General features: G+C 36.5%; 2 protein-coding genes across 2 annotated transcripts; one reads left to right on the plus strand and one right to left on the minus strand.

Moving 5' to 3' along the window:
- Nucleotides 1-31,856: 31,856 nt before the first annotated feature.
- On the plus strand, nucleotides 31,857-43,129 carry Krr1 (KRR1 small subunit processome component). The gene is made up of 10 exons (XM_026409356.2): nucleotides 31,857-31,952; nucleotides 34,616-34,788; nucleotides 36,173-36,307; nucleotides 36,512-36,637; nucleotides 36,728-36,811; nucleotides 37,891-37,947; nucleotides 39,046-39,216; nucleotides 40,936-41,013; nucleotides 41,117-41,210; nucleotides 42,693-43,129. The coding sequence occupies exons 1-10, from the start codon at nucleotides 31,868-31,870 to the stop codon at nucleotides 42,833-42,835; spliced, it is 1,146 nt and encodes a 381-aa protein (XP_026265141.1). The 5' UTR covers nucleotides 31,857-31,867; the 3' UTR covers nucleotides 42,836-43,129.
- Nucleotides 43,130-43,619: 490 nt separating this feature from the next.
- Glipr1 (GLI pathogenesis related 1) lies at nucleotides 43,620-59,877 on the minus strand. The gene is made up of 6 exons (XM_026409358.2): nucleotides 59,704-59,877; nucleotides 58,709-58,951; nucleotides 52,298-52,410; nucleotides 47,012-47,097; nucleotides 44,007-44,033; nucleotides 43,620-43,903 (listed from the first exon to the last, which is right to left on the minus strand). Exons 1-6 carry the CDS (start codon nucleotides 59,875-59,877, stop codon nucleotides 43,749-43,751), a joined length of 798 nt encoding a protein of 265 aa, XP_026265143.1. The 3' UTR covers nucleotides 43,620-43,748.
- Between the last annotated feature and the right edge of the window lie 12,212 nt (nucleotides 59,878-72,089).

The raw sequence follows: 72,089 nt of genomic DNA on the forward strand, positions 1-72,089 counted from the left end.
AGCCTTAAATTAGCCACAGGGCAGAGTTTCAGCCCCACAAATCCTGAGTCTGAAGTCCTGCCATGCACACACACACATATTTAGACCACTAGACATCTTTATTTCACTGATGAATTTACTCAAGTTATGTCAAGCTTGTCTGGATGTCTGGAACTGTCCCAACAGCCGTGATTTCTCGCCCCCTCAGTTTGCCAGTGATCTGGTTTCAGGGCATCTGAAACTCACTTCTTTGTGCCCATGTCTTGGAGAGTGACTATTTTCCCACCCTAAGGTTTCACCTGGTGGCCGTGTGACATTTTGACGAATGGACTCTTTTCGAGGGTGCATGGCATGGTTACAAATAGAGGTTTGACTGGCCCATTCCTGACCCCTTTCTCCAATTGTGCTGAGCTCTGGCCTTGAAATGAGGCATCTGTTAGTGCTTGCATCACATGCTAAATAGTCAGGCTTGGTTCCTAATGGACTGCAGAGCCCCAGCTGGAATTCATCTCATATTCTCTCTCTCTCTCTCTCTCTCTCTCTCTCTCTCTCTCTCTCTCTCTCTCTCTCTCTCTCTCTCTCGTTTGCTGGCCGAACCCATAAACTCTCTTGTCTTCCTTTCCACTCTCATTCTCTTCCTCCTTTTGTCACACACTCTAAGTGTCCACAAATGTCAAGTGTAGAAAAAAGACATGTGGTGTTAATGCTCTAGTGCCGGCACAGAGGTACTTCCTGAAGAAGATATGGGCCTCGCTGAGTTGTTTTGCAGGCTGCCTGTCTGCATTTATCACCGGCCAGTGCCTATTCTTGATTTGGATACCTTGACGACTTTTGTGTTGGCAAAATGCCCCTAGGGTATCAGTCAACGGGCCATCTCGCCATATCAAGTGCCGCTGTTAAGGGCAGGAATCCTAGCCAGGAATTTCTAAACTGCTGTCTGTGAAGAGGTTCTCTGCATTTTGGCTGGGGGAAAAACTTCCAAAAATAAAAACTAGATACCATGGCCATTTGTTTGGACTTTGTAGAAGAGTTATTAGTCATTTGGGGGGTAGGAAAAGGACGCTGGAGAAAACAGCATGAAATTAAATCTAATTAATCACTCTGACAGAGAGACAACAGAGCCCACAATTCCCAGAACAATTGCGGGAAACTTAGGGAAATGGCTAAAAACCATTCATTCTTAGCAAATTGTTATTATTTCTTCGGAAATTGGAAAGGCCAGATGAAAACGAGTGCATGGAAAGTAAACAGCATAGTGATCTGAACAATGTGCCCATCACTTCTTTAGAGTCTGATTACAAGAGGGTCGAAATGAAGGCATTTATTTCAATCTTTGTAGTTTACTTATTTTCCATGACATTTACTAATTTAGGCTTTCTTTTTTAAAATATTTTTATTAATTATTGATGGGCCTTTATTTATATGTGATGCTGAGACTCGAACCCAGTGCCTCGCACACGCTAGGCAAGTGTTCTGCCACTGAGCCACAACCCCAGACCAATATCTTTATTTTATTTTTATTTATTTTTATGTGTTGCTGAGGATCGAACCCAGTGCCTCATGCATGCGAGGCAAGCGCTCTACCACTGAGCTACAACCCCAACCCAAAAGGAGTCTTTGCTAATATAATTATAAATATATCTGAATAAGTATATTAAGTAGCAAATTTTTCATTCTTAGTGAAAATATAATTTCTATGAAACATGCCACCTAAAAGGTTTTTAAAGGTTTTTAATGGGATTTTTTTACTGACTTACTTTTTTTTTTTAAGTACAGAAAGATTACTTGTTCTTGATTTGGGTGAAAATTACTAAAAATTCTAAATTAGTTTGTAGCAAACTATATGAAGATGTGTTTTAAAATAAAAATATTAATAGGTAACTGTGTATTAGTGCTGCTTTTAAAAATAAAGTCTGTGGGCACAGACTGGAAATGGAGTGAAATGGTGGAAAGGCAATGGGATTTACATTTGGAAGGAGTGCTGCTTATAATTTACCTGTTGTGACCATGAGGGAGCAATTATAGTTAGTTAGCAATTATAGTTAGCCATCCATCAATTTAGCATTACCTGAATATGCCATCCCACAATGGCATCAGAATATGCCATCCCACAATATGTCACTTTAGCATAAGGATTATTTTGAGCCAAAGGCGAGAGATCCAACAGATGCAGAAAGCGTCCTCTGCCCTCCCTTAGCTGCCTAAAAGCAGGCATTTCCCTTAAATAAGCTGCCCTCTGTGTACCAGGAAGAGGAGAGTAACTCTCATTACCTGAGATGCAGAATCGACACCAAGATGAACTTGCATACCTCCAACATTTATCTTTCATTAGTTTCTCCCTGTGTTTTCCAAGGTCCAAACCCTCTCTCCTTTGTTATACTGGTATGCAAACCCCAAGTCTAACAACTTTTCTTGAGTTTTATTTCTGTCAACTCAATGCATGCAAACTAAAGACTGTGTACTTTTCCTCTTGTTAATCTTTTGTTAGTTTAATTTACAAGCTTGGAAAACACTGAGCATAGAGAGCAGAGAAAACATCTTTCCTTCCTGACACGAATGTGTCACAAATTGTGAGGATTATGAGAGTCATTGAAATTTTCAGTACATGTCAATTTACCTTGGTGCCCAATAACATTTATTAAGTAAATCCAGGTGCATTGATTATTGAAGAGTCTCACTATATGCAAAGGAAGAAATCCTGAATATTTAAACTCCCTTATTTTTATCTGAATAAAATATTGTTCCTCTAAATCAATGATCTGATGTTTGCAGAATTCTTTTCCCTCTCAGCAATGGCCCATGGCCAAAACAAATGAAACAAAACAAGTGTTGGACTTCATTCTCCCTAGACTCTTCTACCTGACTTTCAAAGTCCTCCCAAACCCTTCTGTGACCTGCTTTCCTTATCTATGCTGTTTACCAGCTCAAATGCCCTACTCCGGCCAGATCAACTCCTTATGGTCCCTTGGCTCACCCAAGCTCCTCACTTTCTCTTTTATGTGCCCAATGCACTGTCCTCTCCACTTCCACGTAGGAAGCAACAATAACCTTGTTCTAGTCATTCTTATTTTTCTCAAGACTTCCTGGTGGTCTTCTTACACCATGAGGACTCATGCTTGATTTCCTCAACTATTGAATTCCCAAAGTTCTTATTAATAACAATTTTCATTTGTGCATTGGGTTTTCAGACAACCGATGTATCTGTATCTCACCACATAGAAAGCAAACTCCTTGACACTCTCCATTTCCTATAATTCTCTCCTTACCAACCAGAGCCCAGCACTGTTCTAGGTAAATGATGTGTACTCAGTAAATGTTGGAGTCTGGATGTGTCTGTGCCAAAAATACTGTTTTCCTTCCCCTCCTCAACTATTTTCCCCTTCTTTTATCTTTTTGTAGGTTCAAGAAGAAAATTGCAGTATACAAGTCAAACATTCCATAAATATCTAGTTTTCACTTAAAAGAGTTAACCCCTGGCTGTTCACCGAATAAACACAACACAAGCTGCTAAAAACTCATGACAGAAATACAAAGCAAGATATTTTTCCTACCATTGAGTAAAAGACAGCTTTTACTTATACAAAGGCTCACAAAGAATGAGTTACATGAAAAACAAATCAAGAACAATAGTGATAAGCCCATTTGTTATTTCAGATCTATTCACTTGCCTCTCTTTGTAAATAATTGGACATAGTTAATTTACTCAGAATTTTTTTTAAATAGAGGCTTGTCTCAATTTTAGTTTGAAGAGTAAAGAAAGATGTATGTAATACAGGAAAATTGAGATTTCCGATTTTTTTCTACTAAGTTCCTCACAATAGAGTACTGGGGCAAGAGAAAGCTAATTAACGATCATCAACTTACATTTGATTATGTTTCTTCCTTTCTGGTTGAATTGCTTTGCAGAGCTATAGTTTCTTTTCAACTGAGGCTCTTGGGATTCTTTCTTCTTATAGCCCATCTTCTTACTACTCTGAAGAGAGCCAGAAGGAAAAGTTAAAAGAAAGGAAAACAAAGGAATGATTTACACTGTTTTTTCTTTCTGACCTCTTAGTTTTTCCTCCTCCTTTTCCCTACTAAGTCCTTCAGATAACCCATTCAGAAATGCTGTGAGATCACATGTTTTCTCTCCCATGTGGGAGCTAGTGAGAATAAAAGGAAAAGGAGTTTTGTTTTTTGGGTTATTTTTTTTGGTTTTTTTTTTAGTTTTTTTTCTATGAAAATAGAAGGGAGATCAGGAGAGTAGAGGATGGTGAACTGGAGAGAGAGGAGGGAAAGGTAAGGAAAGGTACTGGACAATTAAATTGACCAAATTATGTGCATATAAAAATGGATCACAACGAATCCCTTTTTTTCTATAATTATACTGTACCAATAAATAAATAAATAAATAAATAAATAGGTTGCCATAAAAAAAAAGAAAAAAACTTTAAAAAGCAAATAAGCATGTAAGGACACAGAAAGAAAAAAAAAAAATCTTTAACGTCCTGCAACTCCAAAGTGATAACAGGAGATGACCTTAGGGTTGAACCACGTCCCTCTCTGTTCCTTGTACTATGGTTTGCTCACAGCTTCATGAATCAAGATATATATCACATCTATAAAAGCTTCTCCAAACAAGAAACGCAACTGATGGAAGAATGTGTAGGAGAGGGAAGTTGGTATAATCTAAACTCAACTGGGTTCTACCACCTAAATTTTTTCACAGCAGAGTAAGAGAACCATCTTTAACTGATAATCCTCATGGTGTTTATGGACTTAGAGCTGGGATAATCACTTGCACTTTGCAGACTTTAATTATTCTGTCCTAACCTGATTAGAAACTCCTGAGGAGGATTGCACAGCAGCCAGAGAAGGGTCTATCTGGAATGTCCAGGGCAATGTCACAGAAAGAGTGAGACATTCTGTTGCTATCTTTTCTGCTCAAGGTGCCATTCCAAAGCCCATATTTGTATTTTTTGCTTTGCACTAAAAATACGTTAAATCAAAATGTATCAAATAAGTCATTTATTCTAAGAATACAAGTGAAATCACAAAAAGCATCCAATTGAATAAATAAGTCATTCCTCTGTCATATTCCCCTTAATTTTGATTTCCCAGTTTTCGTCTTAAAAATAAAAATCAGTTACTCCTCTCCCTTATGAATTGCTCTGGCTTCCTTCCTATTTTCTGCCAATTCTCTTCCATTTTAAGATGAATCTCTTAAGATGTAAATTTGGCCTCCAGTCTATTTCTATGCCTGCCATGTAAATTTAGTACAGCAATTCATATGGAGGAACTCAAAGCCTTAGAGGAAAATCAGAGCTGGAAAAGCCCTTTAAGTTGGGTAAAGTCCCTTCACTTTACTCTTTAATATAAAAATAAAGCCATTTCATTTCCTGTCCCTCAAAAAAAAAAAAAAAAAAAACACGTCTGGTAAAGAGAAAACCGTCAGCTACAGATTTAATCAGATTTTTGTAATTAACCATTTCAAAATGTGAGCTGGGTCTTTGTGCAGGTGAAAAGGCAGCTGTAAGAAACTTGTGGTTCAGACACAGGTTTCCAGGTCCAGGGTCCAGCCTCCTGCAGCTGGCTTGCTCTGTCTAGTCTCACATATCATCTCGGAGGCTGTTTCATTTTGTTTTAAAAAGGGATGCTCAGAAGCATCAGATTTAAATAGGAAGGGGAAGTAATTATCTCGAAATACCTTCTATTTACTTATTTATTTATTTATTACTAAAAAAAGTATTAATTTTTAGTGTCATCTTTTTTTTTTTTTAACATATATAACTCAATAAATGATTCAACTAAAAAGTTGGATTCATAAGACTTTGGGGGGAATCAAACTAGAAATTTAGTTATCCTCTAATAATCAGTTGAATTTCATAAATAATAGCTTTAACTAAGTAGAATATTTTAAGAAAGGATTGCACCAAAGCAATTCTGAATACACTGAAAATCATGTATGGGTATATTTGGTCTGTTGATAAGCATGAAATTTAAATTGTACTTAAACAATTTATTTCCTCTTTTCCCTGGTAGGAGGACTGTGCATTCTGTTGGAATTTCATATAATTTCCTATTTTCTATTTTTTTCTAGGAGAAAACTTTTTTTATTTTCTTCTTTTAGAGAGAGAGAGAGAGAGAGAGAGAGAGAGTTTTAATATTTATTTATTTAGTTAGTTTTAAGCGGACACAACATCTTTGTTTGTATGTGGTGCTGAGGATCGAACCTGGGCTGCACACATGCCAGGGGAGTGTGCTACCGCTTGAGCCACATCCCCAGCCCTAGAGAAAACTTTTTTTTCTTATCTATCTGACTGTGCTATTCAAATCTGTTTTATTCCACATAAATAAAAGTGTTGTGTCTTCTCTACCCAATAAGCTCTGGGCAGCAGGGTCCACTATTAATCTCCTCTAAATAAATCATCAGTTCCCTTTTCTTAACACATCTCATAAATTTGCTAGATTTCATATCATAGTGTGTGACATTGGTTTAAGCAACTTTGGTTCATTTCATTTTTATTTTTGTCTGACTTTTCTGTTTCTCGTGAACTAAAACAGAATGTCTTACTAGACACAGAAACACTGGTGATTTAGTAAACAAGCAAACGAGAAAACCCAAATAAGTCTCCCCAGGCTCCAAAAAAGTAATTAGGCTCTAACTCAGTAGGGTTTTGCATTCATCAGTAAGTTTTCTTGGTATCTTTAAGAACAGGTGCCCTTAAGAAACCCCATAAATATTGCATCAAATTCATCTTTAAGTACTCTTTAGCAACTCTGGCTTCCCTTTCCTGTTGTTTTTCCTCGTTTTGTTAATGTAAAGTTTTCTTATGGTTTTAAAGGAATAAATTAGGAAATCCATAGAAATGTTTGAGCTTCACAGAAGATGGAGACTCTTTTAAGATGAAAGAAATTTTTTACTTATTTAGGGGAACTAAAGTCCTTCAGACAGTGATCCATCAAATCGCAGGGTGGTTCTCTTAAAAATCCTTCATAATGTACCACATACCACAAGGGTGCTAATAAAATGTCCCCTGCCTAATGAACAGCTGTGATTATTGGTTAAGCTGATTGAAATGGAGAATTATGGCCAGCTGCAAAATACATTCAAGAGAAACTGGCAGCTGCTATTCCACTTGCTATAAATATTTTTAATTAAGATTTGCCTCCTGGTTTTCAATTTGTATAATAGCAAGGATTTTTAGTTAGTGACTTTAGGGGTAAAGGGATATCTTTCTCTTCATAAAGAGCTTTTTAACATTTCTATTAACAATGGCCATTAGCACTAATGATGGCATCCTCCTGCTTAATAGGAAAATGAGCTGCAGATGAAGCTCTCATTCTTTTATAGAACCAGATGAACCCAAGAACTTCAAAGTTTTGTTGGTTTGCTTCCAAAAGTTTGAATTTTTAAATAAAAGGTAGGTCCCAGGAATTCTTTTAAACAGGAAAGATGGTGAATACTGTTGTCTTACAAGTATCTAAATGGGACTCCGGTATTAGAAATAAAAAACATACACACAGACTCCTCCTGAAAGGGTAAAGTTTCTAAGCTGCAAAGCCTGAATTAAAATGTAAAAGACCAGGCATTGTAAAGTTTCTAAGCTGCAAAGCCTGAATTAAAATGTAAAAGACCAGGCATTGTAAAGTTTCTAAGCTGCAAAGCCTGAATTAAAATGTAAAAGACTAGGTATTGTTAAGTTCCTCTGCTACACCCAGAACCTGAAATTCCTGAGAAAGTTAAGACAACGCCCTCCTGGCCATTTAGCCTAGGGCCCTGTGCAGTTTGTCACCTAAGCATACAGGGCCCGAACCAATCAGTTTGAATGTGTACCCCGCTTAGGAGTGACCAATTACCCCCCCACCTGTTCCCACCAATGAATGTGCTAATCATGTCTCAGAGTTGTTATTCAATTTTCCCACGCCTCATGCTGATTTGCTCTGATGTATGCAAAGCCCCTGCCCTCCCCAAAAAGTGTACTTAAGCTCTGCTTGACCTCTGCTCTGGGCTCTGGGCTGCTCTCCCTTCCTGAGTGAGCCCTGGGCCTCAGCGCGCTGAATTAGGATCCTCTTCAATAAACTCCCTCCTGCTCATTTCATGAAGCTGGTCTCTTGTGGTCTCTTCCTCCGACATTTCGCCGGACCCTTACACTCCATATATTTTCTTACTGAAATTCTGAATTTGGGCTTATGGGATCTTCTCCCTCACTTAACAGTTCCCTTTCATCTTATACCAGTTGCTCTCCAACATCCATGCTTTCTGAGTTTAGCTCCTGGGTCGCTTCTCTGCAGGTTCTCCTCATATATACTCAGCTCTTTGGTGGCTTCAACCATGATCTTTATATTAATGATGCAAAAATCTCATTCTTAAACCTTGCCTTCTCACCTGGGCACCAGACTCCTTGACCTTGACTTCCTTAGGCATTTAAAACTCATTAGTTTCCCCACATCTGCTTTTTCTCCTGTTTTCCTAACACAGGTAATGGCACCTCTATTTGCCTCATCACTAAAGCCAAAAGCCTTGCAGTCAGTCAACTGAGACTTCTCTTTTCCCCTCACATACTGGACTAAATCTTACCAGTCTCCAAGCCCCAGTGATTTTACTTCCTAAATGTTTCTTAGTTCTGTAACCTCCACCTTCATCTCTATTGCCACAACCCTTTATCTGGACTGCAAACATTCTTGCCTAGCATATTATAATAATCTCACTGGCACCTCTGTCTCTAGATTTATCCCTTCAAATTTCTTATCTACATACAAGGAAACCTGACAATTCCACTCCCTGGCTTAAAATTTTTCAATGGCTTCGTACCATCTCCAGGATAAAGTTTGAAGTATTGAGCATGGAATACAAGGCCCTCCTTGGACAGCCCCAACTTGTTTCTCCATGTAGAATTTGAGCGGTTTCTCACATATTGTCCTGTGAAAACACAGGTGGTTGTGGGGTTTTTTTTGTACATTTTTTTCTCATATTTTCTATTGGTATATTATCGTTGTACATAACACTGGGATTTGTTAAGTTTGTATTTGCACACAATATAATAATATAATTTGGCCAATATCATTCCTCATTATTTCCCCTTTCCTTTTCCTCCTCCCTCCTCCTGGACTCTTTACTCATCTCCCTTCGATTTTTAAAAGAAATTTTTAAATTTGTTATACGTGACAGTAGAATGTATTTTGACACATCATACATTACTCTACATCATACACAACAGGACAAAAGCACAACTTTAACATGAGAATCTGGAGAAGTCTCCCACAGATGCACTTTCATACCTTCCAGGTATAGGATAAGGTTTTTCCTTCTCTAAGATTCCGTGACTCCTCATTATGTAAATCCAGTAGAACATTTGTCAAAATATATTCATTTTTACATGTTTTTATCTCTGATTTGGACCATTCTTTGATTAAGAAACATATCATTTATTCTTGTTTCCCACAGTGACTAGCACAGGGACATTTAAATGTTTCATGACATAAAAGGAAAGGATTTCAAATGATAGAATTAGTTCAGTGTCTTTGGAAGTCTTAACAACATTAAGTGGATAATTGTGGAAATTAGAATTTTAAAAAGCATCCATTAGTTTTATTTTAATGAGATGAATCTTTGTGAGTGAAAGCAGGAGGAGATCTTGTGTGTCTTTTATTTACAGATGCTATTCAGCCAAAGCCATTTATTCTCCTGCAAAAATAATGACATGCTAGAAGCATTCCTTTTCGGTTTAATTAATTTCCCTCCAGTGTCCTAAGGCATGCACTTCAGATATCTTCATAAGATGAAAAGCTGTTATGATGTGACATTAATACACCTATTGTTACAATATAAATAACCTTTCAAATACATTTATTTATAAAGAAACTTTGAGCCTTTTACAGCTGAGAAACCAGGACTTAGAGATAAATCTAAGGATACGGATACAGACATTAACATAAGTATATTAATAAGTTTTATAACATGGTTGCTTATAAATGTTGCCTGAGCACTTTAGGAAAAAAAAAAACTTCACAGAAAAGAACCTGCATGTGGTTTAACTTGCTCTGTATTCAAGATGCATCCCAAACTACTAATTCTGCCAATAATGCAGATCCATCTAGCATGGAACCTCTTTTGCCACATATAGGCAGGGTAACTGGGTTTATAAAATTTACCAGTCTACATTTTCACTTCTAATGATGTTTTGTTTTGTGGACAATGCATGCCAGTCAATTATGAGCTAAAACTTCAGAGGAAGACCTGCTGTTGACCATCTCATTTTTTTTGGAAGGCAAAAGTATGCATCTGTTGATAACGAAGTGCTTAGTTCCATTCTTGGGGTCAGCAGAAGTACAAAATAGTCATCTTGAGACTTGATGAAATCCATTTCTTGTTTTGGCTGTGATCGTCCCTGCTTGAAATTTTAATTTTAATAAATAATTCGAGGGCTTAAATTGAATTCCCATACCACGGATACCCCACTTGAACACAATAAACAAAACTAACAAGTAAACAAAAGAAAACTCAGGTTAATTTGTGATCTGTTTGTAATACAAATAATATTGTACTACAAATATAAACTAAAATTAAAAAAAAAAAAGACCTGGGAGTTCAGAAGTGAGTATTCAGAGACAGTGGGGACTTTAAGCTCTAAAAAATAGTTCTTATATTTGGCCCCTCAGATATGTAACGTGATAAAGAGACACAGAGATAAAGGGAATTCCTTTTGCCTCCTTCCATAGCATGTACTCAGTCAATTTAAGAAGTGTTTATCAAGTACCTACTATGTACCAAACACACTGTGCTTGGCACTGGGCAAAAATGTTCCCTGACTTCATGGAGCTCCAAGGAATCCAAGGAGTCCGGTAGGATTATATATCATCTATCAAAAGTATTACTGATGACCTCTTCCCCATCACTGTGGTCCAAATATGGCTTGTCGCTTCTGAAACTCATATTGACACTTGATTGCTACTGCGGTGGTGTTGGGAAGTGCAGCCTTTGAGAAGTTAAGAGGGATTAATGCTTTTCCCCCAGATTCTCACTCTCTCTGGACAGGATTAGTTACTGTTAGAGCAGGGTTATTATAAAAAACAAAGCTGAGCTTTATGGGTTGTTTCTTCTACATGCCCCCACTTGTTCTTGTTCTTCCACTTATCTGCCATGTTAAGATGTGCATGTGGCCCTCATCAGCTGCCAAGAGATGCCAGAAGCACGCTTTGGAACTTCACAGCCTCCCAAACCTGTGAGCCAAATAAACTTTTTATCAATTTCCCATCCTTGAGGATTTTGTTATAGAAACAGAAAATGAACTAAGAGACCTGATATAACTTAAACATGAAGAAAGAAACTTTATATCAACTAAAAATGAAACATAAACTTTCAGGGAAAGCTTCTTCCTTGGTAATTATAACAGTTAACAGTTACTGGAAAATTTAATTGTATACAATCTAGTCTTCTGCAATAATTGGCGTTATTACTCTTTTTTTTTTTTTTTTTTACAAATGAAGCACTATGGTTTGAATATGGTTTGTTACCCTCGTGCAGGCATTTAATCCCAAATACGCTAATGGAATTGAGAGAATGAAAACTGAACCCAACTATGGTGTTCAGAGTAGAGGCTTTTGAGGATGCGATTAGGTTTCAATGAGGTCATTAGATGGAGACCCCGTGATTGAATCCTGTGGCTTTATAAGAAGAGGAGGCAGAGTTCAGATGTACCCTCGCTGTGTCTTGTGCCACCTTTGACTCTGACAGTTAAAAAAAAAATCGTCAGAATTGAACCCAAGCAAGTACTATGCCTTTGAATCTCTAAAACTGTGAGTTAAATTAAGCTCTTTTGCTTATAAAGTTAGCTTGCCTCAGGTATTTCATTATAGTCACGAAACACAAACTAACACATGAGTATACTGAACATTCTTGAAGTTCAGTAAATTGTCCAATATTGCACAGCCAGTAAGAATTAAAGAAAGATCTGAGCCAGTTAGTCTGACTTTAGAGGCTCCAGGGGTGACATTTTCAAAACACTTGGTTTAATAAGGCACAAAGAACCTCATACATTCTGAAAACGTTTAAGTATGAAATGTCTACTTTAGATTAGGAAAATCCCTCATGACATGCAGCTTGAGGCTGCTTTATATTTTTTTAAAATATGTATTTTCAGTCTGCCTCTGTCTCTCTGAATGAATCACAGTACCTCATCATTGAATTTAGAGTGATCATAACTCTGGATTTTTCAAAATTAAGTGTATATTCATCTTGGTTAATACAGTTGGTCCTGGAAGCTTTATACCTAGAGGATAAAATTCTATGAAATATTTCATAAGATTTTACACCACTGGAACCAAGGAATAAGATGTTCTGATCAATTTTGGGGTTGCTGCTAAGTTCACCAAGGCCATCTTGAGGTTTCTGTATATGACCTTTCTATATATAATCAGTATTATTATTATTATTGTTATTGTTAGGGTTATATTCATCTCTGACAACCAAAGATCCAGTAAATATTTAAAATATTTGGTGGAATGTAGATTATCTAAGGCTTGAGGCAGCTTCTCTAAAATGTCATCAAAGAACTAAGTTCATTCCCTTTCTGCTCTGTCAACCTCAGTGATGCCTTTCTTTCCTCTTGGTTTCATGATGGCTGCTGTATTTCCAGCCATCAAGGGCTTGTTCCAAGCAGGAAGAATAAGAAATGCAGAGCACCAAGGAGTTCTCTTACTGCCCCAGGAATTCTAACTACACCTCACTGGCCAGAATTGCATTGTATAGTTACTCTTACCTAGAAAAGAGCCTGAGAATTGAGTATTTTCATTTTCTAACCTCAATAGGGGAGGAAAACAGAAATAAGTCTTGAAAAAGCCAGATTGCAGCACCGACTGGAGGTCACTTGTGTTTTTACCACTTGTGGAAACTATGGAAACTGTAGGGATATTTGTACACACCTGTATTTTACTCATTCCCTTATTTTGGTAATGAAAGGTTTAAGGAAAATAATTTTGGGTTCTTGCTAATGTACTTGGTTACATCAGGGAGAAAATGAGAGGGTACCACTCTCTGAGCTGGCACCTTTGAAGCATGTGACAGTTCACTATGAATCAGAAGAATGTACCATCCAGCCTGGTGCGCGCGCGCCCGAGCGCGAGCGCGCACACACACACACACACACACAAAATCTTCAAACTGCTCTTGCAGAAAAAGACCTGGAACATGATATTGGAGGTTTGACTATGATTGCAGCATCTTATTGCTGGAAGGGACCTTAGAGTTTATCTCTTCTAAGCCCTCTCAACTTTATTTTCATTTTTTTTTTTTTTGGAGAGAGAGAGAGAGAATTTTTAATATTTATTTTTTAGTTCTCGGCGGACACAACATCTTTGTTGGTATGTGGTGCTTAGGATCGAACCCGGGCCACACGCATGCCAGGCGAGCGCGCTACCCCTTGAGCCACATCCCCAGCCCCCCTCTCAACTTTATATGAGAAAACTAGTGCATGGGAAAGTAAGTCATTTACACCCAGGACACCCAGAGGAGAATCACTTTGGTGGCCTTTTCTTTACCAGCTGGAAGAAGTTAGGAACTCTCCTCTAGTGTGTTCCCACAGCTCTATGCGCTTGCCATAGCACCCAACTGCAAATATTGAACACCTGCCTTTCAGTTTCGTTTAGTATCTGCCTTCTCCTCTACACGGCAAGCTCAAATGCAGGTAGGAACCATGTCTCATTAAGTGCACTATTTCTGGAGCCCAGGATAATTTGGGAAATAAGCTAACCACTTGTTATGTTTTTATGGAATGAATAAATGAATGGCTAGATGGTTCAAAAGACGCTAACCAACACCTGATAGACACTATTGTTCCCCAAATCACAGTGTCCCAAAGCCACTGTTATTCAAGTCATCAAAAGAAATTAGGTCCAGAGTCAATACTGTATTAGATTAGGGAAGATTCTCTCACCTGTGCCACTCCCGACCCCTTCATCACCCCTTCTCCCAGAACTTAGAAGCATTTAATCCCATCTTGTCTGTGAATCAATTAGTGAAAGGAAATAGAGACATTTTCAGTTAAGTGTTCCATGATTTGAGAAGACATTGGTTTCCAAGCAGCGATATAAACCCAGACTTTTTGGGTGGGAACTGAATCAGGCTTGTGTCTTTAAGTGGAGGATAGAAGAAATTATAGTGGTGTCTGTCATGGTAAATCCTAAGGAATCTTCATGGAGCTTCCTGGGGTGGTATGGAATGTGTAACTGGTTTCCACATTCTCCCTCTCCGTGCCTGTATCCACCTGGGGTTCGGTGAGAAAAACACTTTACTCTTGGAGTCTGCTGTTATCTTCTTGGGGGTGGGGGATCTTCGTGCTGAGGTTCCAGATCCACTTTTCCAATTTCATTGCAGAGATGCTGTTTGGAAGTGAAGGCTGGAGAACACCCTCAGAGAGCTCAGTGGGCCCTTCAGAAAGGCTTGTGAGGAAGTGCACATCTCTCAGGCATTTGCTACCCAAGGTAAGAAAGCATTAGAGAAAGGAATCACATGCTGTCGCTATTTCTAAGTCTGTTTATAAATCCTGCATTCACTGCAGGATGAGATGCCACAGAGGTAGGACTGGTGGTGATTTTGAACCACCTTACAGCTATTTCAGGGCCTCGTTATATCAGGTAAGTTTCTGCACAGTGGTTAAAGAAGAAAACGTCTGAATCCTCCTAAAGGCTAGATTTTCCACCACCTACAGAGATTATCTTATAAATTGAATATTATCAGTTTGTTTCCTGTTAAATCACAGTCTAAATAAATGGCTCCTGGTGTTAAGCTGGTTGTCCTGACCATATCATGACATTACCATTCATTTCAAAACACTGACAAGTCTCAGTCACTACATGTCCTCATTTTGCCAAAGCTTATGCTGTGAAAGTTACAATAATCTCATTGGATTTTTTTTTTTCAAATTCTATACCAATAATACTTTATTGATTCAGTCCACAAATGTGTGATAAGTATAAAAAATGACAAAACTACTAATTTCTGTGATTTTTTTCCTCTCGACCCTATATTAATTTTCATTTAATTTTTCAAAATGTGTACTAGATTTGCTTTAGCCCAAGATGTATCAATTATTTTTTAATATCATAGAATTTTTTAATGAGTTTTCCAGAACAGATATTACAAGATTAGTTCTTTTGACATTATGTCTTTAGGTTTTAAAATAAATTAAATCTTCTCTTCCTTTCCTTTATCTACCTCTTTCTCCTAATTAATTTCAACCATCCGATTATTTTTAAACTAATATCATTAAGCATATTAAATAGTCACTCTTAATAAATTATAATTAAAGATTAGCTGTTGTCCATTAACACTGGACGAATATGAAATTTATTCAAGAAGAAAACAGAACTTGAAAAGTTAACATTTAAGTAAAAATACATTAAAATTGAATCCTAGCAGTAGAAATCTTCACTTTTCACAGATTTTACCTGGAAGCAAATAACCTCTATAAGGGAAAAACTATATTTAGTTAATTTCAGGTACTGTTGCATTTGTGTGTGTGTGTGTGTGTGTATGTGTGTGTGTGTACGTGTGTGTGTGTGTGTGTGTGTGTGTATACACATACATTTTATTAAGCATGTATCATGGGCAACATAATATTTGACAAAATGAAGAAAGTGAGGCAAAATTTACCAGACAAATCATTGCTCTGCACAACTTCTTGGTGTTTATCCTAAAGAGTGAAAGTCAGCATACTATAGCTATGCATGCATACCCACATTTGTAGCAGTGCAATTTATAATAGCCAAGATATGGAACCAGGCTAGGTGTCCCCTAACAAATGAAGGATAAAGAAAATGTGGAATGTACACAATAGATTTGTTTATTTATCCATAAAGAAGAACAAAACTTGTGGGAAAGTGATGAAACTTGAGAGCATTATGTCGTTATGTGAAATATGACAAACTCAGAAAGTCATATCTTTCTTCTCATATGTGAAAACTAGAAGGAAAAGAAGGAAAGCAAAAGGAGAAAGGATATTTAAAAAAAAGACTAAAATTTTTTGTTTCTTGGCATTTGGTAGTCTTGTTAAGGAAGCTGACCCCTCTGCTGATAATGTTGGAGTGTTGGTCCTATGTTTTCTCCTAGCAGTTGCAGAATTTCTGGTCTAATTACTAGGTCTTTGATCCTCTTTGAGTTAATTTTTATGCACAGTGAGAGATAGGGCTCTAGTTTCATTCTCCTACATATCTAGTTTTCTCAGAAACATTTGTTAAAAAGGCTGTCTTTTCTCCAATGTATGTTTTTGACAACTTTGTCAAGAATCAGATAACTGTATCTATTTAGGTTTGTTTCTGTGTCTTCTATTCTATTCCTTGGTCTTCGTGTCTTTTTTTTTTTTTTTTTGGAAATACCATGTTGTTTTTGCTCCTATAGCTGATTGTAATTTGAGACTGGGTATCATGATGCTTCTGGCATTTCTCAGACTTGGTTATTCTGGGTCTTTTATTCTTTCAAATGAATTTTAGGACTATTTTTCCTAGTTCTGTGAAGAATTTCATTGGTATTTTGTAGGTAGCCATTTTTTTACAAAATCATTTGTTAATTTGTTTTAAGAAAGCAATACTAGCCAGGTGCATGCCTGTAATCCCATTGATTTGGGAGGCTGAGGCAGGAGGATTGCAAGTTCAAGGTCAGCCTCAGCAACTAAACAAGGCCCTAAAAACTTACAGAAACCCTGTCTCAAAATAAAGTAAAATAAGAATGGCAGGCCTTGTAGCTCAGTGGTAAAGCACCCTGGGTTCAATCTCCAGTACAAAAAAAAGAAAGAAAGAAAGAAAGAAAGAAAGAAAGAAAGAAAGAAAGAAAGAAAGAAATTCAATACTATTTTTTATAAAAGTATTTCTTAATGTGTTTTAAAAAATCAATATAACTATGCCTATCCTTTTTCTTTCTGTGAAAAGATGATTAAAATTAGACTTTAACATGAAAGAAACAAACTTGAAGAATAGTATCCTCAGGCTTCAAGATTAGTCTTGTTTCATGGTCATTATTGAAACTTATTATTTTAAATGTCTCCTCATTGGCTACTCATAGCATCACTTGGATAGCTCAGCATAATTCTGAAGGGAAAGTAAAGAATAGTACAAAAGGGCTGGGTTGTGGCTCAGTGGTAGAGTGCTTGCCTACCATGTGTGAGGTACTGGGTTCAATCAATCCTCAGAACCACTTATAAATAAAAAAAGTCTACTGACAACTAAAAAAAAAATATTTTTAAAAAGGAATAGTATAAAAGTTTATCAAATTTTATAATCTTATTTTGCTTATCTTATTCAAGGTTAAAGATGGTGATATGAGGGTTATATATAATATGATTAGAATTGAATCTTGGTATCTTACAAGGAATTGAGTCATATTGCTCTCAGCAGCATTTTTGGAGGAAGGGATTAAAAAGAACACTCATCAATAAAGGTCTATATAATTGAAAAAAATATAAAAATGGCATTGATGTTGGGGAAAAAAAGAAATTATCGCTAATTTAAAAGAATATGGAAGATCTTCCATAGTGAAATGTACCAGAATCATGCTATGTATGAAAAAAGAGTGAGTTTTGTTTGTTTTTGTTTTTTAGGAGACAGGGTCTTGCTATATTGCCTAGGTTGACTCCAAATTTCAGGGCTCAAACCATGCTCCAGCCTCAGCCTCCCAGTGTATACCACTGGGCCCCCTTGAAGAGTGTTTTTTCCACTTGAAATAGTCTTATGAAAAATACCTTTCTTGAGAATAAGATGAGCAACTGAAGTCTTCCAGATATTTAGGAGTATAAAATATCCAGTTCCTTGCTTCTCTTTCCTATTTCAAACTCATTTTCTGTGGGCACAGCAATGACTATCTCAGGATTTGTGTTCATAGATGGCACTTCCTTCAGTATTAGCATCTTTGCTTCTCCTAAAGCTGATAGGGTAAAGAAGGAAAGCCTATCTTATCAGATCAGCTACATTATTAGCAAAGCTAGACCATAAAGTACAAAAAGGAAAAGTCCAGACGGCACTGTGACTTGTGAATATGTACTTATACCCAGAAACTGCTAATTAGGTTGCAGAAAATTAAACTGTATTACAAGCTCAAGAGGAACATTTTCTTTCTTTTTTTTCCCTTGTCTACCCATTTGCTGCTGATGAGTCAGGGAAGGACCCCTAGAAAGACTATAATTACCACTAGCAGAATAATCTTTTTGTCATTATATTTGTCTTTCCCAGTCTACCCAATTTGGCACAATACACTTCATGCCTAGAACTGTGCCAGATGATTCAGAGTAGGAAATCAATTTATTCAACATATATTTACTAAGCATGAATTGAGAGAGTGAAAAAGGGAGGAAAGTGCTCTATTTCAACAAGACTCTTATGAATCTAAAATACACATTCTCCAAAATGGAATTGTCTCCTTCCATTGTACCAAGTTGTTACCTTTTTTTTTTCTCATTTTCTTTCTCTGAAAGAGTGCTCTATTTCATTTAGCCAAGAAAGGGGGAATAAAGAGAAGCACGACCCTATTTTAAATGTTGACAGTTGTCTCAAATATCTGTCATCATGTAACAAACAGCCCAGAACACAATGGCTTAACAATAACAAATACTTATTAATAGCCTGTTCTCACAATCTGGGCTGGGCAGTTCTTTTACTCCATGTGGTATGTACAGCAGTTAAAATGTCTAAAACTTAAGATTGCTTCTTCACTTAGGTCAGAACCTCAGCTATGATGCTTCTATCTCTTCTTTCCCATGACTCGCTTGGGCTTCCCCAAAGTGAGGTAGTCTTGAGGTCATTGAACTGCTCACACTGCAGCTATCTTCCAAGAGAGCAGAAGGAGAAGCTGCTAGACCTCCTAAAGGTTTGACCTGGAATTATCAGAGTTATATCTACTCCATTCTCTTGGTCTAAGCAAGTCACAGGGACCAGCCAGATTCAAGGGCAGGAGGAGAATCAATTTCCTGGCAGGAAGAGTAGAAAGAAAAATGTTTGAGGGAAGACATCAATGATGGCTTTCGTTAGAGATTATGTACCACAATGATGTGGTATGTGATCAATCACAGACCACAATGAGGTGCCCACCTGTATTCCCTGGGAATGCTGTGACTATGTTCCAGTATGTACCAGGCAGGGGAGAAGAAAGCAGCATGTGACATAGGCTAATATTGCACCTTCTCTGCTTTTGATGCTTCTGACATGTTGATTAATATCATCACTTTGGTGTGGCTCCAGCTCCCGAAAAGCTACTACTGCCAAACCCCACCCATCTGTTCTATATGGCTGATTCTCATTATAACAATTCTTCAAGTTTATTCAACACCTGTCTTCAGTAAAACCAAATGAGATTCATGGAGACTTCTTCATTAATCATCCCAGGATCACTGTTAAGAGCTGGGAGAAGGCAGAGGTGTATTCCCATTTTAGAAACAAATAAGGTGTAATAAAATAAAGTTCTAGGAAAGCTGACCGTGATCACACAGCTGGTCAGCTAGGATGAAGGGAAAATGTGTATATGTGTGCACACACGCACACAAGCAAGAAGAAGAGAGACTACATGTGTATGTGGGAGATAAAAAGAAAAAAGGAAAGCATATCATCAAAAGTTATTTTTTCATTTATCTACCTATGCTATATGCCAATCATTTCTAATGCTTCAATATACTAAAATATTTCCAGAAGCAAAAACAAACATCTGGTATAATCAAAGACTATGATTTGTCCACTAAAATAATCATTATAATGAAATTTAACCTGCATTAGAACCAAATTTATTTTGCTTCTTTTTAGTTATAAGTTCTTGGACAAACCACTGACCCTCATGTTCTCATGGCCATAAGTTCCAAAGATTTGCTCTATAGATTAAATGAAAAGACATGCAGCACCCAAGAAATAGGAATGATTGTTGCCTTCTTAAGTTTTGTGGTCTTAGGAATGTTAATATGTTAACTGAAATAAAGGCTAAAAAGATGTAAAGGAATCTTTTTCATTCTATACCTCAGAAATTTCAAAAACAACAAAATCGATGGATAGCTGATGGGTATGTTACCAAATGATGCTGAGTTTGCACACATGGACCTAGCAGATGTGAGTTAGTGTCTCTGGGCATTTGCATCCTCATGTGTAAATTAACAGAACTGCATCAGATGATATCACTGAGGTTTTTTGCCTCTGACTTCTGCAGTGCCACAGATATAGAAAAGGCCTTTCAATTCTTTACACAAGCCATCATTTGTGACTACGTGCCCTCTAGTGGCAAGAACCAGAGACGATACATCTAATGAAGTATCCACACCCATCCAAATCCAATAAATGAAAAGATGAATGCTTAGACACACTTCAATATTGTGTTAGTTGTATTTAACACACATTACCCCTCACATTAATAGTTTAAAATGACAAACATTTATAGTTTCTGAGGGTGAGGTATTTGTAAGCAGAGTAGCTGGGCTCTTGTGGCTCAGAGTGTCCCAGGGGACTACAATTAAGGAGCACCAGGGCTGTAGTCATTCAAAAGCTTGAATACTTTGGAGTTTCTGCTACAGAGCTTGCTCACGTGGCTGTTGGCAGGACACCTCTTGCTTATAACAAGGTGGCTTGTTTCCACAGCGTGAGTAATGAGAAATACACAGTCACAAACAGACAGACACAAGCAAGTGACTGAGATAGGGCATAAATGTCTTTATGATATAGTGACACTCCTAGATCCAGTGCCCAGGATTATAAGACAATAATTGCTCTTGTTTAATTAAGTTACTTTGAGTTTTTATGACTTTCAAAGGAGTCTTGAAATACAGCTATATGCAAATCATAAATTATGCTGAGATTCTGCTGTAGAAGGTCTGTGCTTATTAAAGTTAAAAAGTCCCTCCATCACCTCTCCCTCTGTTGAAAGCCCTAAGCACAGAGGACTTAGTGCTTATAAGATCAAATCCAGGCTCACGAGACACTCTACCCATGTCATTTTGAGGTAAGGACACTTAACCTGATAGCCTGATTTGTGGCAGGAGGGGTGGGGGTGTTCTATAGATGTATTCTTATGTGTACTCAAATATATGTGCTTACCTTGAGAAAGGTCTAGATATTTTATCATACTAATAAAGAGACTGGTAGACCAAAAAAGTTTGAAATCACTACTGAGCAATAAAATGTAATGTTAAAGCTTGAATTTTCATGTCTTCCAGTTTACCAGGTAGCTAGACATTTTAATTAGAGGATTTGAAACAACAAACAGCAAAGTTAACATCTTATTAACATCATAAAGTAACTTTTTTAAGTAGGAATCTATTAAATGCTTTTCTAAAAAAAAATTATTTCATTGCCAGCCATCTGCAGTTACTTCTCTCTGAAAGACGAAGAGACACGTAGATTTAATAAATGACTAAAGATCAGCTTTCCAGAAAAGTCCAACTCTTCCTCCAGTGTGGTTTGTACAAAGAAAAGACTGTAGTTTGCTCGTTCTATTTGCATAAAATAATGATTCTCAGCAGCATCGATACATTTCATATGCCACTGATTAAATCTCGAATATTCATGCACGCATTAAAAAGCCTTCTGTTGCTATAGTAGAACCTAATATTTTGAAATGTGTTCCAGATTTCCTTTAGGGGAAAGAATATTATAACTGAAAATTAAATGAAAGCTGCTTATCAATGAGAACACTTATGAAGAGAATGGGAAGATTGCTCTGTAAAAGAGAGTTAGGAGAGGCTAGATTCAGTTCCCAGTGAAATATGAATGTTTTATTGTCCTGGAGGCTGGAGAGACGGACACTAAAGCAGGAACAAGTGTCTTTAGATACCAGGCATCCTCTGTAAGTACAAGTCTCATTGTCTGTTTGGGTAATGAGACAACAGATTCCATAATGGTAGAGTTAAAATTGAGGGAAATGGATCAGGATTGCCTACCACATAACCCAGAAGAATAATGAATAGCTATCTGGAAACTCTGGCTTTTGATACCAAAGTTCTTCCCATGACTTTGCTTTCATGGATATGACTCAGGTATTCACTGGCCTTTGAAATAGAATCACAGAAATTCAGAACACCTACAGACCAGTTTCTTAATCATGGTATGACCAACATTTTGGATTAGATAATTCTTTGTTGTTTGGGGGGGTACAGAATCTCAGGTCCTACCCTAGGCTTAAGGAACTAGGATATGAAACTGGAAGGGGGCCACTCTTCCAAATGACTCAGATTGGTTGAAGTTTGAGAAATGATAATCTAACTCAATTCCCTCATTTTATAGTTAAAAAAACAGAGGTTGGTTAAGGGCTATGTTAGTCAGCTTTTTATTGCTGTGACCAAAATACCTAATTAGGGCAACTTAGAAGAGGAAAAGTTTATTTTGGCTCTACAATTGTAGAGGTGCAGTCTGTGATGGGTCAACTCCATTTCTCTGGACCCCAGATGAGGCAGAACATCATGGCAGAAGGGCATGGTGGAAGACTGCTGCTCTGTTCATGGCAGCCTGGAAACATGGTGGGGGGATTGAGAGGAAGGGGTCACAGAGAAAATGAGCTCTTCCAATGGTCAGCCCCCAGAGACCTCTTCCAGCCATGCTCCACCTACCTACAGTTACCAGACAGTTCATTCAAACTCAGAGGGACTGATTAGGTTACACCTCTCATAATCTAGTCATTTCACCTTTGAATATTCCTGAATTAACACAGGAGCTTTGGGGGTTCTTCTCATATCTAACCCATAACAAGTCCTACCCAAGAGCAGCTGGTTAGCAGCCAAATTAGTATACCATATCTCATTATCCAGAGGGTTTGCTAAGTGTGGCTTCAGCAGAAGAGGTAAGGGGCCTGTAAAGATATTTCATCCAAAAGCCAACCACAGTATTGACATGTGAAACATAGCCTTCCCTACGTTTTTTATAGGTGCATTATATTTCTACATAATGTTGGTATTTGTTGTTACGTATTCATGGATGCACACAATTAACATGTGAAACATCTGGCTGCACAGAAGAGAAACTTCCAAGACTGGCTAGCTGTCTTTCTCAAATTTGATCTCCTAGTCTCTCAGGTTTCCTTGAATTTCATGCAGAACACTTTTATTGACACTTTATGGTTAGTGTTATAATGAATTTACATCTAATTGCCTTATCGTGTTTTTCTTCTTGACTGTTATCATCATATACCTATTTTATTACACAGTCACTTGGAGTTAGAAGAGTCCTTATTTTTATAATCTCACGTATTATTACTGTTGTTATTGGAAGACATGTTGTTTTATAATTTTAAACGTTTCTATGAGTTGAACTGGAATGGAAATCAGTTTATGTATGTTAGAAGATAAAAAATGTGCTGACCATATATATTTGAGAAACCCTATATGAATTGCTTATTTTTAAAAAAGCAAAGATAGAAAAAATAGATTACTTGACAAAAATCATTTTTATTAATGATAAGTGAATATAGAAATATCTAAAAGACATTTAATTGCCCAGTTTTTCTGCTCTTTTTAATAACAGAAAATATATCCCCAGAGACATTCTTAGCTCTATCTTGACTCTTGCCCACTATATTCTGCTCGCTGTGGGGATTCAGGTTGCTAATCCTAAAAGAGAGTTAGGATGACAATTTGTGCTTTCTATGGGGAAATGAAAGAGCAGGTTTGTAAGGGATGGTGGTGGCTGCATGTAGGTCTAGATTGCTTAAGAGGCCCACAAGGAAAACCAATCACAACCAAAATGGGCCCACCTACTGTTGCTGCAGTCTAGAGAGGACTCTTTCCCAATTCTGATTTGTGCAATAAACACTTTAGAGATGTCAATTTTTCTTTTTCCATTAGTGTTATTCATGCAATTTATGAAAATAATTTTGCAGATCTGAGTACATACAGATTTCCAAGAATGTTAAAATGCTATAAAGAGCAATTGATTTACAATTGTACTGTTATTTAGTTGACATCCTTTGAAATGTTTCCATACTGAGAGTTAACATTTTGATAACCATCTTTTATAGACTTTCCAATGTAGACATGCGCGTGGGCACGCGCATACACACACACACACACACACACACACACACGCGCGCGCGCACACACACAGTTTTATATAAATAGAATCAGATTATACAGTTTATGCAGTTTTATCATGAGCATATTTTTTTAGTCTTCTTGTCTGTTTTTATCTTCATTTCCAATCATCTCCAGCTCTAAGTTAATCAGTCTTGAAAACTAAATGTATATTCTTCCGTATCCTTTTTCATTGCAAAATTACATACATCCATATGTGTTAATATCTTATTATCTTCAGCACATAAAACAGGACCAAGTGTGCTCTCAGAATGGTGTCATAAACATTATAGGTGCTCCATAAGTATTTGTTGAATGAATTAATAGTTTGCTGTCTGTGTGTGTGTGTGTATGTGTGTGTGTGTGTTATGCACTTTCTTGTATCTGGAGTTATCAGTATTTTTATGTAATTGTATAGATTTAATCAATATTATGGATGGCTGCAAAATAACCCATGGCTCTAAGGTAACATTAATTTACTTAGCTACAATCCTAATTAATAGTCAAGATAGGTTTACTCTTTTCTACTATTAATAACAACTAACACCTATTGAGTATTTACCACATATCAAGTATGTTTTGTAGCACTTTATGTATATTAAGTTACTGAGGTAATGTTCTCCACATTTTAGGGAACTAGGGAACTGAGCAGGAGAAGGTAAGAAACTTACTCCAGGCTATACTGGCAGTAGGTGGAAACCTAGTCAGTATGAGTTCCAAGTATATTTCCCCAAATTATTCCGATAAAAGGTAGTAAATGACACAATCATGCCGCGTATTGGAATGATGCTTTGTTTTTATTTGATAGCTTCTCTGGGGAGGAATTATTGCAAATATGGGTATATTTTATATTGCTAGATTGCTTTGCAAAATGACAGTAATTATTCATATTTCCACCAGCAGTTTATGAGAGTTCTTTCTTCTAGCAGTATTATTTTTAAAATGTATTTTTCTCTTCTTTCTTTCTTTCTTTTTTTTTTTTGCCAACCTGGTGGGTAAGAAGGGAATTTTCGTTAAGTCTATATGATTTTCCAACAGTAGTAAGGTTGAGCAACACAACTAACTTAGCAGCCATTTTTACTTGCTTTATTATAAATTTCTTCATTAGTCAGCGTTCTTCAGAGAAATAGAACCAATAAGAGTGGGTGGCGGGTGGTGTGTGTGAGAGAACAGAATAAGGGACTGGTTGATATGTTTATGGAGGCTTCAAAATACAAAAATTTTCAGGGTAGGCCAGCAGGCTAGAGACCCAGAGATAAAGTAATGATGTAGTTCAAGCCTAAAGGATATTTACTACAGAATTCCTTCTCGCTTGAGAGGTGGTCAGATTTTTTATTTGATTCTGTCTTCAACTGATTGGATGAGGCCTGCCCCACATAGAAGACATATTGCTTTACTCAAAATTTACCTGTAAGTCTCATCCAAAAGTACCCTCACAGAAACATCCAGAATAATGTTTGACCAATACCTGGGGCACCATGACTCAGTTAAGTTGACACATAAAATTAGCCATCATAATTGCCTATTAATAATTTTTCATTATTTTTCTACTAAATTATCTTTTTTATCACCTTGAATATTACTGATATTGATTCAATAAATGTGGTGTAAATATTTTCCCATTTTCTTATACACTTTATTTCTTATACTGTTTCTCATAAGTATTTTACATTTTAAATTATTAATCATCAGTGAACCATAGTCATTGAAATTTAGATGAAAATTATAGAGTACAAGTAGATTCCATTATTCTTGTAATCACTTTTGAGTTACTAATCTTCTAAATTGATTTTAGGAGACTTTTAATTTTTTTGTTAAATCAACTCAGTCTTTCAACTCTACAAAGGTTTTTGAAAAATATGAAATAAATCATCTTCTTCTCTCTTTTTTTTTTGTCCAAAAAAAGGAACCTAGATTGTGACCTGGGAATGTGGGGCTATATTTCAACAATACTAATATTTATTTTTAATTATATTTTCACTTCTCTGAAATCTGGAGGAATGGGAGAGTTAGTGGCGGGTCCTAACTTCACTGGTAACAGTCTATGGAATTTAGCAGAGCAGCTTTCAATCAATAACATGTCCTATCTGCACCTCTGGACAGCTTACAGCTATACATTGTGTGCCATGAAGATTGGACCTTGGTTAGACAGCAGGAGGCTATGTGAGATCCAGTTCACATTTCACTTGATAAACCATGTGCCTGCAGCTTGCGTCCAACTACAGGGGGTGGGGCTTTTTTTTCCCCTAATTTATACAAAAGTGCCCCATTGCTTCCGAGTCCTTCCATCTGCAATCCAGTTCAACTCCTCTAAAGATGCTTTTGCAATTGTTCTACTCCAACATCGTCAGGAGCAGCAGCATTCCTGTGAGTTTGTTCTTTGTTCCTGTCGTCTGCCACAGCAGAAGCTCCATCTTTGTGTTCCACCTCCCAAGTAGCAGATTGAAGTCATTGAAAGACTGTTTGTTGATGGCGTCCAGTTTGGCCACCAGGGCAAACACAGACTCCACTATGGGGCCCATGTGCAGGTACTAAGAAGGCAAACATGTGCAGATACAGGTCAGAACTCAACCAAACAGAAATTACTCCTACATAAACCCAAGCTCCAATCTGAAGGCAACAATGACAAGTTAGAAGTCTAGAGGAAGACTGTGTCTGAATCCATGGTTGTGGGCAACAAGAGACATATACCTCTAGAACACATTAACTCCAGTGTCTCAGGCACCATCAGGCAAAAGCAGCATGGTGGGTTAAGGTGTGCTTACAAATTGGGCCCACTGAGAACAAAGGCCACAGTTCCCAGTGACAGCTGTTCTCCCCACAGCAGGACCCTGTGGCTCGGGGAATGCCCTTCCTCTTTCACCCTTTAATGCCTGGAGGGGAAGAGTGTTGTGGGTTGAATATGTCCTCCACCCCATACTCTCAAGTTGAAGTCCTAACCCAGTACCACAGAATGGGATTACCATTTACATGGAAATAAATCATTAAAGAGGTAATTAAATGAGGTCGTTAGGGTAGGCCCTTATCCAATATGGCTGGTGTTCTTGTAAGAAGAGATTAGGACACAGGCAAACATAGAGGGACAACCTGTGAGCACACAAAAAGTAGTTGCCATCTACAGGTCAAGGAGAGAGGCCTCAGGAGGAACCAACCCTGCCACACCTGGATTTTGGATTTCCAGCTTCCAGGCTGAGACAGTAAATTGCGATTGCTTAAGCCACCCAGCCCTGAGATACTTTATCACACCTTGTCTGTGATCCTTGGTGACACATAGGAGGTGACAATTTCCTGCCTTTACTATTCTTTCACTGTTTATGAAACAGGGATGAAAGAATTACAGAGCTGAAGGAGAGAAGAAACCAAGGAAGATAGTGGGAAATTCTATTTATATTTATTATTAACTTACATTTATTATTTCTGCTACTGATTTATAACACCAATCATATTTATATTTATTTGGAGGGGGAGGAGCCTGGAATGAATCGTTCCTGTTTTAGTCATTTTTTTAAATTTGTTTGTCTGGTTGGTTGGTTTTTTTGGCCACTGTGACCAAAAGACTTGACAAGAACAATTTTAAAGGTGAAAAAGTTTACATGGGGCTCACAATTTCAGAGTTCTCAGTCCATAGACACTGACTCCATTGCTTCAGGACCAAGATAAGGCAGAACATCAAGGCAGAAAGGCCTGATGAGGGAAAAAAAGTCAGGACTGGACAATCAGGAAGCAGAGCCAATTCTTCTCACCAAGGACAAAATAGATATCCCAAAGGCACACTCCTAGGGGGCAACCTCTTCCAGCCACACCCTAGCTGCCTACAGTTTCCAGTTAATCAATTCAAGTGGGTTAATGCACTGAATTAGGTCAAGGCTCTCATTTCACTTCTAAACTTACTTGCATTGTTTCACACGTGAGCTCCTATCTGAACTAAGCAGTTTCCCTACATGGCAACTATTATTTAGAGGTTTTTAAAATTCACCATCGTGGGCTGGGGATGTGGCTCAAGCGGTAGCGCGCTCGCCTGGCATGCGTGCGGCCCGGGTTCGATCCTCAGCACCACATACCGACAAAGATGTTGTGTCTGCCGAGAACTAAAAAATAAATATTAAAAAAAAATTATCTCTCTCTCTCTCTCTCTTTCTCTCCTCTCTCACTCTCTCTTAAAAAAAAAAAAAAGAAAGTTCTAATATCTCCATATGTCTGCCAACAGTCATTATTGTCTATCTTTAAAAAAATAAAATAAAATAAAATAAAATTCACCATGGTTGTAATATTGGCTACAATGTTTCATTCTTAGAAAAACCAAGGAAATGAATTTCAGAATTTATCCCATGTTGTTACAGTGAATCAGTTTGTTTTAAAACATTTCCTTCAAAGTTATTTAAAACACAGGGTTATGATGTAGACATTAGGTGTTTCGCATAAAGCTTATGTGTGACATGGTGCAAGGTTTAGAGGTGAAATTAGGGGGTTGTGAGAGCCATAATGCAATCAGTGAATTAATCCCCTGACAAGAATTGATAACTGTAGGTAGGTAGGGTGTGGCTATTTGGGGTTTATTTGGGGTGTGCCTTTGGGGTTTATATTTTGTCCCTGAGTGGATTCCCCCCTCCCCCGCTTCTTGGTGGCCATGTCCTGGCCTACTTTCCTCTGCCACACTCTTCTGCCATGATGTTCTAGCAAAAGTCTTGACAAGAATACATAGTCTAAGCAAATTGTTCAAACATTGTTCTCGGCTTACTTTTCAATTTTGATTTTACTCTCCTTATGAGTACTATTCTTTTAAAGCCATAATATGAAATTTAAGTAAATTAAATAAAAGTCTTTAAGCATCAGAATCCATTTTAAATATGAAAAAGATGTATATGTCTTGAGGGAAAGCACCAACCTCTCATATTTTGTATAATGTATATTTTTTTCCATTCATTTAATTTTATGATAATTATTATCCTAACGACTAGCATTGATTTGGTATCTTGCTACATTTTATCTCATATTTCCATCAAGAACCATGTGCTTATATATCTTAAACTGTATCTAACCTTTGGTATATAACTAACAATAATTTGTTATAATTAATATTAACTTTGAAATTGATTTATAAGGTTTTGGGTGATGGGTTTATTTTTTTATTTTTTAAAACATTTTTAAAATTTTTAGTTATAGATGGACACAATATCTTTATTTTGTTTACTTATTTTTATGTGGTGCTGAGGACTGAACCCAGTGTCTCACATTTGCAAGGCAAGTACTCTACCACTAAGTCACAACTCTAGCCTGATGGGTTTATTTTTTAATAAAGTCTTCTATTTCCCATATTATAAAATTACTCCCTATTCCTAACTGTGATATCAGCTCATGTAGGATTACTGGCTGCTGGAAGGCAAAGGATGTTTTGTTTGTTTGTTTATATTCACTTAACTTCCAGTCATATTGATCTAGTTTTTATATTGTATTTGGTTGGTTGTTTGATTGGATAACAACATGAGGGTTTTTGTTAGGCAAGGGAAAAAATTATTTAATTCTGGAATCATATATTATTGGGGCCTGACAAAACATCTGACAAGATGTTTTTGTGTGATGTCATATGTAACAGGGGTTCCTAACAGGGCGTTAGGGATCTTAGCACCTAGTTGTTATTTATCCATGTTTTTGTTCCTCTTTCAGTAATGATTTCAAAAGATGTGGTATCTTTGAAGAAAAAACAAGTTGAAAGAATAAGTTGATCTTAAATAAATATTGAAAAGTCTCCTAACATCAACTTAAAAACTAGAAACTCAAAAGTGATTATAGAATGATGGTGTCCACATGCATCTAATTTTATCTAATTGTCAGTGACTCTGTGACTCTCTGAGTACATTAAAATTGATAATTCAAAACTTAAAATGTTTATATAATGAGAAACAGTATGAGAACAAAGATATGTTTGTGAACAAATTCTAAATTCAGTATAATAATTTAAAAGGTAGGTTTTTCAAATGGATTCAATGTTGGCAACAAAGGAAGGGTGGGTTTTGGTACTTCCCTTCTCATGTTCATTATCAGGCCTCCTCAAATAATAATGGTAATGTCAACAATAAAATGGTTAAAATTAAAGACACATATGCAAGTGAGAACAAAAGCTTCTTTAGAAAATTTTGATATTAAAAAAAAAGTGCTAGTTTGCAAAGAATACGTGAAGACTAAGCGCCTCTTTCTCCATCCAGTGCTTACCCTGCCAGTCCTCCTTGTAACACATGTACAGCTACTAATGTACAATAGTCTTTTTGGAGCAGTCTTGAAGCCTGACCTGCCACTTATTAATGATTATCACCAAAAATAAGGCTAATAAGACCCTGCCTCATAGAGTTTCTGAAGGAAGTGTTCCTCAGTTTATAACTTTTGTCTGTTAGTATTCATATTTTTCATCTGTTATCTAAGGGTTGATATTTTTGAGAAAATTTTAAAGATTAAATCCCTGTCATTTATGAAATACACAGGATGAAAATAAAATTCTTAATGTAATCATATGTCTTAGGATCATCTACAAGATGATCTGTTTTATACACAAAGCCTAAATTTTTATAGACGATACACCAAGGTGGATTTCAGACAAGAATTCTCCATTTCATTAACAGAAAAGAATTCAAATTAACAAAGGCTTCTCTTATTTGTGCTGCAGAAAATTTTTGAAAGGATAAGCAATAAGATCAATTAACAAAAGAAGTATTTAGCGTGTCCAAGAACTTTTAAATTTGTAGAGTAACATTGTAGTGATTTGTGCTACTGATGTACCACCTCATCTTGAAATTAACTATATTTAGTTCTGTAGTAGGCAGGAGTGTTATTTTAGGGATTTACTAGGTTAGCTGAAACATAGTAATCCCCACTTATCTTCGGTTACTCTTTGTAAGGTTTTGGTTACTCCTCCTAACTTATGGATAGAAGTTTATAGCTTAATGCTATATTACAATGCTATGTCATTTACTTTCATTTCATTCCATAAGCATTACCATCTAGACAATATGTGAATATAGTAAAAGATTTTTTGAAAGGGACCATGTTCACATAAATTTTATTACAGTGTATTGTTATAATCATTCTATTTTATTAGTTATTGTTAATCTTTTCTGTGCCTAATTTACAAATTAAACTTTATCATAGGTATGTAGGAAAATATATTTGTGTATGTGTGTGTGTGTGGGGGGGGGGGTTCAGTAATATCCTGTTTCATGCATTCACTGGGATCTTGAACGTCTCACTCACCGATAAGTCAGGGTACTGTCTTCAGAAGTGTTTCTTAAATACTATCCCTCTGACTTCGAGAAATACCAACACCCTAGAAAATTACCATCTGAACTAAGGACTAGGAAAGTCTACCTGCCACAGATTCATCAATATTACAGAGTTCTGTTTGTCTTAACTTTGTCTTTGTTTTAATTAGAAATAATGCAAATAAAGTGCTCAATATAAAATACAGTAGTCTCACAATAAACAACAGTACCATCACTTTTGTCACGGAATACCTCATATTCTCTTATTTGTACGTCCCACCAACACCTAGCTTATATTTGGCGATCATATAAATATTTATCGAATCTATGGATGACATTTACGATAGTCCCATTGCACTCTGTGGTCAAATTCTGCAATACCCAGTTCCGTCCGGGTTAGACTATGAAGTCCTAGAAAACCAGGGTTAAGATTGGTTACACGTTGCTCACGCTCAAACTACAATTCCTAGAATTCACTGAAACGCCGCGGTCGCAGTGCGCTCTGGGAGAAGTGTAGTTTGTGCGGAGACTGCGCAAATCTCTTACATCCGAGTCCTGCGGAACTCATTTTGTGTGCAGTTATTTTAGCCGGTAGGATTTAAGAACAGCTTCATTTCCGGTACCACCGGAAGCAATTGGAAAATGGCGTCTTCTTTGCCGAGCGGTCCCGTTCCAGCAGCTGGGAAAAGTGAATTTCGCAACCAGAAGTCAAAGCCGGAGAGCAAAGGTGAGGTTGTATGAAAAGTGAAGTCTTGGTTTTGTGGATATTGAATTGCGATTTTTTTTCTTTCCCTGTGTCTGGGCGTATAAAGCCATCTGTACCCTGCTTATGCAGTTAAGTGTTAAGTATTATTGCTAATGGTGCTGGAGTTGACTGCGCCTGCAGGAATAACTGACCGGTATTCTGGCCTCGTGTTTCCAGCTCATTCTTTTTTGCCAAGTCTCCCCCCACCACAGCACCAGTCCCAGTGAAACTATTGTGTAATCCGTTTCCTCTAAAAGAATGAGGATTTAAAAATTGCAGAGGGCGCTGTGGAAATTTACAGCGCGCTGGTGGCTGCAAGTCATTGACAGAGGACTAAGATCTGGTGGGATAGGTAATCTTTATATACGGAACGCTAATATTGAAAGAGTCCAAGAGATACTAATTAATATGGGGAAGGAGCTATATGGCATGCCCTTAACTCCATTTTTTTTTTCAGCAAATAAATTTTGGAACATTTATCATTATTCCTTTTTGTCAGATGGCCAAACTATTAGACTGTATAACTCTTAGATTTTAGACTGCCTTGTTTTTAAATTGCAATCTTGCATTGTAGTCTCGTTTATCATATCTACCTTCGTTATGAATGAAAGAGACTATAGAAATAGCTGGTGAGCTGCCTAACCAATGTTGTAAGAAGTGGTATAAAGCTTGAATTCTCATTCAAAATGCATTGGGAAGATATTAAAGAGTTCTCAATTGTTGCTGTATTTTTATATAAGTATGTAACGTACTTAGCAAAGACTATATGAAGAGCAAAGTCAGCACTTGGGGGACTAGCGCTGAGACTATGAGTAAATAAGGTTACCATATCCCAGAAGCTCTCTACATGCATGTGTCAAATCATATTATCCTTTCTGGGAACCTGCAATAACCATTCTGAATGGTGTTAAGCTTTCTGTTACCTTTCTTCATACTCTTTATTGCCTGTTCAGCAAAATAGTTTAATTTTGCCTCTTTTTCAGTTTTAAATGAATGAAAGAGACTTGTATGTATTCTTCTGTTTTACCCTGGCTTGGCTTTATTTTGATTATTCAACCAGGGTGACACCTTTACTCTTTGTGCATGTTTTCTGTTAACATGCTTAAGGGTTTCTCTATGCACTTAGGGTTGGAATCCTTAAAGTGTAGAGTATGTGTAAGCAATGCTAATACTTCCTCAAGGATTGTGCCAATTGTGATTCCCAATAGCAGTGGAAGAGAGTTCTCATCACTCTAAATCCATACTGAACTTTGATATCTGAATTTTGAATTTGTTATTTTGATAGGCATGACATGATAACAGGTTGTGGTTTTACTTTGAACATCTCTGACTACAGATGAGTTTGCACATTACTTTATATGTTTCTGAGCTATTTATATTTCCTTTATTATGCATCCCCTTTTTAAATTTCTTCTGCTTTTTTTTTTGTTTCAGGATTGTAGTGGATGGCTTTTCGTATCAATTCATAGCTATAGAAATTGCATAGGGACTTAAAGATGCATTTTAAGTAGAATTTGAAAAAAATTTCAGAATATTGGGGGATGAATGATATACGAGGATTACCTAATTCTCTTTAATTTGAACCAGAAGTAGCAAAGTGAATGTGACTAAAAAAAGAAGAAAGCAAGTTTACTTGACCTGGATCTATAACATGGGCTAAAGACCTGCTTTTCAAACTTTAAGGTGCTAAAGAATCTCCTGATGAGATTGTTAAAACACAGATTCCTGGGCCTCTCAAAATAGATTCTGATTCAGTAGATCTGGTGTAGGGTTCAAGAATTTCATGTCTAAAAAACTTCCAGTTTTTTATGATGTTACAAGTCTGTGGTGGATCATGCCTTTGAGTAGAATGATATTAGAGAGTAGCTATTGGATTTAAGGGGCTCCTAAAATCCAGAATTAGGAGCTCCAATAAGTGATTCAGGAGATAATGTTTTGGCCCTTAAAACATTTTCTTTTAGTGAAAGAAGACCTAGACTGAGTCAGCTTTATTTTCCCTTAAGCAAGACTGAGTGTCTTTTTCTATAAAATGGGAATAAAATAATACCGATCCTTCATGTCTGGCATATTTGCTACGAAAGCCATAGAGAAATGGGGCACTGAAAGCTCTTTGGAAAACCTAAAATCCTATTTAGGTAATTTTTAACTGACATTATACCCCAGAATGAGCTTTTAGCTTTAAGATGTTGTGCACACACACACACACACACACTTTCTCTCTCTCTCTCTCTCTCTCTCTCTCTCTCATACTCTCACTCTCTCAGGTTCCACTCCAAGAAAGAAAGGTTAATATTTAAAATAGTGATATAAACAAAATTATATTTAAATATTCAGCACTGTCCTAGTGTAATACAATAAAGTCTCTAGAGTACCCACTATCTGCTAGGCATGTGCTGTTGAGTATGGAACAAGGAGGAGACTCCCTTCCCTTAAAGAACTGTCTTATGAGGTAACTGCAATGTATGGTGATAATTTTACACAGTATTTGATAATGAGGAGGCATGTTCTTTGTTGAATAATATAAAAAGCAGGGAAGAAGTAATACAAAGAGAGTATTGGAAACCTTGTTAGTGTGTGTATATAATGTTAACAGAGTGCCCTAAAGAGCTTTAAAATTTGACCTGTAAATTTTTTCTTGCTTGTAGATGAATCTGAGCTCCTCACTGTTCCTGATGGTTGGAAGGAGCCAGCTTTTTCTAAAGAGGACAATCCCAGGGGACTCTTGGAAGAGAGCAGTTTTGCAACTTTGTTTCCCAAATATAGAGAGGCTTACTTGAAAGAGTGTTGGCCTTTGGTGCAGAAAGCCTTGAATGAACATGTAAGCATATTTTATACGTTTCTTTGAGATTTTGCTCTCACATATGCCAAATTAAGTGAATGTGTGCTCATGGATTTCTTTTTAAAGGTGCCACATAGCTAGTTATTTTGGTTTCTTTGGTAGTTTAAACAGTCTAGGTAAATTTTATTCATATAGTTTATTTTTACTTTAGTGAGTAATAAAATTACTTTGAAAGAGTCACATACCATTAATATTTTAGAGATTTTATGAATTGTCAAAAACTTATAAAGTCCAAATTTCAGAATGCCTATTCTAGGCTATGATAGTTACCATATCCCTGTTCATTCTGAACTGAGTTTTGTTCCTAATTGCTTAATTTTCATTTTCAATAAAAGCTGTAGATGTGGCCAACTATCTACTATTCTGTTTCTGAGGCCCTGTCGCTAGAGAAGTGTATTTGTTCTTTTGTTTTTTTAAATTGAAGATTGAAACACATTAGTAAATTGAGAGGTCAAAGTGACTATAATGAGCCTTAAAAAAAAGAATGTATCACATATGCTGAGTATTGTTTTATGAAGTTTATGGTTCAGTTTTACATGCATGTGTTTATATGGGTACTAGATTGTGATATAAAATGTATTTCTAACTGTGGGACTGCGCTGGAGTTGGTTGTACCCCATTGTGAAGGTAGCCGATCCAACTCCAGGCTGTTTTACAGCTATCTATATCTGAAATTAAACTCAGGCTTCTTCTTTTTTTTTTTTTTTTTTCCTTGTAAATTCATAGATACCCAACCTTATGTTGAATCGTTCACCACTTACTCCATTGAATTAGTCTTCAAATTATGCTCCACAAGTCAGATAATTGCATTTTTATTTGTGTGGTCGAAGTCTAGTTCTTGCTACTGAGAGTTAATGCTGAGTGTTTCTAATTATTGCTTCTCTCTGAACCCAGGATAATTTGTTTTTACTTTGTATTTAATCCTCAAAACATCTCAAAAATATTTTGGAAGAAAAATAGATTGGAGCTGGGTCCAGGATAGCGAAACAATACACTGTTACATTTTTATTCTAGGTGTTAAGTGTGGCTTTATTTAGATTGATATGTTTTTAAAGCTAGAGATTAGTCCAATAAGTATGAAGTATTCTAAAGCCAAGTGTAAATGGTTCGATAGTTTTGATTTGTTATATTTTGTGAAATATGAAATTAATCAAGTATTCATTTCTTATATTTAACTACCCAGCTTCTTCAGGGAGGGAGTTGATAGAATTTGAGAGATGGCTTAATGGCATAGAAGTTAATAGCTTGGTTAGTACAGGCTATTTAACAATACTTAGCATATGATATGTGATACATTCTTTTTAATTATTTAAACTTGAATTCATTTTTAGACAACTGCTTGTTTGGCCTTTTCTTTTTGAAGCATGTTAAAGCAACCCTGGACCTGATCGAGGGCAGTATGACTGTTTGTACTACAAAGAAGACTTTTGACCCATATATCATCATTAGGGCCAGAGACCTAATAAAACTGTTGGCAAGGAGTGTTTCATTTGAACAGGTGAATTTAGAATTTGATTTACTTATATCAACGTTAGACAACCTATAATGTATCTTTCCTGCCTCCCTTCTTCTCTCCCCCTTTTCCTGCATCCTTTCACAATTGTGTTTTCATGTTTGTTTAGATTACAATTATTAGGCTAATGAGTAATTGTAAAAATAAGTAATAGTGAAGCATATTGATGTATTTTTATTTTTCCAAAAGGCAGTACGAATTCTTCAGGATGATATCGCGTGTGATATCATTAAAATAGGTTCCTTAGTAAGAAATAAGGAAAGATTTGTAAAAAGAAGACAACGGCTTATTGGTCCAAAAGGATCTACATTAAAGGTACTTTTTATCAGTGGAAAACTTGAGTTTCTTCCTCTATAATTAATTTTTCATTGTATTGAATTTAACTTAACTGTTCTTTCAATATAGGCATTGGAACTCCTAACAAACTGTTACATTATGGTTCAGGGAAATACAGTTTCAGCCATTGGACCTTTTAGTGGCTTAAAAGAGGTAAGAACTATTATCTTCAAGTAATCATTAGAGAACAAATGAAATGATTTGATTATAATTTATTGGATAATACATTTTAGAATTATATTTTTAGAATGTGTTTTGTTTGCTTGTTAGTAAATACTTTGTAAGGGAATCATCACCCATAACATATTTTGGCCAATCTTTGATGACTATGGAGATATCTATTTCTGAAATAGGCCTATGCACCATCACTCTTCTTACTATAAAATTTAAATGGGTATTTAAGATCTTAAGTCTATAACATGTTCAAGTGATTGGAGAATTGGGCAGACATCTCATTACTTGCAATAATGTGTACAGCCAGTAAAGATCAGATTCTGAAAATATTTTTCTTCCAAGAATACATTTTTGCTGTGTGCAGGGTGCACACCTGTAATCCCAGTGACTTGGGAGGCTGAGATAGTAGGAATGCAAGTTCAAAGCCAGCCTGAGCAAAAGCAAGGCTGCTAAGCCACTCAGTGAGACTCTGTCGCTAAACAAAATACAAAAAAAAAAAAAAAAGGGCTAGGTATGTGGCTCAGTGGTCAAGAGCCCCTGAGTTCAATCCCCAGTACAAAAAAAAAAAAAAAAATCTTTTTTTGTTTGAATTTTAGTAAGTATATTAAATATTTTTCTGAAACTTTTCTTTAATTTGCCAAATGTTATAAGAAAACCTACAGCAAATGCTGTTTCTGTTAGCTCATTTTGTTACTGTCACAAAGCTGGAACAGGAAAGTCAAGTTACTTTCTTAAATAAAGTAGTAGTTTCAGTACTTGAACACTCATTTTCAGACTCTTATTTCCAATTCTTTTCTCCTTAAATCACACAGCTCCAGGAGGTTGTTGTATTGGTTCCAAGTACCATATTTCAGCACTAATAGAGAAACATTGTAACCAAGGGAGGTTGACTGCTATTATGAAATATTTAGAAGCCATTCAGAACAGTTGAAGGAATTATCTTCAATTTGGTGATCATTCCTTGATTTATAGGCTGCCGTACAATATGTTAACTCCTCTTCTATCTGGTTTATTAAAATACTCTAAGAGTCTAATTTATTTTTCTTTGCAAATTTCAGGTTCGAAAAGTAGTTCTAGATACTATGAAGAATATTCATCCCATTTATAACATTAAAGTGAGTGTTAATTGCATATGACTCTACTAGTGATTGTAAACTACTCTTAACTACAGAAACTTTTCTTGAAATTAAATTTTTTTATGAGAGTCTAATATACAAATCTGATAATACAGCTAATTTGAGTGAATTAGAGGTAGAATTCAGCCCATTCAATTCCCCTAGTCCTCCTTTGGGGCTTAGATCTCCAGTGTAAAAATTATTGAAGAGAATACTATAATTTATTTTATAGCTCTGATATAATGAAAATAAGTTTCATAGAATTTATCGTAGATCATAATCAATTCAGTTTTCTTGAATTATGATCACATGTATTATATTTAAAGATGTGATCTTTCAAAATTTTGCCTATTTCTATTAAAACTGGAATACCTTAGATTACATTAAAACCTTTGGAACTGAACAAATTGTAGTCCCTCAGAAAGCTCTATTACATCCCTGTGTGCAAAAAGTTTGTGATTATACTTGGAAATATAATAGTTTGATGAGCTCTGTTATTATGGGTATTTATTGAGCAATTCCCTTAAATTTGATAAAGTTAAAAAAGTCACTTAGATTAGGTTAAAGTTATTTTGAGTTACATTGGAATATTACAGATAGAAAGCTAGTTGTGCATCTGATGCTTGGTTGGCTTTCTCTTAATATTCCAGTGTGTATAAAATTCAAATGGAGTGGGGGTGAATGTGAGAATAGTATTGACTTTTATCTAATCATTAAGACATTTTTTTTTCCTTTCCCTCTTAATGACTATTAAAAGTTTCCTGCTTACAGGGAACATCAGCTAATTAAGAATCCTATCTGCTATAATTAAGTTGAATTATTAAGGTTTTAATGGAATACTCACTGAAAAACCAAGTATCATTTTTATCTCTTAACAATTCCCTGCTTCTTAATGTAAATTTCTAATGATTTTCTCATGCTTAACTGATTATACATATTTATGATGACATATCTTTTTATTAGTGCAATTGGTTAATTCTGCTCAAGAGACTAGGAACTGTTCCTTTTAAAATTGTATTTGTAGAAGCAATATTTATTATAGTTTAAATAAATGTATCAATTTTGAAATTAAATTTTATTTTATGTGTATGACTGAAGACCTTAATGATTAAACGGGAATTGGCAAAAGATTCTGAATTACGATCACAAAGTTGGGAAAGATTCTTGCCACACTTCAAACACAAAAATGTGAATAAGCGCAAGGAACCGAAGAAGAAAACTGTTAAGAAAGCATACACGCCATTTCCACCACCACAGCCAGAAAGTCAGGTTAGTATTAAATGTTGAACTTTATTATATAAAGGAAGAACTAATCTTATTTTATTGGAAATTTTATTTAGGTAGTTTAGGCGCAGGGAGGGAGAGAGTGCATGTTGTCTGGAGAGGTAGAAGAAGCTAAAGTGTAAAAAGGCACATTTTGAGCTAAATGCATGGAGTTGGGGAGTGGGGCCTTTACATTGTGAGTGAACTGCATCAAGATGTTTTTTGTCAGTTGTGTCTCTGTAGCCAATGAAAATGTTCTATAGATTTTTAAAAATTCAGAGATTTAGCCCATAGTATCTCTACTTTGCTTCAGCAATATTCTTTTTTAACCCTGTTCTGTATGATTTTAGAAGTCATAAATTCCAATATTTATTCTTTTTCTGAGTTATTTTCTTTTCTCTTTGTTTTCTTTCATGCCACTTTTCTTTTTTTCTTTTTTTTTTTAATATTTTTTAGTTGTTGATGAACCTTTATTTTATTTATTTGTATGTGGTGCTGAGAATCGAACCCACTGCCTCTCACATGCTAGGCAAGCGCTCTACCACTGAGCCACAACCCCAGCCCCTCATGCCACTTTTCCCTTCTGTCATACCTTCTAAGACTTGGATTAAGCCCCCAAACTTTCCCATAATGCACTACCATATGAAGCTGGAGAAAATCCTGTCTGTGAATTAAATCTACTAGAGATTCATATTTCCATCCTTACATCCTCAGGATTATCTGGCAGCTCTTGTCTTAATTCTGTCAACACCTTCTCACTCCTTGACTTTTCTGAAATATTTGAGGCCATCAGGAAAAACTCCTTCAACTTAACTCTTCTCTCTGTAATTCTTTTCCTCATCTGCATTAATTATTTCCATCTGTGTGAATTTCATCTATATCTCTGGTATTGCTTAAGTATTCTCTCCTTTGCATATGTCTTAAAAATAATTCATCTCTACTAGTTGTTTTCTGCTCAGGATATAAACTCTTCCTTTTCTATCATCTTTTCTCCTCCTTGTTTTTGAGTTTTTCAGGGAAAGTGTGATAAGAGGCCAAAGGGAAAAAGGAGTAGTGATCATAGTGAAAAAACAATGGACATGTTAGCTCACAGAGAACAAAGTGAGATCAGAAGGAAAATGATAGCTGAGAAGAGCATAGTGGAGCCAATCGCTAAAACCTTGCTTCCATAGCACCTGCCATACTTCTTATAACCTGTTTTGTACTGATTGGCTGTTCTTTCTTCCTTACCTCTGCAAATCTCTTTTTACTTTTTTTTAATTAACATGTATTAACTATACATATTAACAGGGATCAGTGTGATATTTATGTAAATGTATGTACACAGAGCCCAGATAAGACCTATCCTTCCTTTTTCTACCTCTACCCCCAGTCTAGTTCATGTTGCTACCTTTATGGAGAGAGAGAGTATTGTCTTCACTGTTACCCTAAAGATGTTGTGACTTTCTTAGGAAATTACTTTTCATCTACATTATTTCTTTTTTTTTTAATGTATTTATTTTTTTTATTTGTTTTAATTAGTTACACATGACAGTGCAATGATCTTGACATATCGTACATTTGAATCAGATGGGGTATAATTTCTCATTTTTCTGAGTGTCCAGGTTGCAGAATTACATTGTTCATGTAGTCACATATATACAAACAGCAATAATAAAGTCTATTTTATTCTGCTATCCTCATCTACATTATTTCCAACATAATTATCAATATTGTTTTCAATAGATTGATAAAGAATTGGCTAGTGGTGAATACTTTTTGAAAGCGAATCAAAAGAAGCGACAAAAAATGGAAGCAATCAAGGTAAGACTCTTTATGTCTTGCTGACAATGTTAGTAACAACATTCATAGATTCTGAATTCTTAAAACTAAACTTTATTTTACAAATGTACTTTTAATAACATAGGCTAAACAAGCAGAAGCTCTCAGTAAGAGACAAGAGGAAAGAAACAAAGCATTTATTCCACCTAAAGAAAAAACAGTTGTGAAACCTAAAGAAGGTAATGCTCATTTTTCACTTTTTGATGTAAAAAATCCATTGTCTATGAAAAGTAAATCCATAGTGAATTTGTCTAAATCTGTCGTGTTAATAAGTAAAGAAATAATCATATCTTTTATCAGTTGTCTTAGCATTTCCTTAATTATCAAGTCTAAGGACAAGAAGCGAATGAGATAATTTATAATTCAGAAGCAGCTAATGCATATTTTTAGAGTATCCAGAGTACCAGTTCTTCCCCATTCTCTGACCCACACTTGGGAAAGATAAAAACCCAGAGTAATCTTTGTATATTATATAAGAATAGAAATAATGTAAATTTTGCTATCATGATTCAAAGAGGGCTTTCAGAGAAACTGTTTTTCTCTTTATTTATATGATCTGTGGCTTAAGATTTGTTTCTATGTTGTTAATGTTGAGTACTTATTACTAAACAAAGTAATGACAGGAGATTTTTCTAGCCTCATTCTAAAGTAGCCCTCCAAAACTGTCAGTGCACATTGTTTAAACTGTCATGCCATTTCCTAGCAACACATACATAACCTGTTAATTTGTTTTCAGTTTGTGCAATCTGTCAATTAAGTACTTTGGATACCTAGTAGCTAGTTAACCTCAGCCTGTGTTAACTAAGAATGTAGCTGCTTTGTAGTGGAATATGTAATGGAGGCTTTAAATCTCTGCATCTCAAGTGACTAGACTGTACATATGGTGACATTTTATCTTGGGATTCTTTCATGTTCTTAAATACTGTATGTAAATGTAAACAGATGCATTTTTTTCACTGTTGCCTTTATTTTGTTAATGTTTTTGGCATTGATTAGATGCTTTTGTGTTGTTAGGAAGACCTCCAAATACTCTGGAGCTATTGTCTTTTTTTACAGAAAGCTTGTTAATACTAGTCATTAATAGTAATATTGGAAAGCCTGAACGGTTTTTTTGGGGGGTAGGAGGTGTGCTGGGGATTGAACACAGGGCCTTGTGCAGGTGAGGCAGGCACTCTACTAACTGAGCTATATCCCCAGGTCAAGCTTGAAGTTTTTGTTATGGTCTTAGATGAAGTAGATTTTGACCTGTAGCTTCATGATTTGCTTATTAAAATTATTGAAGCTGGAAAAGCTATGTGTAATATTTTTTATAAAATGTAACTTTAAATTATTTCAGTGTGTAAGAAGGAAAATTGATATATTAATGAGTAATGTTCCAAAATAAGGAAAGGAATATAAATAATCTCAAGATTTAGGGAAAAAAGATTAATTAAATTCAGTAATTGGTACAAATTGTTTAAACTGTCATGCCATTTTCCTATGAACTCTCACTAGGACATATTTAGAGATTATGATTTGAAGAAATTTCTAACTTTAGCAACATGTTGTATATTTTATATCCTAACCTTTTGGTTATTAAAATAGTGATCTGAAATTATTATCTAAAACACATTGTTTTAATTTGTATAGAATTGCATACATTTTCTTTTTAATTTTTGTAGCATCTACTGAAACTAAAATTGATGTGGCTGCCATCAAGGAGAAGGTTAAGAAAGCAAAGAACAAGAAACTGGGAGCTCTTACAGCTGAAGAAGTTAAGCTTAAGGTGGAAGCAGATGAAAAGAAAAAGAAGAAAAAAAAGTAACATTAAAAAAATAACGAAAACCCCCTGAACTAGAACTTATAAAACTATCTCCTTTTGTAAAGGATTTTGAAATATTAGGGCATTAGTTGTCCTATGTGTGAGAAATAATATTTCTGAGTTTCATATAATAATATTCTTTATAAATATATTCTTGTGTATTTTGAAAAAATTTGTGCTGGAAAGTACTATGTGTACATTGTACCTAATCAGGCAGGTTTTGCCTAAGCATGAGTTTAGGAGTAATTTCTAAGTTTTTTTATATATACATTTTTGGAACATGACTATTGTAATTTTTCATTAAATCCAAAGTCTGATGTCATTGGTTAGTTTTTAAACATAATCATGTCCCAGCATTTGGTTTTGAGGAAAATAAATGCTAGGTTTTCAGTGCATTCTCTCTCCCTGATTATCCCTTCTTACAATTTTGTTTTATTTTAAGAGTAAACAGCTCATAAGCAGAAAATCAAGGCCTCTGAAATCAAATACTTCAGTTATCAAGTCTGAGGAAGTGTTAAACCAGAAAGATACCAAATTGCAAGAGAACAGGGAAACCAGGTACATTGAGCTAAAGCAGCATGTAAGAAGCACCAATCACTGGAGTTAACTTAGAATCACATAAGTCTAGTTCATTCATTTTAGATTTGGAAGCTAAACTAAAGCACAGGAACTAGATTACATATGGAAAGCCCAGTGGTGGCAACCGGAAAACAATGCTTATTCATAAAAAAGTGCAAAGTAAAGATGAGTTTATTCTATAATTAGGAAGTTGAGCCATTTTTATTTTGAGCAAGTCTTTACTGCAGCAGTGTATTTTTTAAAAATAATGTTTTAAAGTGGAAATTAGAAATACACCCAAATGTTACTTTTTTTAAAAAGCCATATGAATAAATCTCTCCCTCCCCCCCAGACTGCATTAGTCTAAAAGACTTAAATTAGGGTATTTTTTCTTTATCCAAATGGTAATTATAACGGACATTATTAGAATTATTGAATTAGCAATAAGAAAGAGAGATGTGTATCTGTTTCGTAAAAATATGGGCCAGGCTGGATCCACAAGAGAGTAGTAACCTGTGAAATAAACATAGAAAGTCCTCTAAGACATTGTTTCTCATAATGGAATGGCATAAATTACATAGTGCTTAATGAAACAATTTAGGATGTGTATACATACGTGTGACCTTGTCTCTCTTTGGATTAACTGTGAAGTCAGGGAGAATTAAAAAAAAAAAAAAGTTAGGTACAGGTAAGGTTTTTATTTAAAAAAAAAAAGTGTAACTATTGACTTCATTGCAGTGATTTTCAAAGGTAATTTAAGAATTTTTTTTATTTATATATGACAGCAGAATGCATTACAATTCTTATTACACATATAGAGCACAATTTTTCATATCTCTGGTTGTATACAAAGTATATTCACACCAATCCATGTCTTCATACCTGTACTTTGGATAATAATGATTATCACATTCCACCATCATTAATAACCCCATGTGCCCTCCCTTCCCCTCCAACCCCTCTGCCCTAATAGAGTTTGTCTATTCTTCCCATGTTCCCTCTTCCTATCCCACTATGAATCAGCTTCCTTATGTCAAAGAAAGCATTTGGTTTTTTGGGATTGGCTCACTTCACTTAGCATTATCTTCTTGAACTTCACCCATTTACCTGCAAATGCCATGATTTTATTCTCTTGTATTGCTGAGTAATATTCCATTGTGTATATATGCCATATTTTTTTTTAACCATCTATTGAAGGGCATCTAGGTTGGTTCCACAGTTTAGCTATTGTGAATTGTGCTGCTGTAAACATTGATGTCGCTGTGTCCCTGTAGTATACTGTTTTTAAGTCCTTTGGTTATAGACCGAGGAGAGGGTTAGCTGGGTCAAATGATGGTTCCATTCCCAATTTTCCAAGAAATCTCCATATTGCTTTCCATAGTGGCTGCACCAATTTGCAGTCTCACCAGCAGTGTATGAGAGTACCTTTTCCTCCACATTCTCGCCAAAAGAATTTTTTTGACCTAACTGTACTAACATTGTATTTTTAAGTCTGCTTTTTATATGAACTTTTTATACAGAGGAAACTATTATAAATCGAAAATTATCTTACATAACTATATCCTTCAGATAATAAATACAATCAAGAGTAAAAAAAAATTTTAAATTTAAATCATATTAGAAATGATCAACATGAGCAGTTTATCAAAATATTTTTCTTGAGAATGGGTCCTTCCCTGAGAACAACGATATTGTGAATGCTGAATCAATACTAAAGGGACAGTAGCTTCTTTCATCCATTCCAGTTTATCACTAAGTCATCATTAGGACTTTTGGCTTATTAAAAGCGGCAACTATGCTCTTTTTTTTTTTTTTACTGAGTACTGGGAGGAAATAAGTCCCACAACTGCCTTTAGCCTTCTTGATTTTTTGTTTTATTAAATGACCTTTTTCACACCAGTTGTACATCAGTTGCTCTTGGGTTCCTGTAATGGAAGCAATCAAGGACCTAGCCCTCTGGGCACTTGTGAGCATCTTTGAACATCATCATACCTGGGAGTGAGCTTTGTGCTGAGTTACCATGAAGCTGCTACCCTAACTTTTTCCAATTATATCCATGAATTCAAGGGTGTGATATTCTAATTATTTTTTTCTTGTATATATTTTTAAATATTCAACAAATATACATATTAATATACATCTACTAGCTAAAATTACCTTTGTATCACGGGTGTGCTTGACATATGTTGCAAAACAGTTTGGTATGGCCTCTTGGTATTTATTGAACTACAGATAGTATCTAGAAGACTATGAACAATTTTTTTTTTCTGGTGTTTGCCATAATTTGTGAGTTGAAATCTGTTAAATAAAAGGTTTTATCTAACTTTACCCTACTCAGACTTCAGGATAAAAGGTGGGATGGGGATGGTTATCCTTTCATTTTTTTAAATTATAAATCCTGTCATTCCCCGCTAGTGCAGAAAAATGGAATGCTTTCAAGGAAGCCAACATTTTACAGAAAAATTGAGTTTTCTAAAAATTAATGGCAGAATTAATCTGGAGGATGCTATGGTAAATGGGTGATATGTTTTACAATATCTTGTAAATATGCAAGTTAGCATGTGCTTTTACCCTTAGGAGCTCAGGGATTTTCATTCTTGGACTAGAGCTTTAATCTGAGTTTTATCTCCCAAGATTAGAGACCATCTCAAGTTTAGACTCCAAAGATCAAAAACAAACTGTCAGCAATATTATTGTGATGGCATTACTAATTATGTAGAAACTTTAAAGGGAAAATGTGATTTTACCCTAAGTTATTTCACCAAACCCATGAGGTGATACTATCAAGCACATTTTATAGTTATGGAAATAGGTTCAGAAAGTTGCCTGAGGTCACAGTGGTAGAACTGGACACTGAACTGGAAACTGGCATATGGTTCTAAAATCTATGGTTTTAAAAAACTTACACACGGATACACGCTTGTGTATACATGTATGCTTTGTTGTAACACCCTAAAAGAATTTGGTTAACATGTTGTATTCTCAGAAGAGATTAGTTGCATTTTGGATACATGTTACTGGGTTTTCCTAACAAACTTGATGTGAGTGGAATAAAAAAAAAAAAAATGGTTGGACTGAGGGAAAAATAACTGGCTTAGAGAGTTGATCCAGAAAGTGCCCCTATGCCTGGAGTAAGGTTTACAGTTTAATGTTTACAAATAGGAAGGAAACAGCAATTTAATAGAATCCTAATTTTGTGTGTGAAAGGAATCTTAGAAAATGTAAGCAATGCAACATTTTTTTTCCAAATGAAAATTTATGCAGTAAAACTTGGCTCACTGTCCTATCCTAAGCATCCCACCCCAGCCCTGCTGTTCTGAGCAGTTGAGTTTGTTACAGATAAAGGCACAAAGTATTATGCGATTTGCACAATAGCTTACTGGAGGTTTCCCTTCACACCATGAGAAAATAAAGGATATTTTAAAAGATCTTCTTAAAGAATATCTCAAATTTTTCTTAAACATTTATTTCTAGAACAGTAAGCCATTGGGTTGGTTACTCCTCAATGCCAATTTCCTCGAAAACAGCTATTAGGATAAAATAATTACACTCTTAACCGTAGAGAAAGGCATAATAGTTTCTATTCCATTATTTCATTTGTGGGTTGTTCCTTTTACTCACCACAGAGATTTTGTAAACATTTGTCATCTGGAGGACAAGCACTGCAGGTGTATCCCTTTTGGTATGGCCAAGTTGGGTAATTTCCTCTGTAAAGCAGAAGAAGCCTGTCTATTAGTAGAGTTTTTGTTTCCAATTACAATTTACTGTGAATCCTTGACCAGATCCAGAATGATAATAAGGTGGAAGTGAAAATTATTGAGAGCTTGTAAGCAACCAGTAGTTAATAACATGTGAAGAAAAGGAAATAAGTGGAAAGCTACTAGTATGTGGAGGGTTCATTCAATGGCCCTCTTAATTTACATTATTTCACTTCTGACAATTCTGGGAGGAAGTTATTTTTATTTCTGAGGATCTAAGAGATTAGTGACTTGCCCCAAATCACAATTTACACATACCTGAGTCAGGAGGAAAACTAGATTTGTCTGACACCAGGGCTGTGCTTCCTCTACTGTTTTCTGGCCTGTGTAATTGCTGTCATCCAAAAATCTGCCCATCTCATGAAAGCTATCATGACCTGTATTTACACTCATTATTCAACCTAGCCACCACAGTTTTTTATTGGATAGGAAATGCCTTTCAAAATACACACACACGCACACACACAGGAAATTCTGAATTACAGGTTGTTTTCACATAAAAGATGATCTGTGAATAATAGCTAAATATTGGTCATTCACTATGTGTTAGGCACTGTTTTAAGCATCCTTGAATGAGATAATCTTCACAACATTTCTATGAGGATGTTATTGTTTTTTATTTATCCCTATTAGATAGCTAATGGCTTAGGCACAGTACAAATAACTGACCAAGGTCACTGATAAAAAGTAAAATTATATATATTTTTTAGAGAATTTTTTTAATATTTATTTTTCAGTTTTCAGCGGACACAACATCTTTGTTTGTATGTGGTGCTGAGGATCGAACCCGGGCCCCACGCATGCCAGGCGAGCGCGCTATCGCTTGAGCCACATCCCCAGCCCCCGAAAGTGAAATTATATATAAGCATTTTATATTCCCACGAGCACCTAAAGAGTAGCAATGCTCACAGGCTTGGTACATTATATCAGCAAATCTACCATTGCACTAATTTTTTAAACTCTGCTTTTGGAATGCAGTTCTTCTCCTTTGCCTTTTGATAGCTTGGTGAATCCTATGGACTCTTTCTTAAAATAGGATGATTTTTAATTGCATAAAATACATAGGAATGTGGGAAACTGATTAAACAGAAATAAGCATCAAAATGTTGAAAAAAGAATCATGATTTAGAAATATGTATTATTTAATATTAAGTATTAAACCAGATCTAGCAGGTTCTAATATTGTAAGTAGTTTCAAATCAATGTTAATCATAATATTTTTAGGTATCTGCCGCAACTAGAGTTAATGTGAAAATAACTACTATTTTCAAAGACACAGATATTGTGAATACAGAGTCACAGTGCTAAAAAGCCTAGTCTGTTGTCTTCATTCACAGTGGAAGGAATTTTAATTTTTTTCTGAACCATGTTCATGAACTCCCGTCCCAGTAAAACTATACATTTAACTCTAGTGTTAAGAAGCCCCCCTTTGGGGCTGGGGATGTGGCTCAAGAGGTAGCGTGCTCGCCTGGCATGAGTGCGGCCCGGGTTCGATCCTCGGCACCACATACCAACAAAGATGTTGTGTCTGCCGAAAACTAAAATGTAAATAAAATATTTTTTAAAAAAGCCCCCCTTTATATTAACACCTCATTTTTTTTCAATCCAAGATATATGTTCTATTCTCATTTGGCTTCACATTATTGGTTGCTTCAGAAGTGAAATTTATCCTTGTACTGTATAATCAAAGCAATATAGTAGAAATTCTAATAGCAATCACAAAAGATCCAAATTAGACGTTAGTCTTGGAATATCTTTCATTGTTAAAAAGCATAATACTCATTAAATTGTTTAAGTTCTAGATGGTTTTAACAAAATCATTTATGCTACCTTATGCTTCAACTATGCATTCCAAACTGTAAAGGAGAAGGAAAACATTGGTACTTAAAAATAAGCTAAAAACAAGATAGTTGTGAGATGTAGGTAAAGTGAAGAATGCATTTGGGAAAAGCATGCTACTAGAAAGACCTGGGTTTGTCTAAGTGAGAGTGATTATGACAAAGAGATCTGAAGTATTCTATCCAGTGAAGAAGCAGAAAGCTTTAGTATTTTTTTCTAGTACCTTGAGAGAAGATTGGGACACTGGGGAAGAGAAGTTAAATATGATTAAGGGTTCCCAAGGCAGAGATGGCCAAACCATACTAGCTACTGTCTTGTAATTAAGGTTATTTCCTCCTCAGTGTTACAGTCCTGTTCTCCACTAACCACTCTGGGTAGAGATCTGTTACCATGGCTTTGCTGAATGATGCCCAGGGGAATGAAGAAGAGAGAGGTACAGGTGACTGGAGAACTAAGCATCCTATTCCCCTTCTGAGGCATTCTCAGAAACACTGGGGAAATACTGGATTATGTGGAGTGGGGGCGTATGGCTTTGAAGATATAAGAAAAGGCCTCAGAAGGCAGAAGGAAATGAAGACCTTCCTAACTGGCCCCTCTGTCTTCTGCCGCTCCAGTTCCTTTTCCACACTTCACAGACTGATCTCCAGATTTAAAGCAGATCTCATCATGAGTCCCCTGTTTAAGATACTTTGATGGGTTCCTCTACTGACTTGACTAAGGTTAACCCTCGCCATGATCTACAAGGCCCTGTGAGATCTCTGCTGCCATCTTCCCCTTGGATTCATTTCACTCAGCGCTCTAACACCCTGGTCTCTGTCCATGCTTCAAACTTGCCAAAGTCCTCTCCATGTAAGTTTTGCAGTTGTTCTCCCCTCTGCACAACTCTTCCTGCAGTTCTCACATCTGATTCCTTCTCATTTTTCACACCTAAGCTAAAATTATCACAGAATGTCCTTCCCTGATCATTTTATTTTAAACAGGGCCTTTTCCAGTGGTAGTTCCTATTAGAGTATTATTTAAATTTTCTTAGTTTCCCCATTTTAATGCAGTCATATATATTTATTGATCTGCCTCATAAATATAAATAAGGGCAGAGACTGCATCTGGCTTGCTCTTCTTTGAAGTTTAGTAAAGAAATATTTACTGAATAAATGAATATATGAAGCTAACTCAGTTTTTTATAGAAACATAACTTCAAACATAAGTTTCACAACAATGTTTATAACCAAAAGTAAGTAAAGTGATTCTGTACTAGAATTCACACATGCAGTTAATAATGAGAATAAAAATAATAAATACTTATGAACAATCACCAGTGCCAGGCATTATACATACTTGGTGTTTTTACATAGCTTTCTATGACTCTTATAGCTACACTAAATATAGATGCTATTATTATTTTGATTTTTGACAACAAAACAGATTCAGAGAATTAACTAATTTGTCTCTGGTCACATGGTAAATTAACTGTACCTTAACCATTAACTGTCATGAAAAACTATCACTGGTTGAATTAAGGTTTTGTCTACCTTTTCTTTGGTTTTCCTTATTTTCCAATGATGGAATCTTAAGTCAAAGTTGTTCTTTTCTGAAGGATACTTGATTTTAGTTCCCTTCCCTCCAAACAAAACTCAAGGGCAACAAATTAAAGAAAACAATGTTACATATGTGGCGAATGGTTAAAAAGCCTTAAAATATAAACAGCTAATATCAATCATTAAGGAAACCACTCTAAAAGAAAAAATGGGCAGATCATATGATTTACCAAGAAGGAATATAAATAGACAATCAGGTGAAGAGATTTTATCATCATTAGTAATCAGAGATGCAAAAGAAAACAAATATAATTTCTTTCAAGTTAGAAAATACTTATAATGCCCCAGGGTGTGATGTTGCATGACTATAATTCCAGCTACTCAGGAGGCTGAGGCAGGAGGGTCACAAGTTCTAGGCCAGTTTCAGTAACTTGGTGAGACCCTAAGCAACTTAATGAGACTCTGACTCAAAATGAAAAATAAAAAAAGAGCTGGGGATCTGCCTCAGTGGTTAAGCAGCCCGTTGGGTTCAATCCCCAGTATAAATTGAAAATAGATGATGAAAAGTAATTTGGTAAAAGGTATTAAAAAGTTAAAAAGGGTCAAGTTACTAGTATTACCCCTAGGAAATGTAGGAACATAAAAGTGACTGAATATTTCTGACTATAGTTGTTCATCACAAAATACAGAACAATCTAAATTCTTCACTGAGATTAACTGTTTTATTAACTATCAAGAGCACAAACTGAGATGGACAGCCAGATCAGAGGCCAGCCAAGACATTTACTAACTGTAGGACAGGGCAGGTTACTCCCTTTGCCCATGCCTCAGTTTCCTCATCTGCAAAACAAGATAAAGGTGTAACTTTTTTTTTTTACATTTCCTAAACTTTTAATGAAGATTAAATACATGTAAATTATTACTCAGAACAGTGCTTGGCATATTGTAAGCATTATATAAAACATCAATTATTTTATAATTATTGAAATTGAGTTTCAGGTTTAAATTAAGTGACAAAGACATGGTATAATTTTAAGTAAAAAAAATACAAAACTTGTATTTACAGCATGGTAACATTTTTTTACATATGATTACAATACACAAATGTACATACCTATACATGTATCTGGGTATGTTATGTGTGTTTATTATTTATTATGTTATGTGTTTATTTTAAGGATATGGTAAGGTCACTTCCCACTTTTTGCAAAGGGTGAAAACATTTTTCATTTAAAAAACAGAACTACCAAAAGTATGAATTTATATAAATTGAAGAACTTTAGTTCTTTTGTTTAGAAGATTCTATAAAATTTGCCAAATTTTTAATAAACTAATAAAAAATTGTCCCATCTTGTGTTATTACCATATCAGACTAGTTTGTGTCCCTGATAAACACTTGAGTCTTACTGCTTTTAAAAATATGTGTATTTACAACAGTCATTAATATGGTATTATGTAAAAATGTGGATGTGTAACCGATGTGTTTCTGCAACTTGTATTTGGGGTAAAAAATGGGAGTTCATAACCCACTTGAATCAAATGTATGGAAGATGATATGTCATGAGCTTTGTAATGTTTTGAACAACCAATAAAAAAAATATGTGTATTTAAAAAGAGTATAGAAACACAGAAAAAAGTACCAGAATGTTAATGGAGTAGATCTCTGGGCAGAGTAATTAAGAGTTATATTAATTTTCTTCTCTATACTTTATTAACTAGATTTTCTAAAATGAAGATGAATACTTTTAAAATACATCATTAATTCAGGCACTTACGCTGGTCCATAGTTGCATATAAAATGTGCTCCATTGGAAAGAGTTTCAAAGCCAGAAACTCTAGGACAAAACTGTACTGCACAGCCAACCTTGTAACTGTCTGCCCAGACAACCTGAAAATAAATGAGGATATTAACACAGAGGAAAACAGTGAAATGAACATTTGGGTATGATTAGGCCTTAAGCAACTTAATAAGACCCTGCCTCAAAATGAAAAATAAAAAGAGCTGGGGATGTGGCTCAGTGGTTAAACATGGTAAGCTATATTTGTTCTATTTAGTTAAAGTACTTACTACCAAGGAAGTTTCAGGTGCCCAAAATTCAGCTGAAAACAAGATCTATAATTACTGTCATCGGTGGTGATGGTGGTAGTCTGTGTGTATGTGTTTGAGAGAAATAAACATATAAACAAGATAATTTTGAGTTACTACAATGAAGAAATAAAACAGGGTTAACAATAAAGAGTGATCAGTGGGGAGAAAGGGGGCTGATTTAACAGGGGTGTCAGGGAAGCCATTTCTGAATGGGAGGCATTTGAACTGGGACATGAACAATGAGGGTAGAACATAGAGGCTAATGGTTTAGGAGACCTTATCAGTGAAGAAAGAGCATTCTGTAGAGCCCTGTCAGGAACAAAGGCCCTGAGGCAGTCTTTCCTTAATATATTAGACTGGCAGAATAAAGGCAAGTAGAGCCTGATCTACTGAGTGGGGGAGAGTCATAGACAATTAGTTCAAAGGCAGGGGAACCAACCGTGGAGATTCTTGTAGGTGAGTGACTGGTTTTTGTTTTTTTTTTAATCATATCTTAGCAAGAACCCGGTAGCAATTAGGAAGTAAAGACACTGAAAAGAGCATGGTAGTAAGTGCTTTAACAAAGAGGTAACTTTGGAGGCTATTTCAGTGTTACAAGAATGAAACATGGTAACTCACACTTGGGTGATGGCATTCTTGAGGACTGATCAAGTTCCTGGCTCAGCTTAGAAGCGTAGGTGGAAGGATTTGCTTTTATTATGGATGTGGGAAGCATTTTAGTTTGGGACCTAAGCAACATTTATTGAAATGTTTCAAACTAGGGAAGAAGCAAGGTGGGTAGGAGCATGGGCAACAGTTCTATTCAGGATATTTGCTGGACTTAACCATTTTCAGTTCAGTGAACAGCGTAAGGTTAGAGGTATAAAGACATGAGGCTAGATTATATCACATAGGCAAAGAAATAGATTATGAAAAATTAAAGCAGAGCTTGGGACCAAGAAAAAGGCAGGAGCAGCAAATCAGATGCAAAAGTAGTCAGTGATGTGGAGGGAAATCAAGAGTGGAGACAGCTTCAGGGAGAGCAGCCTGTGCTGGGAAGTTGAATCCAGGCCCAAAAGAGCTCTGTATTTGGTTAATCAAAACTATTGCATAATCTAGCACCAGCAGTGGGACTTTTCCCTTGCTTTTTGAATGAAGGAGTATACATTTTCAGTTTGCACCAGGCCCCACAAATTATGTAGCTTTACCTGACAAAGAGTGTTTGGTGTCATAGACAATCAAACAAAGTATTTTAAAGAGTCAGTAGCTGAAGACAAGCCAACAATTAAATGCATTCCTTTTTACAGTGGTACTGATTTACATTTTAAATTATTTTTTACCATAGTTTGTTGAGTAATTTTGTGATAAGAATTGTGCTAAATATGGGGGTGTAATAGTGGAGGAGCTAGAGCCAGCAGGTGCCTTTGCAAAAATATAGAGGAAATCAGTCCTGCAACCATTACATAAGAGTGTTGACCATCGTGGAGGGTTCTAAGCGCATATGTAGCATGGAGCCCTTTTCCAAGGAAGCAAGTTGGAGCTGGAGAGGGCAATACTTCATGTGAACCCAAAGAGGAAAAGATTCATTCACAGAATTAAACTATGGCCAGGGTGACTGCAGAAAAAATTTATTCCCTGGGAAAATAGTGAAGAGTGAGGGGAAAGGGGGGCTGCGGATGCAATATGAGTTCCCCCAGGGTTTACATGTGGCATCGGAGGTGAAGGAGTATTTAGGGACATGATCATAGTACCAGTGAGGACAGCTGCTTTTTCAGACTGTCTTTTTCTCTTGGTTTGACCACTGCAGAGGATCTGGAAAGGCATTTCCAACATCCCAGAGAAGAGAAGCAGGACCCTCTTTTAGAAAGGGATAGTCCCTTCTCTGTGGTCTAAATGGAGTATTTCCTGAGGAACATTTCTCTGCATATCCCATTCCAAGGAATCCTCTACAGGGAACCCCAGCCTACAGAGGCATAGAAGTCGCTTAGGCTTCCATCTTACTGAGAGAATCTAGCTTTTGGAGTGGCTATTGTTCCCCAGGTTTGATTCTTAAACTTTCGCTTTTCAATTATTTTTGTTTTACTTTGAAATTTTCTGAATTTTTATTTATTGGATTTCAAGCTGATCTTGCATGGGATGATTTGCAGAATTTGGGGTTCATCTCAGAACTCTGGCATCAAAGTCACTGGAATTGTCCTTAAAATCTATTTGAACAAGTTCTTCCGGTGATTCTTCCACATGCTACCTGGGTTCAATGTGGTCTCTGTTCCTGGCTTTCACCTTAGCTTGATATGTTTTATCTTTTGGTCTTTGAGTACTTCCTTCCATAGAGTCATTACATCTCAAGTATTTTTAATGTTTGTAATACTGCATCTTTAATGCTATTTTTGTCCAAAAGTGTACAAATTTTAGTTAGCATTTATTATATGTTTTACTTGGTATGTGAGTCAACTTTCTGTCCCTGTGACAAAAATACCTGAGAGAATAAGGAGGAAAGGGCTTACGGTGGCTCATGGTTTCAAAGGTTTCAGTTCATGGACAGTTGACTGTTGCCTTTGGGCCTGTGACAACATAGTAAGTACATCATGACAGGAGCATATAATAGCCAGAATACAAAGAGAAAGAAAGGAAGCAGCCAAATCCCAATATTCTCTTCAAGGGCATACCTCTCAACGATCTAACTTCCTTCCATTAGACCTCAATACTAAGCATTTTACCCGTCTCCTGATACCACCACAGGCGGTATTAACCTTTAACACATGGGAGACATTCAAGATCTGAATTCTAGCATTCTGCCCCTGGTCCCCAAAGACTCATGTCTGTCTCCTATTGCAAATTCATTTAGTCCATCCCAAGAGTCACTGGAGTCCCAAATATTTTAATATTGTTCAAAAAGTCCAAAGTTTCCTCTGAGAGTCAAAGCAAACAGCTATGAGTCCCTACAATAACACTAATAAAAAATGGCACAGGATATACAGTTCCATTCAAAAAGAGAGGACTAAGTAAAAAAAAAAAAAAAAAAAAAAAAAAAAAAAAGGAATTAGACCAACACAAGATTTAAAACTAGCAGACAACATCAAATCCTATCATCCCCTGTCTAACATCTGGTGGACAGGGTGGTGTGATGTGAGCTCCGAACAATTTGGGCAGCCCCACCCCTGCTATCTTGGGGTTGTAATATGGCCCACATGACCACCCTCACAGGTTGGCTTTACTTGCTGCCTCAGCTTCCCTCAGCAGGCATTCCTCGTTCCTGGCACCTCTAACTTCCTGGGGTCTCCATTGTGGTTTGGCTCACTCTCCCAGCTTCATGTATCATTCTGTAAGAGACTGCTTTCAGGGGCTTGCACACTATCACACACTGCCTGGCCTACCGGGCTTTACTTTGAAATCTTGGTGGAAGCCTCCATGACACCGTAACTCTTGCATTCCGCATGTCTATACACTCACCATCACACTGACCACTCCATGAACTGCTGCCAGCCTGGGTTGCACCAGACACACTTAAACCATGGCTCCAGTGTCCTCTGAGTGCCTTGATGACTGAACAAGGTAAAACATTTTGGGAAAACAATTCCCTGAGTGGCCCTGTGTCAGCAGGGTGCCATGGGGCTGTCTTCTCAAAGGAAAGTCTTTGAAATTATTTTATACTTTTTAGTACTTGACATCCTGTGATGGGTAGGATCTGCCTTTTTCCAGAGATGCCCTCAGGTCATCTTTCCAAATGGCCCTGTGCAAAGCACTTGGCTTCTTTTTAATGGTGTTTTGACACTATTTTCTGTAGATGAGAGATTGGGAGCTAATTTTGCCTGATCACAAAGTACAGTAAGGACAGTATATGCCCTGAGCAAGATGCTTTCAGAGTGTTTTTCCATATGAAATCCATCCAGAACCTAGGGATTCTATACTTTCTAACAAGTTTTGCATCAGGGGAACCCATATGGGAGAGCCATATCTCTTTTTTTTCTCTAACAATTTCTTCCCACCATCTTTACCCTTTCAATTCTCAGCATGGAGCCATCTGAATCATTATCAGAAGCATGATAATATCATAACAGCATAAGACCTGCCAGAGAAATTGTGAAATTTTCATTGTTGCTTGAGAGTGTAAGAGTGTAAGAAAAATTTCAGGAGGGTGAATGTGTGGGGAAATCGAGATTAAAAACAAAAATAAGACGAATAGTGCCATCTAGTGGGAAGCTCTGGCACTATCAGACCCAAGTAATCTACACTGCCAAACTGTTCTCAAATTTTTCCAAAATGGACTGGCAGCAACAAAACATATGATTTGATTGATCTTCTATATTACCACACTAAAATTATTCCTTAATAATAGGCTGTCTCCAGTGAATATAAAGCTAAAGTGTTAAATTAACATGTCAAGAAATATTAAACCTTTTGTGGGGAGATAATTTATCTGAATTTATTCTTTTTATTCTGTATAACCAGCCAACATGGACCAAAATTTATAAATAGCTCAATTTTCAACAGAAGATGAGGATAAGTCAGGAGTTACTATATCCGCTCAAGGTAAATTTCTAGCATGAATTTAAAATGGCAATTGAGTGATCTTGAATCTATCAGCAAGATTTCTCATAAAAATAAAAATGGACTCCTAATCAAGCTATCAGATCCTTTTCCAATATTACTTCTGGGAAACTAGCCCATGGATGGATCTAACCTTTGTTCACTGCCTTCAAAGTACAAATCTCACTCCAGAGTCCTAGAAAACAGAGCCTAAGTCAACAATATGCTAACACATTTTTAGGGCATAATCTCAAGAAAAGTGGGAGGGAAAACATGTAGGGAATGAGACAGGGAAGGAGGGATACAGTCTGGATTGGTCCCTAGCCCTCAGAAGTTGGTCATATTTTGGAAGAGGCATTATGTGTAAATGGATGTGTTACAGTGCTTGGCTAATGTTGTTCACGGTTACTGACAAGGTACCAATGAGCAAAGAGGACAGAACAACTCTCCAGCCAAAGGTGGGGTGTGTGTGCAAGGCTTCATGTAGCAAGAAAAACAGAAGCTGGTTTATGAAGATTGAGTCAGCTGAAAAGGAAAACAATTCCAGGCAAAATTAACAAGGTGTAGAAGGTATATAATGTATATGAATGAGCCTGGTACTTCAGATGATTGACAAGTAGCTCAGCATGCAAAATATATAGAGGTTAGAATACAGTTAAATTGAGAACAGACTCCTAACCTCTGCATGCATATTCAAGTAAGGCATAATATCTATCATTACAGGGAGTCAAAATTAGAGAAGGAAACTTAAATTTATGCCACAGAGGCCTCAGATTTGAGAGATGGATCTTCCCAAATTAACTGAACTTATTTGTAAATTGTTGCTTTATATCTAGGTGGAAAAGAGAGGGCTAATGTTTTAGATACAAAATAGCTATTAGAGCCCCTGCTAAATGATCTTAACCTCTTCTCATTAAGAGACCACCCTATTCTGCCCCTACTTGAAAAGAGGACTCTACTCATGGGGAGAGGCCCAGAGATCCCTAGGGTCTGGGAAGACAAAGCTATAGCAACCACTTTCACAGTGACTGTAGGGTTTAGTTCTCTACATTGAAGACCTAATTCAGTTCTCATCACAGACCCATAAAGGGATGATATCCAAACCAACAGGACCAGAGAGGTTAAGAAGTTACCTCTTCAGTATCATTTAGCTAGTAAAAGTTCAGATTCAGATATCAGATGTTATAAGGTTTTAAATAAAATAATGTTTGCAAGTTATCCCATACAGTACTAGTATTTAGTATTTTTCCAGATTGATGGTCCTCACATATTACTTTTGTCCATTTAACTAAACTTTTCAAGAATTATTTCCTCTGGTATTGGAGTCTATTCCATTTATTATTATCTTTGAACTAGGACTGTTATGTCTACTCACACATATTTACAGGGGTACTGGCCTTCTTTATATTTCCTAATATCAGATTTCAGTTTTCTCCTCCTACTTGAAAAGATGGTTTCAAAAACACAAGGGAGCAGTGCTGGGGATGTGACTCAGTGGCAGAGTACTTGCCTAGCATGCCCTAGGCCCTGGGTTCAATCCTCAGCTCCACAAGCAAAACAAAACAAAGCAAAACCATCAGGCAATACTTACCTGAGTGTAATGACCACAGACTTTTGTGCATCTTCGGGTGTTGAAGTCATAGTCTTTAATTTCATTATACCAGTTTGAGATGGCTGAAGACTCCGAAAATAAGGATAGAGACCCAGTCCAGATATTTTCTCCCAGTGAAGTGAAGTTTGGGTGCATCTTGTTTGATTTCAGCTGTGGGTTATGTCTAAACTGACAAGATTTTGCCCACGCTTTTGCAATTTTGGCTAGTGCTGGATCCCAAGTCTGCAAAAGGAATTATTAAACAATATGGGAGTCAAGAATGAAATCTTCCACAACAATGTAAGTGGTGTGAGCCAGCAGGGATTTAAAAGGCACATGAGGTGTGATGCTATGTAGATCTTCCCTAAACACAGTCTTCTAGCAATAACTAGGGCTGAGGAAATAACGATAATCTGGTTTGATGGAATTTAGCATCTAAGCCAGGAAGACAGACCAACGTTTCACTGAAGCCTAATTATGTGCAAGATAGTATATACTGTTTCACTGTCTATGCAATTTATTAGCCACAACACCCCTCATCTGAAGAAGCTCAGAAAAGCTACAAACCAGCTCAAAGTCACAGATCAGGGATTCAAACCCAGAATCAAAAATCCCATCCTTACCCTAGAATCCACATTGCCTTCTTGAGAAGGCAACAGAAAAAGTGAGCTTAGAGTCAAGAAAAAAACAGAAACCGAAAGAATCCTCACAAACATTAACAGGGAAGAAAATAACCAAAAAAATAAAGAAGTCTCCCCACGATGAGGAAGAAAAGGGCCCCAAAAGAGAACTACACTGCTCTTGTGGTGCTTGCTTTTGATGTGGTGAGTAAAGGGCTAAACTGCATTTTAATCACCGATTGTGAATTTACAGCACACACTAATCATAAGCAAAAAATCATCCAAGATTACCAAGAATATGTCCCCAAAGTTAATACCTGAGCTGTTTTTGATTGACTAATGCCACAAATACTGTTTGTTTGTTTTTTTCCTTACCATGTATAGCATGTTCCTGGCTGTTGGAGTCACCTCTGATCGAAACTTGTTATGTATTCGAACACACTCTTTGATGAAATCTTCATTTTCAATATCTGGCAAGGTATTTACCTTATATGAATAACTATAGACAAAAGAAATCAGCCAGGTCATAGTAGCAAGTGTGACCCGCATGCTCAGTCCGGTGGGCACAAAGCCGCAGGGAACTAAATCCAGAGCCTGGGTTTCTGAGAGAATTCTCCTCTCTGTCTTCAGCTGCCGGCTTCACAAAGCATAGCTGACTTCAGCTTTGAGCAAACGGAAAACAGAACATGAGTTCATCACAAGTTTTAAGAAATGGGTTTCTCCATATATGGTTTGTGGCTGGTTTTGCAATCTTAACCCTTCATGTCAGTGGTTCTCGGTGACACAGCACCTATTCCAACAAGTATTCTTGCATAATTTTTTTGAGACTGCATCAGACTGTTCAGATTTTGTTCTGAGTTGGGAGGTATTTCCAAAGGAAATCCAAGAGTCTCCAGAAATAACAGTCTCCAATTTTTATGGGGGTTGTGGTAATTAAATAAAAACATATCTCTTGTTTCTGTGAATGACTTGCAATATATTTTTAAAAACCTTTAAGACTCATCTCAGCACAAAGTGGTGAGAATAGAATCTCTCTCTCTCTTATCTGAGTTTCCTTTATCATGATGCCTGAAACAGCAGACAATACCAAACCCTATATATACTATGTTTTCTCCTATGCAGAAGTAACCATGGTAAAGTTTAATTTATAAATTAGGTACAGTAGGAGATTAACAATAATAACTAATAACAAAATAGAAAAATCATAACAATATAATGTAAAAATTTGTCAGCATCACTACTCTTGTGTTTTGGGACCACTATTAGTAAAATAACACAAGCATTGTGACATAATGAGTTGATCTGGTAACAGAGATACCTGAGTGACTAATGGGCTAATAATATAGACAGCACATATATACTAGAGAGAGGGATGGTTTATTTCCTGAGGCAGAATGGGAGCAAGATGGTGCAAGATTTCAACATGCTACACAGAAAATGCACAGTTTAAAACTTAAGAATTTTTTTTTTTTTTGCTTCTGGAATTTTCTATTTAATACTTTTTTGACCATGGTAACTGGGTAACTGAAAGTATAGAAAGTAAAAACATGAACAAGAGAGGACTTCTCTACTTGGTTAACATCATAACTTTACCTAGAATTTTATTCACAAAAGTAGAAGTGTGTGTGTGTGTGTGTGTGTGTGTGTGTGTAGGAAAGGGAGGGTGAGAGAGAATTATAGAGAAAGTACTGCTCTCAATTTCAGATTTTAGCTGATGTTCTGCTCCTAAATAGCTGTGAGACCTTGAGCAAATTAACATACTCTCTAAGCTCCAGCCACCTACTAAATGAGGCTAACAGGAAGTTTTCTATCTGCTTAATCATAGAGGTTTGGGAGGATCAAATGAACTAGGTAGTGCATTGATTCGTCACATATTACATTCCTGCTCTGAGTATTTGGCTTAGTAAAATAGTGCTAAAAACATAGTCACTGTTTTTATGCAACTTACAGCTGTAGGAGCGGTGAGACCATAGTGACAGGGGAGTCTACAATAGAAGCTGTTTAAGATCTGGACAGAATAATGCACAGAGAGGTATGGACTCAATAGGAAAGGAGGCTCATCCCCTCTAGGAAAGGATAGACGTGGCTTCCTATGTACAGCAGGTGAGGTCTAGTTGGAGACTAGAATCATATAGTTAATGATCTGGTGAAAAGGGGCTGTAGAGATCAACAGAATAGAGAGTTAGGAGCTGTACATCTAGTTGTGAAGTTGGAAACATGGTGTCAGGGGAAGGATACAGAAAAAAACATTACATGCATTTCCCTCTATATACATGGTTTTCGAGTGTTGATTTTGGCTTGTGGGAAACATGATACTGGTTCTCATGAAATTCAGAACCCAAATGGTGCCTTCATGCCAGCTGGAGAGAGAGAGGTAAGAATCAGATCAAGGACGACTTGTTGGTTCTGCCAGTGATTTGGATTTTTATCACCAAGATGATGGGAAGTCATTGGAGGATTTGAGCTGTGGGTGGGATGTTTTTAGAAAACATCTGTAATTTAGAAAAATCAAGAAATGTGGAAAATGGAATGGAGTTGCAGAAGTATTTCTAACTGGGGAACTTGTAGAATTAAAAAATTTATAGAAAGTTAAGGTGAACATTACTGTTGCTACACACACAACCTAATAAAACTCTTCTATAATTTCAAATTTTTCCTCGGGTGCTCAATTTCTACTAGCATTCTTCCCATCACATTGACTTAGGGTAAGCCTCTTGTCTGAGGCTCAAAGACAACTTTTTGATCACTGTAGTGATAATCAAAAGTGAGACCTTCCACCACTTTGAAGTTGCAGTCTGATCCAGGGACTGCTTCCCATTTTCTTCTGGGTTCCTGTGAGCTAGACAAAAGAATAGGAAAAAAATGAGACCTCATAAGCAGCAAACTCAGTGACATTTGTGGTTGCTTAAGTGGTTCCTGTTGTACACTTATAATTCCCAAGGACTAGCATTATCATTTTGGTATTAAAATGAATTAATCTTTAATTTCCTAAAAATACGGAACAAAAGGGAAGTCTGCTATCAGAGAGACCATTTTATGTTCTTATGCAGAGCAACTTAAATCCTTAGAGCCACACTGTTAAGATTTCAAAAGTCCATAGAATTGGTTTGTCACAGAACGACAGGAAATTTACTAGATGCAAATGAATCCTCCAGTTCTTAGGAGGCTTTCAACTTTGTTCTGAGTTCTTCTGTCCTTACCTGCGTTTTTATCACAGACTGCTTTATAAATGTGCATCTGTGTTAAGAAAGATTTGCTTTTAGTGATTACTACAGAATGGTGGCATTTTAGGATATATTTTCACCATCCTTTTTACTCTTTGTTAATTTTATTATTTTTATAGTGAGAATATACTATTTTTATAATAAGAAAAGAAGATAAAACTTTTATTTTGGAGAGTCATGGGATCTTCAAAGTCATGCACAAATTAACATATACACAAAAAAATTAATTTTTAAAATATCTTTATTTATTTATTCTTATGTGGTGCTGAGGATTGAACCCAGGGCCTCACACATTGGAGGCAAGCCTTCTACCACTGAGCTAGAGCCACAGCACCTATTTAATATTTTTTGACCATGGTAACTGGGTAACTGAAAGTATAGAAAGTAAAAACATAGACAAGAGAGAACTGCCGTATTTGGTTAACATCATAAATTAACATAACACATATACACATTCTGATGAACTTATGTACAGATAAAAGACTAAAAGGGTATCAGTACTTCCGTGTATTAATTGTGCTTATTATTGAATGGTAAGCTGTATCTATCCCAATAATAATTCCTTTTTAATAAGCAATAGTTTGTTGGTTAATTATGTATTGTATTAGTCAGTTTTCATCATTGTGACAAAATACCTGAGAAAAACAAAGAGATTTGTTTTGGTTTGTGGTTTCAGGAGTTTCAGTCCTCCCTCCGCTGACTCCATTGCTTTGAGCCTGAGGCAAGGAAATGACTGAAGGCTGTAACCCAGGAAAGTTGCTCAGCTGGTGTCCTCAAGGAAGCTGAGAGAAAAAGAAGAGGGCCAGGGACAAGATACAACACCTCAGAGGACCCACTCCCTCTAACTAAGTTCAACCTCCTACAATTTCCACCACCTCCCAATTATCCATTCAGCTATGAATCCCTCAATGGACTATCTACTGATGAGGTCAGAGACCCAAGGATCCAATCACTTTTCCCAAACCCCACCTCTAGACATGGCTGCACTGAGGACTAAGCCTTCAACACATGAATCTTTGGGGGACATTCCAGATCTAAACCATACATGTATGGAAAATATCCCACCCTGTTTTACCATCCTATACACATCTATTTAGATACATGGTGACCTTTTTATTTGGGGGGTAGAAATGAGGTAGAATTTCTTATAATTCTACCCTTGCTAATTAGATTCTATAAACATCTGGGTTCCAAAAAACTATAGTACCTTTTCTATTGGGGGGTATGGGTAGAAAAGGGCACAGAAGGTTCAGGAAGGGATAAGAATATTTATCAGCAAAATGTTTAATGTTTATCAGCAAAACAGGTCATTCATATTGTCTGTATGATCTTACTTGTTATAAGTCAGTTTGAGCCATGCCAGTCTGTACAAGTCAACTGTAATCCACATTCTAGGAACAATTATGGCTATAGGACCTTGCACATTTTACTTGTCTGTCCCTTGATTTCCTTAGCTATAAAATGAGGATGACAAGTAATGTTATTATTAATAGGTGTCTTTGGATTGATGAGATTTTGATTGAGAAATTATTTGTAAAAAGATCTTAGGACTTATCACACAATACATTAACTAATGTTATTGTTACTTCCCTTTTAGGACCCTCGGTATTCATGTTTACAATTGAAACTAAATTTAGCATAGAATATTTTCACTTTTATAGCATTACATTTAGAAAAGAGAAGAAAATTAAGTTGGTTGTTAGAAAAACCATATCTTGACACTCTAAATACTGTTATGGATTCACAATGGATTGTGACACAAGTTATTCAGAATGATGTTGGTTTTTAATAGATTATCCTGTAATTGTTTCACAAACTGCATCATTTGGATAGTCCAAATAAGTAATTTATTTTACTAATAATAGAAATGAATACATTGAATAACCTGTAATGATATTTATGCTTAGTTTTTCAACATTTCTAGAGATTTAGGTGAAAAATGGTAGGTAAATGCCACTTCCTATTCAAAGGTATTTGCACACAAAGATCCTGGGACAGAGAAATGCTCTAATAAATGCACTTGTTTCTTCTAAAATAATGCATGAAATAGAAATATTGGCTTTTTTAGTTATTAGACACAAACACTTTTATGTTTCTATGCTTTGATGTTTTTAACTTTGTTGTGTATTTCATCTCTCTATTCAACAATTAAAGATGCACTTTCAGAAATAATTGCTAATATGTGGATTCTAACACACAAAAAGAGGAGAGGAAGAATAGAAGTTCACTGGATTAGACAAAGGTTAAGGGAAGGGAAAAGGATGGGAATAGGAAAGACAGTAGAATGAATCAGACATTACTTTCCTACATTCATATATGAATACATGACCAGTATAACTCCACATCATGTACAACCACAAGAATGGGAAGTTATGCTCTGTGTGTATATGATATGTCAAAATATATTCACTGTCATGTATAACTAAAAAGAACAAATAAAAAGATTTAAAAAAATAATCGCTTTTAAAAATATATAATTTTCAGAGTAGATTTTTACTCTAATGTCTTTTGCCTAGCTTAAATGATTATGGGTTATATGTAGTTCTCAGGATGTGTTAATCATATTAGTATATTCAAGCCTTACTATAGCTACACTGAGTCTTCTCTGGTTACTAAAATCTAGCTATGTTGTATTTTCTTTCAATTTCTTCTTCTTAATGGAAGAAATTCATTTTTTAAAAGTGCTCTTTCTACTTTCCTTTCCTAAGTCCCTCTTATGAGTGATAATAGATATTAGAACCTTCTTCCCCAAGCAGAGCTAACCACATCAAGTTAGAGTAGTTCCTTCAGAGTAACACATACAACACTGACACTTCACCCACAACTACTTGACAAAGGACCTCACATCCTCCTAAAATCCTTACAAAAGGTTTTCCAAAGGTTTGTTTCACATTAGCTAATGAAGTCCATTTCCACTGACCAATTATGCAGCTTCCCAGATGTTGGACTTTTTTTCTGATGTGGCCAGGGTTCCCTGGGTTTCTATCAGGGCTGCTTCAAGGAGCCAGAACCTCAGGATGGGTCCTAAAGCAGGGCCAGATGCTTTCACTGTTTACTTACACTTTCCCTACTCTCCCATATGGGCTTAAATCAGGAGATAAATCCAAATGATAGTATCCAAGCTGCCCAGAATTCTCCCTGTTGATCCACATCTAAAGAGTTTTCTGCTGGGTTAAGCTTAGCATAAATGCCCTCCTAGGAGACTCTTTATTCTTCATGAAGATAAGATTTTGACAAGCCAAGCCCAATGTGGCCAGGATTATACTCTGACTCAACAGAGTATAATTATACTCTGACTCAACCCTGCCCCCAGAGCTACTAGGCGTTAGCCATTATGGGAAGTATATTCCACATCATATATCCAGGCTTGTGCTCCCCTACTGTACTCAGCTGCTACTTGTCACCTCTACCTGTGATCTTCCCCCATCTCAGTATTGATAGACCCAACCTTTCTTAAAATTGGGCATCTCGCCATAAAACCATGAAAAGATAATTTCGGCTTTACTATAAATTACTGCAAATTCTGAACCTACTTGGAATGCCTGCCCGTGCCCTAAACTCACCCAGGTCCGGTTTTCCCTGACCATATAACAACCCTTTCCTAAACCTTAGTGACGCCTCATAAATTCTGGCCTTCCCTGGCCGGACAATGACCCTCTCTGAGTCTCTAAGATCTCCATAAATTCTGATGCCGGGGCCAGCAAAAATGTAAACTTGTGTTATGCTCCTCAGAGTGTTGTTATCTGTAACCCCCTCTTTGTGTAACTTTTTGGGCTATAAAACTGGGCCACAAAGAAGCCTCGGGGCTGTCTTGTTCCCGCCGTTTTGGGAGGGAAAGGCAGCCCGGCCGGTCGAAATAATAAGCTTGCTTTAATTTGATTTTAATTGGAGTCAGTGGTCTTTTCTTGCGTCCTGGTCTAACAGTATCATATTATCATTCCATCATCCAAAATCTCAGGCAACTCTTGGAATCATCTTTGACTTTTCTTTCTCTCAATCTTCACAGGTAGGTCATTAGTAAATTCTATTTACTCTATCTTTGAAATATATCCAAAATTCAACCACCTTTTATTGCCTCTCCTTCCATCAACCTATCTTTACTGCCTGGATTATTAAGTTTCTTAAGTAATCTCCTCACATCCTTCCTTGCCACCGGACATTATATTCTCCTCCTTGCTGTTAGCTTTATCCTTTTATGGTATACATTACTCATGTCACTCCTCTGCTCAAAACCTTGCAAGACTTTGATTTCAAAATGAGCAAAATGAAGAAACAGCCTCTACACGAAGCTTCCATTTTTTTTTTTTTTTTGGACAGAGCTTTTATGGGTTAAAGGTTAAGAGGTGATAATTTTCTAGAAAGGCTGGCAGTCATCAGTATAGAAGTTTAGTTGGTAGCATTTACTACTCCTTAGCAGCAACTGGAATGGTTTTCTTAACAGTGAGATCAGGAAGCTTAGCCTAGAGACAGTTTTTCCAGCCCCATTAATCATCGCATCAGCTTCTTAATTCTTTTAATAAAGTTCTCTTCTAGTTCACTAGAGCAGTTTGTCGTTTGTTCCTTTGTAACTAGGAATCCTGACTTTTTGAAGAGGAAAAGGAAAGAAAAAAATCTGTCAATATACCCCAGAGGTTTCTCTCTTAACATACTACTGGTGTGCTTCTTTCAGTCTTGTGCATACACACACACACACACACACACACACTCACTCACTCACACATGGAGATACATATATGCACATATACTATAAAAACTCATGTATATTTAAAAATATGTAAAAGACATGAAGAATTTTGAGATCATAATTTTTTCTTTCTTTTTTCCCTAACCATCAATTCATAATTATAATTTGGGTTATTATAAGTCTTCATAAACATTTCAAGGGATATACAATGTTTCCTCATATTAATGCATTGTAATTTACATAACATTATTGTTGGATATTTGGATTCCATTCAGTTTCTCTACATGATTAATAATAATGATTGACATCTTTATTGAAGAGAAAGCAAGGAAGGAGAGACGGGTAAGCGAGAAATAAAAGATGGAGACCAGGCAGAGAGGCACAGGAGACTTTATTTGTCAGAGCTGACAAATAAAGGCCACTTCTCTATAGGAGACAGAGGCAAAGCAGGCTTGAGTTCTGGGACTTTTATGGGGGCAGCTCCTTCTGTGGGCGGTTAAGGGCTGGGTTGGTATGAGGGAGTGGTGAGCATTTCTCAGAAATGCCCTTGGGCAGGGGAAGTAAAATTTTTTTCCTTAAAATGGAAGCTGCCACTTAAGATGGCCATTCAACATAAGGCAGGGACCTTATATATAAGGAATAGTGTCCAATTACTCTTAGAATTTATAATAATTTATATTTTTATCATCAGCATATACATATTATAACCATATATTTTCTTAAACATTGGGACAATAAGTATACCCATATACATACCTGGTTTTGCATACTGTTAATGAGATTCAGAGCCAGATACTCATGGTAATATTGTAAAGATAGATTTTATTCAGAAATCATTGTAAAAAAAAGAGGAGTGGAAATCTCAGTATAGAACTGGGCTCAATTCCAATTATGATGAGGACACTGGGGGAATTATAGCTAAGAACAGAGTGGAGCCATGAGAGAAAATTAGTAAGAAGAAACATTGAGGGGACAGGGGATACCTGTTAAGATGAATTTAACAGAATTTTTGCTGAAATCAGGCCAGGGTGATCAGCTAAGGAGGGCAGGAGAGAGATTTTTCTAAACTGGTTCAACAGGAATTTTGCTTAAACTAGTTTATGCAGGTCTAGCAAAGGGGCCAAGGTCAAGGGCCAATAGAGAACAGGGCTTAGAGGAGCCTGACTAGTTTGGTAAAAGAAAGCATCTCGTCCATATGCATATTTAAGAACTTCCTCTTTTCTCTACTTTGTTAGTTAATTTTTTTTTTTTTTTGTGAGAAATTCCAGGAAGAAAAACAATTTAGAGGAAGAAATACTTCTTATTTTGGCTCATGGTTGCAGAGGTTTCAGTCCACGGTCAGCGGGTTCCCTGGCTTTGGGCATGAGATGAGGCAGGACATCATGGTGGTAGGGCATGGCAAAGGAAAGCTGTTCAGATCTTGGCAGCCAGGAAGCAGAGAGAGAGAGGGAGGCAGGATCCAGGCGCAAGATACAGTCCTGAAGGGCATACCCCAGTGACCTATTTCCTATGTTTCTACCACTTCCCAGCAGTCCATTCAGCTATCAATGGATCAATTCACTGTTGAGCTCACAGCCCTCAAGATCCAATCACTTCTCCAAAGCCCACCATTGCTATATTAAGGATAAAGGATTCAACCCAGGAGTTATGGGGGAAAATTCCAGGTCTGAATTATAATGTCTCCCTTAATATGCTAAATTTCAGTTAATCATTTCCGAACTTCTGCTCAAATTCACACAATCAGAGAAAGAAGTGAATTAAACATAGTTTGTCTCTCTTCTTTGTTGATCTTGAGGTATCATTTTTTTTTTCCCAAAGAGGACCCTAAAGTGGAACTTCCACAGTTTGCCTTGATTTCTTATATGTATGATTAAAAAGCCAGCTCTCAAACCAAATTCACAAGCGCTGGGATCATTTCTGCTCATGCTTGAACAGGTTAGTCATCTTTTAAAAACTGGATTTGAAGGATAATGTTAAGATGAGAATTGAGTAACATGCATTTCTAACTTCTTAAACATTTCCATACTTGTCTTTCTCTGCCTTTTATAACATTTTTTTAGCATTAATATGTTTCAGAGCAAAACATTTAAAGGAAGTTCATATCCTCTTATAGCATTTCTTAGTTTGGTAAGAATGCTTTGAGGTTGAAATATGACTTAGCTAAGTTTCAGTATAAACACCTGCCTGAGGTTCCCTTTTTTGTTCCCCTCTGCGGAGTAATGCTATTCTCATTTGAGTAAAGCAAGAGACAAGTTCTCACCGTGTGCTCTGTCAAGTTTCTTCAGTGCCTCTGCTCAGATGACCTCGGAGAATAATTCATATGTTTTAGCAGTTGTACTACCAGCTTCTCTGTGGCTAAGCAAAGACCTTTGTACAGACTGCAAATTGTGTGCAGGAAATCAGCTCTCATGTGGAGAGACCATGAGAGCAAATGTGGAGTTACCATGGTAACATATCTTGCTCCTCTGCTCTTTTAAGTTTCAGCCTTGATGGAGATGGGTGGGGGAGGATAAGAGGTGGCTGCTGGACTATTCCACTGACTTAAAAATGGCAGCTATCTTCTGCCAGTTTATCATGACCCATAACCACTAGGCTTTTGCTTTTCATGACATAGTTCAGCATGGCATATTCTGTTAATGTTTACTTTCTTATGATCCTGAGACATATGCATTCTAAAAGTACATTTGTAATGAGGAAACTGAGAGCCAGAGTCAAATAATTTGCTCAAGTTCACGCAATAAGTAAAAGACAAATTCAGTTTGTCCCTCTTCTTGGTAACAATGACTTTTACCCTTTGATATACATTCGAATAGGCACACCATAGTAGTCCATTGGTGATTCTAATCAGCTCTGTCCATTGGTGATTCTAATCAGCTCTTCCTAGTGCTTCTGGGATATGGTCAAAGTTTGAGAGCCACTATTTTACACCATGGTATTTACCCAGTGACATCATCCTTGGCAAAATACTGAAGCTAAAGGCCTCATTCACTCTCATCACTCTATCTTGGGATATTGGCACCAAAATTCTCCCAACTTCCCACTGCTGCTTCCAGACCAGTGCTACACATTATTCTCTGTAAAATTTGAGACACATGACATTCATTTATACTAAATTCTTACTATCATCATCCTAAGACCTCTATAACTCTTGAGGATTTGGGCCTTGCCCTGGAGTCTTTATCTCCATTTGAATTTCTAACACTCTTTCCCAAAACTTCCTTAACCAACTCTATTCCAGTGATTTTAACAAAAGACTTATGTAGACATATCCTGGGCTTTTCCTACTAGACTGGTAGTCTTTGATCACAGATTCCTACTCTTTGATCACAGCATTCTCCACCTTACCGCTTAAACTCTGCACTGTTCCTGCTTCTAAATCTTCTCTCCATATTATCATGATTTTCTTTAGCTTATCACCCCTAATGCCATCCTGTTGTTTCTTTGTCTAGCCCGGGAACCCACAATCACAAACGTGTTCACACCAGCATCATTAGCTAACTCTCACTCTTATGATCCCCCTCTGAGCTAATTTAGCCAGCCCTTGAGAAAGGGAAAAAAAAAAAAAGGTTTTAGTTTCTGTTAAGTGGAACTACAGAAAATAGAAAAGTGATGCTGGTGGGAATCATCACTATGTAGTTGCTCAGCTACATTTTTGCCGCAACCCGGCTGGGCACAGAATTACAAGCCACTCAAGCAGGAACAAAGCTTTATTTTTAAAAAAGCCGCCAGTGCCCCGTGTGCGCCCTGCTAGCAAGCTGGTCCACACACGTGTGTGTGTGTGTGTGTGTGTGTGTGTGTGTGTGTGTCTACCGGAACCGGGAGCTCGGACCTCCCCGGGAAATTCCCTCCTACTATCCTTCCCCAACCAATGGGAACTCTCCGGGAGTCCCGTAACATGAGTCCTGTAACATGAGTCCTGGTAGCAGGCCGAGGTGAACAGCAGGAGTCCAATTTCCATATGAATGTAAATCTTAACATAATCATATCATCTCAATGGCTAGCTGGCAGTCACCTTAACCAAAGGTGCCATGCATCATAATACTTTTGCTGTGGCTCCTAGCACATTTTAAATCAGATCTACTTTTAATTTTTGAGCAGTAGTTTGCTACAAACCTTTTGCAACCCTCAGGCCACCTAACCACCATGTAAACTGTCTCCTGTGGTTCAGTTTCATAAAACATCTCACCAGAGGCTGGGTTGTGGCTCAGTGGTAGAGTACTTGCCTAGGATGGTTGAGGCCCTGGGTTTAGTCCGTAATACCACATGAAAACAAATAAATAAAGGTTAAATTCTTTTTTTTAATTTTTAATTTTATTATTATTATTTTTTTAGTAACTGTTGTAAGATTAAATTCTTAAAAACAAAAACACTTCACTAGGCACCAGTTGTCAAGGTCTTCATTTGTGACTCACTGTTCTTGTTCCTTTTTTTTTTTTTTTTTTGAGAGAGAGAAAGAGAGAAAGAATTTTTAATGTTTATTTTTTAGTTTTTGGCAGACACAACATCTTTGTTTGTATGTGGTGCTGAGGATCAAACCCGGGCTGCACGCGCTACCCTTGAGCCACATCCCCAGCCCGTTCCTGTTCCTTTTGACTGGAGTATCATTATCTCAATTTTTTTCCTCTACTAAATTCCTATTCATCCTTTAAGGCCCAACTTGAATATTATCTCTTCTATGTTGCATTATATGACTTCCCTGAGCACCTCCTTTACTTGTTCTCTAATTTCCTTCTCATCCATGCTTTCCTTTCCTACTAAACTGTGAAGCAGAAGCAGTCTGTATTCATTACCACATCACCTCACATTGTCTTTCCCTCTGTCTTAGCCTAGGCTAGGTAGTTTAAACAATAGAA

Source organism: Urocitellus parryii, chromosome 5 (genome assembly GCF_045843805.1).
Source record: "Urocitellus parryii isolate mUroPar1 chromosome 5, mUroPar1.hap1, whole genome shotgun sequence".
In the NCBI taxonomy this organism is placed as follows: Eukaryota; Metazoa; Chordata; class Mammalia; order Rodentia; family Sciuridae; genus Urocitellus; species Urocitellus parryii.

What these genes read in the sequence shown, in the direction of transcription:
- Krr1 (XM_026409356.2), top strand. Translation starts at nt 31,868, where the DNA reads ATGGCGTCTTCTTTGCCGAGCGGTCCCGTTCCAGCAGCTGGGAAAAGT. An exon ending in GTCAAAGCCGGAGAGCAAAG is followed by an intron (nt 31,953 to 34,615) that starts GTGAGGTTGTAT and finishes TCTTGCTTGTAG; the next exon opens with ATGAATCTGAGCTCCTCACT. An exon ending in AGTTGTGAAACCTAAAGAAG is followed by an intron (nt 41,211 to 42,692) that starts GTAATGCTCATT and finishes TAATTTTTGTAG; the next exon opens with CATCTACTGAAACTAAAATT.
- Glipr1 (XM_026409358.2), bottom strand. Translation starts at nt 59,877, where the DNA reads ATGCGGGTCACACTTGCTACTATGACCTGGCTGATTTCTTTTGTCTAT. An exon ending in ATATGCAACTATGGACCAGC is followed by an intron (nt 47,098 to 52,297) that starts GTAAGTGCCTGA and finishes TCTGCTTTACAG; the next exon opens with AGGAAATTACCCAACTTGGC. An exon ending in AAAGAGAGACAAGGTCACAC is followed by an intron (nt 43,904 to 44,006) that starts GTATGTATACAC and finishes TTTATTTCACAG; the next exon opens with GTTACTACTCTCTTGTGGAT.